General features: G+C 37.1%; 1 protein-coding gene across 2 annotated transcripts; it reads left to right on the top strand.

Annotated features, from left to right (window-relative positions):
- Positions 1-29125: 29125 nt before the first annotated feature.
- COL1A2 (collagen type I alpha 2 chain) lies at positions 29126-67950 on the top strand. 2 transcript variants are annotated; one of them, XM_007522499.2, is made up of 52 exons: positions 29126-29346; positions 31909-31919; positions 32525-32539; positions 33142-33177; positions 34268-34369; positions 35611-35664; positions 38958-39002; positions 39089-39142; positions 39234-39287; positions 39588-39641; positions 40282-40335; positions 40832-40885; positions 42470-42514; positions 42799-42852; positions 42971-43015; positions 43785-43838; positions 44362-44460; positions 44583-44627; positions 44741-44839; positions 45265-45318; positions 45444-45551; positions 45931-45984; positions 46083-46181; positions 47094-47147; positions 47730-47828; positions 48270-48323; positions 49136-49189; positions 49322-49375; positions 49648-49701; positions 50675-50719; positions 52176-52274; positions 53432-53539; positions 54191-54244; positions 55296-55349; positions 56053-56106; positions 56203-56256; positions 56353-56460; positions 56911-56964; positions 57815-57868; positions 58837-58998; positions 59881-59988; positions 60654-60761; positions 60843-60896; positions 60982-61089; positions 61235-61288; positions 61855-61962; positions 62460-62513; positions 62636-62743; positions 63039-63294; positions 63868-64052; positions 65766-66008; positions 66969-67950. In XM_007522499.2, the coding sequence occupies exons 1-52, from the start codon at positions 29277-29279 to the stop codon at positions 67113-67115; spliced, it is 4107 nt and encodes a 1368-aa protein (XP_007522561.1). In that variant the 5' UTR covers positions 29126-29276; the 3' UTR covers positions 67116-67950. The 2 variants fall into 2 exon arrangements, with proteins under 2 accessions (XP_007522561.1, XP_060052202.1); XM_060196219.1 differs by lacking the exons at positions 31909-31919; positions 32525-32539 and adding an exon at positions 29799-29813 and having other exon boundaries at positions 29126-29363.
- Positions 67951-72089: the final 4139 nt, after the last annotated feature.

Here is a 72089-nt window from a genome sequence, read left to right as displayed (position 1 = left end):
CTCTCATTTGGCAAAACAGCTCTGAGAAGTTAAGGACCTATGTGTTATGCAGAATTCAGTGCTCAAAAGCACATTTGACACCATTAGCAGGTTGTACTACCCATAGAAAGCACAAGGTCAGAGCTGGGTGGTAGTGCACCCAGTTGAGTGCAAGGGTTACAAGAATGCAAGAACCTAGGTGTGAGTCACTGCTTCCCACCTGCAGTGGGGGAGGAGGATTTCCCAGTGGTGAAACAAGTGTTTCACTTTCTTTCCTCCTCTCTACCTCTCTATCTCCCTTTCCCCTTTCAATTTCTCTCTGTCTTGTCAAAAATAAAAATAGAAAAAAATGGGGGAAATGGTTTTGGATTCATACTATCACCAAGTCCCAGCAATAATCCTGGTGGCAATTATTAAAAAAATAAAAATTTAAAAAAAGCAGAGTCATGGAAGGAGAACTGAATCTGATTGTACCAGAGTAGCTATAGCCTTGGGCCTGCTGCCTTATCTAGTGGAATACACTATATTCAAGATTATGGGAGCTGAAATCAAAAACCAGCCTGGTCTGATTTGTTACTATGGACAAAGAACTTTCTGAAGGATTTGTAAAAAAATAACAAAAAAACAAAAACAAATGATAAAGACAGAACAGATATTCTCTGAAAGAACCTCTAATGTTACCATTTTTTACATCCAGAAATAAAGGTAAATAGCAGAATTGTGTCCCAGATAATGAATTAAGTTATTGTTCTAAATGGTACCTATCCCACTCACTATTCCCCATCATTCTACTCCTTTTGCCACCATTGAACTGGAACATTCAAGAACAGAGGTTGACTTCTGTCTCCCCACACCAGCACTATATTTGTGTGTAGAGTTTTAATCCTCAGTACCTCAAAAGGTGGACTTAATTGAAAATAGGGTATTAAAAGAAATAGTAAAATTAAAATGAGGTTATAAGAATGAGCTATAGGGAAAACAAACAAACAAACAAAACCAACTAGAGAGGGCCGGTGTTTCCCTCTTCCTAGAATTAAAAGTAAAGTTACCACAATACATGAGAGGAAAACATAGAAACAGAACAGAAAGGACAAGAACAAGATGGTGTGACACAGAGTTTCTCCCAAGAAGAATAAAACATATATACATCAAAAAATAAACCTGAAAACAAATCTCAATCAGAAGGTATGTACAAGGATTAAACATAGTAACTCAGGTTCATGTCCTCATGGAGCTTTAAACATAATGAGAAGACAAATGAAATTAATGACACTATTGCAACAAAACAACAACTGAAAGACATGTAAATATCATATTAAGAACCTTCCCAACAATAAAAGTCCCTGTCAATGTGTGTTTGCAGTCCATTGTTACCGCTGGGAATATTCTAGGCTACATTCATTTCAGAACCAGTTTTCTCATGTGGCAGAGTAGGATGACCCAGGCTCCCTTCAGAGTGGGGTCGCCCCTACCATTGGCAGCTCATAGTGAGGATACAGTCCTATGGAATCCCACAGAAGGGCTTATGATGATGTTCCTAATGGAAGTGACCTGTGATGGTAGAGAGAGGGATCAATTAAAGGTCTAGGCCTGTATTATCTATGGAGGAATGTCCTAGGCAATGGAGTGGACTGGCAGTGACCAAGAAGGTCATCATTAAGTGAACCAGTCTCTTGCTCTTCTTTATCTGATAAGCTTAGGCTTTCTCCCAGTTGTTAAAATGTTAAGAGTCATTTTTTGTACCCAAACCAGTACTATGTTTACAGGGTCTGGCTTCAAGTTAGGGAGGAAATAGATCTAGGATTTTAGTGGGGTCTAAGATAACTGAGTTTTACTGCATTTACTTGTTTGGTGACTCTAATAAAGGTTTTCATAGAGATGATAATTGTCCATTAGTTGATAATTTTTTTTGCCAGTATAGCTCTTGGCCAACAGTATATAGTGTTTCTTCTAAAGATTATCAGGGGAGTAATAATAATACTGATGTTGTCAAAGGGATGGAGCGATAAATTTTATTTACTTTCTTTTGTGTAATTTGTAGAGTAGATAAAATAATTGAAGGAAGTGGAGGGTAGGAAAGGAGGGTATCTAGGCCTAAGTAACAAATATTTGATTAGATAATTTATTGTGCTTTCTTTAGGCCCTTCGACTAGATTGCTGGTCTAAATAGTTCTAAGTCTAATCACAGAGAACTACTAAGCAGTTTTATTTTGAAGTATATAGTTTTCCCTAACATGAATATCTATATATATTAACCTAGATCCTAGCCTATATCTAGCATCTGTAATTTTGCTAGATAAAGCACCATCTGAAGTAGAACTAGATAGGAGAGGTCTCACAGATTATTGAGACTGGAAGGTTGACATCTTCAGCTTGAGAGCCAAGGTGTATTTCCTTCATGGACACTCTGGTTAGCATGGCATCTCCTTCTCTTATATTTGGTACTCCCCAAAGTTGTCACAGAGATATTTAATTAGAATTAAATATGCTTCCTTGATGTGAAAATTTTGTCATCTAATTTGTTCAAGCTTTTCCACCATGTTTTTTTTTTAATCCCTCCTCAAATAATTTTATTTGTAAACCAATTGGTTGGACCTGATAGTGAGCACATCTTTCTAATATACACCTGTCTGGATAGGTAGTAATTTGCCACTGAGACACAAGGAATTATATGCTTAAATATTGCTTTAGGAATAGAGTGACTATGCAAAGGATTAAAAAGAAAATGAGGTGGAGGTTGAGATGTCAATTATTGTAATTGATCAAACAGGTGTTGTGACCAAGTAGTCAACAGATTAGACTCCATAAGCACTTTTCAACTGTGAGTACAATAGGAACATCTATAAGGCTTGTTTAAACATAATTCATCCCTAGAGATTGCTTCAGTACATCTAAAGGAGGCTAGATGATTCTGTTTCCCCAAGTGACACTAATTCAACCACTTTAGTGCTCACACTTTGGCTTGTCACTGGGCTGGATTATCATAGTTACAGTGCTCCAGAGAACTTAGAGACAAGTTCTACCTTTTAAGAATCTTCTTTTCCTCAAGGACATCTTTGATGAATCAAACCCAATTGAAAGGAAGACTAAAGCAGAAACAAACCAATGGGACTACATCAAATTGAAAAGATTCTGTACATCCAAAGAAACTATCACACAAACAAAGAGACCCCTCACAGAATGGGAGAAGATCTTCACATGCCATACATCAGACAAGAAACTAATCACAAAAACATATAAAGAGCTCAGCAAAATTAGCACCAAAAAAGCAAATGACCCCATCCAAAAATGGGCAGAGGATATGAACAAAACATTCACCTCAGAGGAGATCCAAAAGGCTAACAAACATATGAAAAACTGCTCTAGGTCACTGATTGTCAGAGAAATGCAAATTAAGACAACACTAAGATACCACCTCACTCCTGTAAGAATGGCATACATCAAAAAAGACAGCCACAACAAATGCTGGAGAGGTTGTGGGGACAGAGGAACCCTTTTACATTGCTGGTGAGAATGTAAATTGGTACAGCCTCTGTGGAGAGCAGTCTGGAAAACTCTCAGAAGGCTAGACATGGACCTTCCATATGATCCAGTAATTCCTCTCCTGGGGTTATACCCCAAGGACTCCATAACACCCAACCAAAAAGAGGTGTGTACTCCTATGTTCATAGCAGCACAATTCATAATAGCTAAAACCTGGAAGCAACCCAGGTGCCCAAAACCAGATGATTGGCTGAGAAAGCTGTGGTATATATACACAATGGAATACTATGCAGCTATCAAGAACAATGAACCCACCTTCTCTGACCCATCTTGGACAGAGCTAGAAGGAATTATGTTAAGTCAGAAAGATAAAGATGAGTATAGAATGATCCCACTTATCAACAGAAGTTGACTAAGAAGATCTGAAAGGGAAACTAAAAGCAGGACCTGACCAAATTGTAAGTAGGGCACCAAAGTTAAAACCCTGTGGTGAGGGGTAGACATGCAGCTTCCTGGGCCAGTGGGGGGTGGGAGTGGGTGGAGGGATGGGTCACAGTCTTTTGGTGGTGGGAATGGTGTTTATGTACACTCCTAGCAAAACGTACACATATAAATCACTAGTTAATTAATATGAGAGTGGGAAAATCAATTGTATGTCTCAAAGTTTTTCAAAACATAAACTGAATCTTTTTAATATATAGGCTGTGTATTTGATATGCAGACTCTCTCAAAAGCCTAGACCAAGTAGATAAGAAGCATCCAATAGCACAGCTATATACAAGATACTGGGTACTGTACAGTAAACCCTAACAAAAGGACTTTTCAAAGTTAACCCAATCACCAAATAATGTGATGATAAAAATATCTATCGATTGTCTTTTTGAACCCTAAGACAGCAGGAACCTCACATCTCCACTATAGAGCCTCTACTTCCCCCAGTCCTGGAACCCTTGGATAGGGCCCACTTTCCCGTATGCCTCTCCCTTCTTCTTCTAGCATTTGCTCTTCTTCCGTAGCCAGTCAACAGCATCAGGTTGAGCCTGATGTAAAGTTTCGAGACCTCCTTTGAATCTGGAGAGGTGGCAGTCGTTGACTATGTGGATCATAGTCTGTCTGGAGCCGCAGGGGCAGTTCGGGTCGTCTCTGGCTCCCCAGCGATGGAACATAGCGGCGCACCGGCCATGGCCTGTTCGATAGCGATTGAGGAGGGCCCAATCATAACGTGCTAGGTCAAAGCCGGGTTGACGCTTGCAGGGGTCTGTGATGAGGTGTTTGTTCTTTACCTCAGCTGACTGCCAACTCTGTTTCCAAGAGTCTGGAACAGAGAAGTTCAGTGTAGGCGTAGGAGACCAGATTTGATGATGAGATGTCAAGCGTTGGGCAGGGTGGGCAAAGATATCCTTGTATATTGGCAGGTCCGGTCGAGCGTAGACACGGGAAATGAACTTAGATGATACCGCATCCCGACGAATTTCTGGCGGGGTGATGTTGCTAAGGACTGGCAGCCATGGAACCGGGTGGAATGGATGGTTCCAGAAATTATCCTCATGGAGGAATATAATTTGGAATCGACCAAGTGGACATGGGGGTTACGGAACCATACTGGGGCACAGTATTCTGCAGTGGAATAGCATAATGCCAGAGATGATGATCATAGTGTGGAAGCGCTCGCGCCCCATGAGGAGCTGGCCAGTCTTGCAATGATGTTATTCCTCGCGCCCACCTTTGCTGCAGTTTTTATGAGATGTTTGTGAAATGACAGGGTGCGATTGAGAGTAACGCCAAGATAGACTGGCTGGGCTTCATGCCGGATTCTCATATCGTCAAGCTGCACATTAAGCTCACGCGAGGCCGAGGCATGGTGTAGATGGAAAACAGATGATACCGTTTTTGCAATGCTAGGGATTAGTAGCCATTTTTTACAGTAATCAGATATCAGAGACATGTCTTTCATGAGTGTTTCCTCGAGGATGTCAAACTTGGATGCCTGAGCTGCACAGCAGATGTCATCGGCGTAGATGAACTTCCTTGAAGAAGTTTCTGGAAGGTCTTTGATGTAAATATTAAATAGCGTAGGAGCCAGAACAGAGCCCTGGGGGAGGCCACTTGAGACAAGTCTCCATCTGCTAGACTTGTCACCCAGATGTACCTGGAATCTTCTGTTTTGGAGAAGAAACGTTATAGTGTTGGTCACCCATGGAGGCAGGCATCTTGAGATCTTGACTAGGAGACCATGGTGCCAGACTGTGTCATAGGCTGCTGTGAGATCAACAAAGACAGCACCCATCTTTAAATTCTTCTGGAATCCATTTTCAATGTAAGTTGAGAGGGCCAGGACTTGTTCGCAGGTAGATCTTCCCGGGCGGAAACCAGCTTGGGCAGGTGACAGGAATTTCTCTGTAAGAGGAGAAATTCATGACAGAAGCAGCCTCTCAAGGAGTTTGTAACACACGGAGAGGAGAGAAATTGGTCTATAGCTGGCTGCCAGTGTTGGGTCTTTCTTTGGTTTCAAAACTGCTATTATCTTTGCACGACACCAAATTTTGGGCATAGATTCAGATTCCAAGATGTGGGACAGGAATGAAGTGAGCCACTTTGCCGCAGGGCCCAAGTTAAGAATGAGTTCTGGGGTCATGTTATCATAGCCAGCAGCTGTTCCCGGTTTAACCCTCTTCAAAGCGTCTTGCAGTTCAGACAGTGTAAAGGGGAGAGATTTTTGGAGATGGACAAGATAAATGGAAGTGGGATGACCACTCATGGGAAATTTCTCTTTTCCAGACTGGATAGATCTTAGCACATCCAACTTGAGTTAGGTGACTGGCCACTGAGTTTGGAGATACGGGAGGATGGGAGACGGGAGAGGGTTGGCTACCCGCACCCAGACTATGAAGAAGCTTCCAGGCCTTCCTGCTTGAATGGGTGAAGTTCAGACTTTCCGTGAGTTGTTGCCAGTGGGCCTGGCGTGCTGCATCCAGGGAGGCAATGAGATGGTCGGCCACATCTGGGTCGCCCAACTCATCATACTGCTTTAGTAGTTGCTCGCATTCAGCATCAAGAAAAGGTGTATAGTTAGCACGTCTCCCACGAGGAATAGCTTGGAAAGCTGCTTTGAAGATGGCTTGGCGGAAGATGGCTTGCCTCTCCCAATCCATATTAAATAATATTGCGTCTGCCGATCACAACCTAACCAACGCAACGATTGCCACCTCAACACACTTCACTTCAGACTGTGTCCAGAGACTTCACATGTGGAATGACAACCCTTCAGCTTCATTACTCGGGTGAGACCTTTCCTTTCATAGTATACTCTAATTTCGTCTCAGGTGGTTCACTTTCTAACAAAGTCCCAAAAACTAGATATACACCAGTTTCTGTGAGAGAGAGCTTATGTTCACATGTATCTATAAACTACTGCAAAATATATACCTGAAAGCAGAAGTACACTACAGTTTGCAGTGAGTACCTCCCTAACACTTCCTCTCCACTATTCCAAGCTTTGGGTCCATGATTGCTCAACAATTTGTTTGGCTTCGTATGTTAACTCTCTTTTCAGTCACCAGGTTCCAGATGCCATCAGGATGCTGGCCAGGCTTCCCTGGATTGAAGACCCCACCAATGTGTCCTAGAGCTCCGCTTCCCCAGAGACCCACCCTACTAGGGAAAGAGAGAGGCAGACTGGGAGTATGAACCGACCAGTCAATGCCCATGTTCAGCGGGGAAGCAATTACAGAAGCCAGACCTTCTACCTTCTGTAACCCACAATGATCCTGGGTCCATGCTCACAGAGGGATGGAGAATGGGAAAGCTATCAGGGGAGGGGGTGGGATATGGAGATTGGGTGGTGGGAATTGTGTGGAGTTGTACCCCTACTTTCCTATGGTTTTGTTAATTAATCCTTTCTTAAATAAAAAAAAAGAATCTTCTTTTCTTTTAATTTGGCTTTTGCTAAAAGCTGAACTTTTATTTTATTTTGTCTTAGCCTGAACTATCCAAGCTGTTAGACATACAAAAATGCCAACTCAACATGGTTGATGATGAACACAACATAGCTGATGATGAACAATTCTGTTTTATTTGAGACCATGTTAACCAAGAATTAGAAGTGTCAGAACCTAAAACTTAGAGAAAAATCATTAATCTGAAAAATCTGAAAATAAAATTTTCTTGACACCAAGGTGATTATCATTCCTATTTCTTTAACATCCCTATACCCACTGAGAATCACTATTTACAAAGACTTGTCACTTGATTTTTCAGGGACCGATTAATTAAAAAGTGATGATTCTGATAATCATTCTATGTATGTAGACTGAGAAAATATTATCACCTATTTATAGATTTAAAAGAATAAAACTATGGATGACGGGATATCTCACTTGGATAGTGTTTTGCTTTGTCATGTGCCTGACCCAGGTTCAAACTCAGAAGTGAAAGAAGCTTCAGTGCTGTGCTATAATTTCCTTTTTCTCTTTGCCACTCTGTTTTGCCCTTTCTCTGAAAAAGTTGTCCCCTCCTTTTTTAAGGAGGAGGCATCTAAGATCTTATCTCTGCTCTGTCTCATTTATGTTCTTTCCAATAGTTCAATAATTTTCCCCAAAAGAATAGTGTTTCAGTTCCAGAACTTACCCTTAACATATATGATAGTAGTAACATTAGACTGATTATTAAATTTACACAATTAATTTAAAGAAAATCACCACAGAATAAAAGTCCATTGAGTCTCCCCAAAAGACTTCCCCCATATTAGTGAATTATGCATTCTGCTTGAATATTCACCCTGTGGATTGAGCAACTCTTTGTTTCCTTTCTCTGTATCCTAAGAAATATTTTTCTATAAAGTGATTTCAAGCTACAGATTCAGCAGAGCCCCTAGTTAAATGTGGAGGAAAAAAAAAGCTTCTGATTTCCTTCATGAAGAAAAAAGTACTGAGAGCTGTACTTTCTATTAAATCAAGAAGAGAGATGTGTAAGGTGGAAAGAATTTTGTTCCACAATAGCAGCAGTGCCACATAGCTGACCAGCTGGAGGCCAGCCCAGCTGTGGCCCCACAGCCCTCCCTTCCAGGGAAAAGCCAGAGTGGCTCAACAGAGACATCCTCACAGGACTGGTTTGCTTTCCACCTCCCTCTGAAGAACCAACAATCCCTTTCTGTAGCAGAATTGATACAATTATAAAAACTCCCATACTTTCTTTGTCTTCATTTGCCTTTTATTCCCCTTTTATTCTGTGCCTTTTTCCCCCCTCTCTTTTACTTTCAAACTCCTATCTTCTCTTTTTTTTTCCTTCTTTTTTTTGAACTCCTATCTTTAAAATCAGTATTTTGGCTTTCACTTGAGCCTCTCGGTGTACTAGGTCTACCCTGGTTATCCTCAGATTTAAATGAAAAATAAATTGCTTCTACTTCCATGGAGATTTAGTCTTATTCAAAAGATGAGGGCTACACAGTAGCACTTTATTATCTTCATACCAGAAAGAGATAGAGAGACAAAGAGACAGAGATAGTGACCATTCTGAGACCAATATTTTGACCTCTCCTTCCTGATTGCTATTTAAAGCACTTATTCTGACTGGGAAGAAATATAATATATAGTTCCTTAATGTGTTTAGCTAAGAGCCTCATGAATCATGTGGCTTTCTCCACAACCTAAGCGGTTATTACACTGACCCAAGGGTGTGCCATTTTGTGGACACTTCATCTTTGTGTCTCTGTTTATTTGTAGAGAGCAAGCTCAGTTCTGTAAGACACTGATTAGAGAGACAATGAGAGCCATTATCTGCTGTGAGTTGCATGCAGCAGGAACTGCCAAGCAGTGTTCACATAATTGCAGGTGTGGAGCTTTCCAACTTGATTGTGATTTTTGGTTTAGGGCTTCCAATTCTAGCTTAGGTTCTTAATAAAGTCAAGCCTACTTCTTACCCTGAATTATTCCTTTCAGAAACAACACTCTACCCATGAATGCTGGAGATTGCATACCATTTGTTGCATTTAAATCTCTTTTAAAACTACAAACAGTCTCATCCTTAGTTTTCCCAAAACTAATGAACCAAAGCTGTTCCTTTTGCCTGTCTCTGAATTTCAACTTTGCAAGAAATTTTATGAGGTGGGGAGAGGCAGGTGGGGGATGGTGGTAGGAGTGAGTTCTTCCTATAGCTCAGAACTGAATGTGAGGAAAATGCTGTTCTTTCTTACCAGCTGTTACATATCAGGAAAAGACAGATTCTGTAACTCTTTCCTAGCATGCTAATTCAAAACAAAAGTCAGACATTCAGTTTTGATAAAGATTATCCTGTGAAGACACACACAGCCCTAACACTATAAACCAATTCATTTCTAAATAAGATTAATAAAATGTGTCACTATGCCTCTGCTTTGGATTACCATCAGAAAAATGAGAAGCATTAAATAAACAGTGTTGGTACTTTTGACAACACTAAATGGCCCACTATTTGCTTCTTTCTAACAGAAAGCCGCTCATTTTTGTTGAGGTGTAAATAAAGAAAAGACCAGTCTGAAAAAACAAATAAAAAGGCTAATAGTGAACCTGCTCTGGGTCAAAAAAACACCAGCGAGCATTCAAATATGCTTCTTTTAAGAGTTAAGTACAGCTAAGTACAGGCACCTCCCAGGAAATGACAGACACAGCCAAAGTTTAGCTCACTACCCTGCCCCCAATAGCCAGACCTCCAGACTTCAAATAGTTAGAAAAAGTGTTTGGTTTGAAATAATTCCTGAGGTTTAGCTTGCCTCACAAAGTACATTCTTTTTGCCCTCCTCCCTCAGCTTAGTTAGAAAAAAAAAAATTTAAGTAGAGGAAAAGGAAAATGGCTTCAAGTTCTGATGACAGACTTTCATAAAACTGTCCACGTTGCTTTCTGAGGCAAAAAAATTAAATACCATCTATAAAAAGCATAGGACTTCTGTAGTTCAAGTGTTGGTCTACAATTAAAGATATTTCATTGTTTTCTATCTTTATTTCTTTACACCTAGACTTTTTATTGTAGTTTTCATTCTGCAATTTTCCATTTTAACAACTTAATTCCATTTTAGTCCTATCATACCCAAGATGAAATCAGTCCAAGGTCATTGGATACAACAAGATTCTTGAGTCAGTTTCCTTCTTCTCTCTCTCTCTCACACACACATTCTCCCTTTCTCTCTCTCTCTCTCTCTCTCTCTCTCTCTCTCTCTCTCCCCCTCCCTCTCTCTCTCTCTCTCACCATTTAATTTGCTAGGACAGAGAGAAATTGAGAGGGTAAGGGAGATAGAGAGGGAAAGAGAAACATCTGCACATCTGCTTTACCACTCATGAAGCATTTCCCCTGCAGGTGGGAAACAGGGGCTTGAATCCCTTTTTCTGTACAGGTCCTTGATCATAATACTATGTGTGCTTAACCCAGGGGCAGGGCGGGGGGGGGGGGGGGGATGTTCCAGAGCTCCTATGTCAGTTTCTATGAGCCATCTTTAACTTGTAGATGCCTAGAGTCCACTTAAATATACTAATTTAGAAAATCTAATTTGGGACTTTAGAAATACAGTTTTTTCAGGGCTGGAAAAACAAAACAATGATTATGCAAAAGACTTCATGTCTAGCACAAGGACCGGCATAAGGATCCCGGTTCGAACCCCGGCTCCCCACCTGCTGGGGAGTCGCTTCACAGGCTGTGAAGCAGGTCTGCAGGTGTCTATCTTTCTCTCCTCCTCTCTGTCTTCCCCTCCTCTCTCCATTTCTCTCTGTCCTATCCAACAACGACAACAACAATAACTACAACAATAAAACAATAAGGGCAACAAAAGGGAATAAATAAATAAAATAAATATTTTTTAAAAATATTGAAAAAAAAAGTTTAAAAAAAAGACTTCATGTCTAAGGTTCCTAGGTCTCAACACCACCTTTAAGTCAGAGTTTAACAGTGTTGTGTTCTTTCTATTTCTTTCTCTGAATCTCTCTTTCACTAAAGGAAAGGTCAAGAATATGATTGATATTTAAACAAGCTTGTGAATTTAGGGGAAATAATTATAAATATAGAACCTCTAAGGTTGGATCTCCAGTAGAATTTCTTGATTTGAGAAACTGCCGAACCACATTCTGGTTGTAAAAGTGTAACCGTAATAAACCATTCACATAAGAGCAGGTCATCTTCATAGCTCAAGAAAAAGAGAGAGAGAGAGAGAGACAGAGAGAGAGAGAATAACAATAATAAATAAATAGAAAGAAATACAATTGCTACTCTAATAATTTTAATGCAGATCTTACATTAGAAAATACCACCACAGGGTCCAGGTGGTGGCACAGTTGGTTAAGTCCACACATTACTTCCTCAGGTGGAGCATAGAGTAGGTTGTCCATCCTCCCTCCCTTTGGAGGATGGAACATTCTCTACTGTTGTTCATCCAAGTTGAGGGCAAGGTCCTATGGGGGCCGACAAGGGGGTCTATTGTGTTGTTCCTGATAGAGATGACTGGTGACATTGGGGAGAGGGATTTATTCGAGGTCTATCCTCTACCTGAGGAAGATGGGTCGATATTGGGGCAGCTTGGAACATTCCTACTCATGAACACAAAGTGTGAGCTCAGGTCTACAGGGATGCAGAGGTCACATAGGCTCCTAAACTGAATATGGGTCCCAGATCACATCAAATCGATGGGGTTTACAGTCAACAATATTTATATATCTTTCCCATATTTGGGAGCTACTCTCTTCCCTGACCCAGCTTTCTGGTCCTTTTTCCAGCCATGACATCATCTCCCCAGACAATAACTTGGATCCACCTGCATTTCAGGTTTCAGGCTCAGGGAAATAAAAAAAACAAAAACAAAACATGGGCCCTTAGGAATATAGCTAAATATAACTAAAATAGATCTACTAGCTATCTACAAAACAGAGACCACCCCCCCCCCCAACTCTTTGTCTGCACTATTCCAGCCTTTAGGTTCATGATTAGTCAACAATTTGTTTGGCTTTATATGTTAACTGTCTTTTCAGCCACCAGGTTCCAGATGCTAGCTAGCATGATGCCAACCAGACTTCCCTGGACAGACAACCCCACCAATGTGTCCTGGAGCCCCACTTCGCCAGACCCCCCTCCCACTAGGGAAAGAGAGAGACAGACTGGGAGTATGGATTGCCCACGTTCAGCAGGGAAGCAATTACAGAAGCTAGACCTTCTACCTTTTGCACCCCATAGTGACCATGAGTCCATACTCCCAGATGGATAAAGAATAGGAAATCTATCAGAGGAGGGGATGGGATACGGAGTTCTGGTGGTGGGAATTGTATGGAGTTATACCCCTCTTATCCTATGGTTTTGTCAATGTTTCCTTTTTATAAATAAATTTTTAAAAAGTACACACATTACAGACATTACAGTACTCAAGGACCTGGGTTCAAGCCACTAGTCCCCACTTATAGGGGGGGAAACTTCACAAGCAGTGAAGCAGAGCTCCAGGTGTCTCTCTGTCTCTCTCCCTTTCTATCACTCCCTTCTCTATTAATTTCTGCCTATCTCTAGCCAATAAACAAAGATAATTTTTTTAAAAAATTGAAAAAGAAGAAAAAGAAAAAAATTAAAAAAAGAAAATACCACTACACATTGTACAGACATACACATAAAAACACGTTATTCCCACTTAATGACTACCATCAAAGAACTGTTACCAAGGAGTTCTTTTTGAAATCATGTATGTCCTATTTTCCTTGATGTTAAACTTCCTGAAAAGTGGGCAATTTTCCGTCACTGCCCCTACCTGCCTACATTACTTCCCATTTACACTGGCTATAACCTAGTTTTCCTCCTAGTAATTTCATCTTCAGTGGTCAATGACCTGTGAATCATAAGGTTCAACAATCCTTAGACTCTTTAGTACCCTGCTTCTTCTTTTCTTTTCCTTAAAAAAAAAAACAGAACATTGTTCACTTGTGGTTTATGGTGCTACCAGGAATTGAAAGTTGGTGCTCAAAGCCTCAATCCTGAAAGTCATTTGCATAGCCATTATGTTACCTCCTCAGCCCTAGTCTTCTGCTTTTTTATCCCCTTTTGTTGCCCTTGTTGTTTTTTATTGTTATTGTTGATGTCGTTGTTGTTGTTGTTGGATAGTACAAAGAGAAATGGAGAAAGGAGGGGAAGACAGAGAGAGGGATAGAAAAACACCTGCAGACCTGCTTCACAGCCTGTGAAGCGACTCCCCTGCAGGTGGGGAGCCGGGAGCTCGAACCGGGATCCTTACGTTGGTCCTTGCGCTTCGCACCACTGCTTTTTTTTTTCCTTTATTGGATTAATGGAATACAGTTTAACAGTTGACACAAAGATACAATCCCTCATCTGCCTATCGTAGGTGTCTTCAGAGCACTCTCACTCCCAATTTAGATTTTTTTCCCACCATCATGCACCAGGACTACAAAACCCAGCCAGTGTCTTTTCTCCCTCTCTTTCCCCAAATTCTTTTGCCTTGGTGCATTACACCAAATCCAGTCACTTTTTGTTTTCCCTTTCTGTCCTTGTTTAAATTCCACCTATATGGTCATCTGGTATTTATCCTCATTTTGGCTTAACATGGTTTAACATGATTCCTTCAAGTTTCATCCAATATGAGGCAAAGGACATGATTTTATTTTTAGCAGCTGAGTTGTATTCAGAAATGAAATGCCCTGCTTCTTAAACACATTTGCAGCCTTAATTCTTACTATCATTCCTCCTTGAAGCTCATTCCCCCCTTACATTATGGAATCCTGCACTACCTTAAATATCTTCTCTTTTTCCCCCTAAATTCTCATATTACTTCTATTACAACACCCCTCCCCAATTTGTAACTGAATGTTTTATTTTCCATCTCCACAAATTCTCCTCTGGAAACTTGTTCCATTCTATAACTATAGTAATCACCCCTTCACCTGGAGAATCTCAAATTTATTGATATTTCCCTGGTCCTTATATTTCTTTTATTCTTCATTCCTTTTCCATTACCACCCAGAGGATTCCTTCTTTGAACTTTTTCATTGCTCCTCCAAACCAATATGTTCAAGAGGGAAATAAAACATTCCCTCAAATGCATCTGTTTGGGTTGTAAATGTGAATAGTAACTCAGTTCCCCCAGTTACCAAGACTTGAAGTAAGATACATCCAATAGATCCCTACCACTAATTTGCAACATTCAAATAGGCATCTATCTAGTGCTGTTGGTTCTTTTACCCAAATGTCTCCAAACTAGTCTCTTCCTTTCTTATTACTATAGCTAGAATACAAGACTATAAATGCTATTCCAGTATGCAGAACTTTTCTTGAGGATCAGAATATTTAAAAAAAAATTAAATGTTCAAGATCAAGGTTGAACATTCCCTTGAAAGAAAGGTAGGATTTTGGTAGGTCAAAAGAGAAGTGAGATGTATTTCTGAGTAAGATCAACATAGGCAAAAGACTAGAGGTAGAAATAATCATGATATGTACACCCACAGAGAGAATTTCTTTGATTAGTTAAGTTTATTACTCTCCAATGGTTACTCTGACAAACTATATTTTTAGGTAAGCAGCTTTATGCAGTTCTATTCTTTTGAATATTATTTGGCACTGAGGTCCTCTTTGTGATAATGGAAAGTAGTAGAAGTGTCACTGCATAACTTCCTTGGCTAAGACAGAAATCTAGCTGCTTCTTTTTTAATCCCTTAGAACACTCTGTGGGTGACAAATAAGAAATCTGATTGCTGTGCTAGAGATGCCACATGTAGGCATTTTTGTCAACAGCCCCAGCTGAGCCCAGCATTTTAGTCACCTCTGTGAAGGCAACAAATTCTGTATATTAAGAAATCCATTTTGGACTCCTTGAACCAACTGCCTGATGAACCTGGAGTGAATTCAATCAGCACAAAGTTAGGCAGACACATGAGTTGGTCTTACATGACTTTCTGATTCATTAATCAATAATTCGGTGTTTCAAGTCACTAAGTTTTGACCTAGTTTGTTATGTTGAAATAAAAAACCAAAGTGCAAAAACACATTTTGTTTCATGGTGAAAAGTAATATTAAATACATACAGTGGTTCTGATTTATGAAGTCTTAAAAATATAAGCCAGAAAGACACTTTCTGATACAGATAGTAGGTAGCTAATGAATATTTTGATCAGTACAATGATAATCATAGACTTGTAACAGATATGTTTTCAAAAAAACACACAGGCAGATGGCAAGAACGTTATGTGATATAGCATACAAGCTTGACTTTGCTACTTTTTAGAATGTCTTAAGGAGGTTGTTACCTCAAGGGATTGTTGTGATATCTAAGTGCTGCCTTACTTTTTTACCTGTTTCTGTTTATTTCCTGTGTTGCCAACCCCAAGAAACTCTACTCATCAAGACTCATCACTTCCTCATGGGGAATATACTTTAATATTCTCAGGCAAAGTTAGATATCTTATTTCTTGTTTTTCCCACAGAAAGATCTTTATCGCATTGCTATGTTTCTCTCACGCACTTCTCCACTAAATTATAAGCAAGTTAAAGGCAATTAAGCACCATAAGCATTCTTCTCCTCACTGCCTGTGATTCAATATATGTCTGCTAAATAAATGGATAAATGATTCATTCATTCAGGAAGAAGATGGGAGGGGGCAGGCAGTGGTGCACCTGGTTAAGTATACACATTACAATGTGCAAAGACCCGGTTCAAACCCCTGGTCCCCACCTGCAGGGGGAAAGCTTCATAAATGGTGAAGTTGAGCTGCAGGTGTATCTCTGTTTTTCTCCCTCCCTATCTCCTCTCTTCTCAATTTCTCTCTGTCTCTATCCAATAAAAACAAAACAAAAACAAAGAAATAACATGTCAAAAGGAAAAAGATAGGTAAAGTAACATTTCCTCCAGTACTGAGGATGGAGCTATACTAACTATTCAGTAACTCCACGTCTTCATTACCATTTTTTAAATATATTATATAAAATATAAGAAACAATATTCTATTTCCCAAACAGTTACAGAAAAAAAGGTGCAAATATAGTTATTTTATATTAGGGAAATGTCTTGTTAACTATTAGACTGTGCTCCCGTTCAGTATTTTATAACTGATTATTTGTTTTTCTAAAGCAACTTAATAATGAATATCTCTGTGTTTTGACAAAGTCCATCTAAATTTATTAGATGTCATATAATCTTCCTTGAATTTCCAGTTATTTCTTTTTTCTTTTTAGCTTTATTTATTGGATAGAGACAGCCAGAAGTCTAGAAGAAGGGGGAGACAGAGAGGGAAAGAGACAGAGAGACACTACGACTGCAGCACAACTTCACCACTTGCAAAGCTTTTCTCTTGTAGGTGAGGACCAGGGGCTTGAACCCAGGTCTTTGCGCACTGTAACATATGCTCAACCAGGTATGCCACCACCCAGCCCTCTCCACTGTTATTTCTTAAACAATTATTTTATCTTTGTAATTCTTTGAAATATCACTTCCTTCCATTCACTCACTTTACTTCCTACAAATATTTTGCAGATGAAGTCTGTAGAAGGAAAAGACAAAAGTTTTAAGGACTAGTGAGTTGTACTATTTTGACTTTTGCCATTTACTGGTCATAAGATTTTGATAGAACCACTTTGTGTTTCAGTAATAATTCCATTATGCCTCACCTGATGTATGGCAATCAAAACTATAAAAATAGAATAAATGGTCTCTTAAATCTCTTCCTTTTCTCTCCTTCTGCCACAGGCTTTCATAGCTACTGAGGCTTTATTCAGACAATTTCTTTAGCTTAAAGAACATTTTGTATTATTTAAGATAATTATTGATGACTCATGGATTCACTATATTTTTTACTTGCCTTTATTTCTCACAGGATTATGGGCTCCATTAAAACTATAACTGAGGCATAATTTACATAACAAATTAGTGGTTATCTTGTACATCTCAGATACTCTGCAACCATAACCACTACACAGTTCCAAAACATTTTCATCATTATCGAAGGATATTTCAGACTCAGTGAACAGACCTGTTCTGTTACCCCTCCCATCCCGTCCCTGGTTATCTTTTTTTTCTCCTTACATCAATGAATTTATCTTTTGTATATATTTCAGGCAAATTGAATCATACATTATGTGATCTTTTTGAGAGTAACTTTTTTTTATCATTTAGTACAATACTTTAGAGGTTTATCCATGTGTTGATGCAAGTATTCATATTACATTCCTTTCTATACCTCGTACCTTATCCCTTATCTTCTTTCATTGTTCACCCATTGATGTGCATTAGAGATGTTTCTTCCTTTTTACCATTGTAAATAGTGTTGCTATGAACATTTCAGCTTCTTTTATATGGCATTGTTTACCGTGCACACATGCGTACACACACACACACACACACACACACACACACTATACTTCTCATCCCAAATAATGATGCTATTTAGCTGGTAAAGGCTTAAACTTCTTTACTTTCCATTTTTTCACCAATTACCAAGTTTTATCAATTCCAAATGCTGTACATCTTTCAGATATGTTGTCTCCTCACCAGCTTCACTGCTTCACACTTAAAGTTATTGAGCTCTATAAACTGAAGCTATAAACTGCTTCAGGCTAGGCCTTCATCATCTCTGACCTACACTGCTGCAATATCTACCAAGTAACTGCCCAGTATATAAGTTCTTTCCAGTGTGGATTGGTTATCTTACTACAACATAAGTTAGACATAGTCATTTTCATGTTTCAAATCCTCTTTTTCTTACTAATGACCTTATTTCTCCACTGCCTTTTAATTATACCAACTTCTAACTCCAAATATGTAGTTCTCTTACCATAAACATTTTCTTCTATACTTTTTTGTCTCCATTCACTCAACAAATGTTAAATGAATATAACTCTTGCCTCAGATAATGATAAATGCTATTGATACAGTGATGAATAAGACAGGTTAGATGCAAGGTGACCTATCTTATAGGAAAATGGTAATATAGATATAAGTGGTGAGTCATCATGTGTTACAGAATCTGTCCTTTGTGTTCTAAGATGCTTGTCAGTATCCCTGTCCTCTATCCACTGAACACCAGTAGCACACCACACTCCCTGTAGTCAAAAGTATCAACAGATGTCCCCAAATATTTCCTGGGGATAAAGCTGCCTTGTATTATCATTATTAAATCAATAAAAAAATTACCATCTATTGAGAATCACTATTCTAGAGGAAGATTACTGTAACATTAACTTTTCAGTATAAGTCATGGTAAGCATCACTTGCCTCTACATATGCTACCCCATCTCCCTAGAATGGGATTTCCTCTCCTTTCACTTCGACTAATTCCTACAAGATTCAGTTCCAATGTTTCCCAAGAAGAATAACTTTCTTTTCACTCTTTGATCCACCTTATGAACTCACTGAGAACTTGTAAATACCATGTAAGTCCAAAATCACTTGAGTTAATGTAGCGTTTTTCTCAAGTTAGATAAAGCAATCTCTCCCTAGCAACAAATTATCCCTGCTACAAATTTTGTTAAACAAAAGCTTATTTAGTCTATGAGGGCTTTGTTTTATATATTTTTTCCTAGCCACAAGGAGTTTAGTTTCACTATATAAGAGTTATGAGTCACGCCTGTTAGGGATAATTGGGGGGAAAGGATTTGGTATTGGGAATAAAAAAGGTAAAGTACAGCAGATGGCATGGCACTAACCAGAGGTTTTTGCCTTAAGGCTTTAGGAAAGAAGGGAATCTGAGGAGACATAAACCAGGACCTGAAAATGGCATTCCTGCAGCTGCAAGATAGGAGGGAAGCAATATTTGTGTAAGAGGAACCTGATGGCATGTGCTTTAGGGAATTATCTCCGAAACTAAGGATGCAGGAGTCAACAATTCCAATTCAGAGAAGCATTGCACATTTGGTTAGAGACTCAGATATATGGGGGTGGGGAGGGCTCCTTTTCATATGCATATTATGTTCAGTAAAACCAAGCAAATTTATGGGCACTTCACTGAAAAAGCAAGGAAGAAAAACCTTGAGAAATGTTTATTAAGCAAGAATTGGTAAGTGGCAAACAATTGTATTGTAACCATTATTAGTAATTTAAGACATGAAAAATGTCACTAATTCTCTTTATTTACAGTTGTGTCTTCATGATGATACTTTACAGATGATGCAAAGTTGACAAAAGCTTGCCTTCAAATGCACAGCAACGTTATCATCTCTCCACCAAAAAATATTAAGTACTTCAAACTGAAATAGCTCCTTATCCTCACAATCGGGATTATCACCAGCATTCAAATTTCTGTGCTACTTCTCTGTCACCATATCTGCACCTGGAACATAGCTATAACTTCATCATTGTTTGCTAGTGTGCAATTCAAAACAAAATGTGGCTAGAGAAGTTGGAAAAGTACATTTTCTTCTCCCAGTATTTGGATTCTTAGAGAAAAGTGGAAATTGGGAGCAGGCACAGAAGAAATGGAGTGAGTTGCAAACAACTGCTGACAGAAATTGTAAATACATGGAGACAGCTAGTATATGCTGGGTCAAGCCAAGAATTCCAACAGTGAAGTCCTGAAAAGGGTATTACAACAAGGTCCAGCTTCCAACATTGTTCCTTATACAGTTAGTAGTTGATCTGTTGAATGAATGAATTAGTGAGTAAATAAAACTGATCACAGAAGAAACATAAACATTGTCAAAGATAAAGCTCAAGAAGATACAAAAAGATAAAACACAAGGTACAATATATCAATTAGCATAAATCTAGACTGGAGTTCAGATATGTGAAGCCCAGAGAAAAGAACAATGCTGCAGAGTCTAATACAGTGAATCAACATTTAGAAAATATTTGAATTTCTTAATAATCAACCTTTGTGAGCACAAGGCCTATTTCCCAAGTTCGTGTAGGACTGGATCTGCAGGCGTGAATATGTGGTCGTAGCTATAAAACATAGATCTTGCAGAGAAAAAAACAGCAGGGAATTATAAAGAAAAACAGTGACTTTTATAATTGTTTTAGTTCAGTATTTGGTGCACCCTGGAGCTCTGGAAAGAAGATCTATTATTTTTCATACTCTCCCTTGTGCTTCAGAAAGAAAGTCCCTTTTTTAAGGGCTCCGCTATGCCATTTTTTATTTAGGTATCAAAATATGACATGGGAACCACAGAGAATAGGAGCATATGTCTGTGATGCCAATATAGAAATAAATGTTTCAAAACTTCACCTGGGCCTTTGGGGCATTTTCTAGGATGAGTAATGGATTTTAAACAAAACATGAATCTTTCCTGCCTCACCTGAACTGTTTAATTACCCAGGGAATTACTGCCGAGTTCACAGGAGTAGTGAATTTCAAGGTACTGGTTACACAGGGAAGTTACTTGGTCCATAGAGAAAGTCAGGCTACAACCTAGACTTCATTAGCACCAAGTTCTAACCATTAGGCTGACCATGTTTACCTTCTTGAAGAGCTAATATACTTTGTCAAATTTGTTTTTACTGTAAATGTTGTTACCTAAATAACAGAATTAGAGTTTCAGATCAGCGGGGGGAAAAGATTTAAACTGGCCCCTTAATTTTGCAGATATTGAAATGAAAAACTAGACTTCAGAATGTCTACTGACCAGTACCCCCCACACATCCCAAACTGAATCAAGAAAAGTAGCAGTAAGTCAATAGATATATTAGAGAGAAAGAGAGCAAATATGCAACTGAAGCATGTGAAGAAAACCTTTTTTACAGTTAAGCTGAATACAGAAAAGGAGTTAACGTGTTCTTTACTGATGTCTGCCACTTAGGTGCCTTGGCATTCTCAAATCTACTCTCCATTTAGATGTTTCTAATTCAGGTACTTCTACAAGAATCACAGCTATTGATCTGAAGAAGAACTTTAGCATTGTTGAGCTTCAATCTTCTCCTCTAAGTAGTAATCTTTTGTTTCTGTAATAGTTAATATCGTAAAATATTCCACACAAATATTATGTGTTATTTTAATTTACAGGAAATAAGACATACTAGGAATTAGGAAACCTAACAGTTAAATGTCTTAAAAAAAAAAAAAAAACTAGCTCATCACGTATGTCTCTAGTGTGTATTTTCACACGTAAAATGTACTTATTCATACACTAAAACTTACTAACTATTGCTTGCTAGCCATTAGTAACATGGTAGAAATGCAAATCCTGATCTTATAGATCTGTGGATATGATTATGATTTTTGACAATACTTAGACAAATATTTCATGAGTTCATAAATAACAAAATTAGGCTTCTCTTATTTTTCAAACACGTTGTTATTAGTAAACTTGACCTAGAAAAATAAAATGTTTATGAGGTATAAAGCAATAATGGATGCTAACTGGGTAAGTTGGCTACAAAAAAAAAATCCATGAATTATTCAAAGAAATTTCATGTATTGTTACTCTTACCAATAAAAAAAATTAACACGTGAATTAAATGTTAAGCTGTCAATGAAGAGAATAATAAGTATTTTCATTTGAATTTTATATTTTCCAGTTATGACATGCTTAGTCTTTAACTTATTAAGTAAATATTTGATAAGCATCTATTATTTAGCAGACTCTATACTCTATCTTCCCCTTCCCTACTGATATCTCTCTACCTCTTTCAAGTAAATAAGTAAAATACATTAAAAAAAAATTTTTAAGTGTGTAACAGGGGCATAATCCCAGTCTTGCAAATCCAGGAAGGCTTAGACAAGTAAGTCACTTTACTTCTTTAAGTCAGTGTTTTTAATTGTAAAAGCAGAGAATAAAAATATATACCCAACCAGAATCTAGCTAATGACTATTAAATTATTTTTGAGAAATCTCATGTAAAATTCCCAGCACATGGTACTTAGTATTTAATATATGATGTAATAATTACTTATGTTGTCATACTGGCTGACTGGAAGATTATTCATACCTGTAGACAATTTCAGTGGTCAAAATAAATTTTTAATATTTTATCAGGAATATTACTAAATTATTATACTAGTTATTTTTAAATTATGAAATGTAAATTATTTAAATTATCAATAGTGTATTGTATATGATTAAGTTTTGTAATTATTTTTCTAGATATAAGAAACACAGAGAATATACCTTGATTTAGTTCAATGTGTAAATCAGTTAGTTACTAATACTCAGAATCTTTCCTGAAACTGAAGTAGAAGTCTCCTAATTTCTTCTATCAACTTGAAAAGAAATGAAAATTATGGCTTTGGAAACCAAGCCAACCAAAGTTTCAATAAGTTAGCGTAGACTTTTGGAATGTATCAGCATTCTGCTATTCTTCAATTTAAGGATGGATTTGGAAGTAGCAGAAATGTAATCAGCATTTTCTTAAAGAAAAAGGTGGACTTAATTGAAAGCTGAAATTTATGAGTCCTAATATGTCCCACTGAAGTATGGGGCTTGGATTAGTCGATAACAAGGCACCACAAAACAGTTCTAGCCATATAGTCTGTGCCCAGAAATATTCAGAGTCATGCCTAGTAAAGAAGTGGTTGTCTATTTTATATTTCTAAACTTGAAAAATGGAGCACTGAATGCTAAATTAATCCCTAAATTAAACCGGGACTCATAAACTATGAGATAAATTGACTCTGTCTACACATTTTAAAGTAAGTGTCTCCTGGAAAAAAAAAAAAGATTATTCACTACCACATTAAAGAAAAAACTGAAAGCACTAAAGAAATCCTTACAGCAATACTAAAAAGCAAATGAGAAGGGTATAATGTAGGAATGCTAAAGAAGAAAAGCATTTCACATGGAATACTTTAAAATAGGGTCTAGTGTCAAGATTAAAGTTCTGCTTCACATGTATTATACTAACATGCATAATTCTCTTTTGTATTAATACTAACACCACCCATAAACTATTTAGTATACATCCAGCTCCTCCTGTCATCCTTTTACTATAACAAAAACTCTGCACTAGATGTGTTTATTACATCATCTCCCACTGTCCCACTTTTAGTAGAATATATTGTACTCCAGTGAAGTCATCTTTACCAAGTTCACCAAGTAGCTAGTACATTTTTTAGTCGTTACTTGACCTCTTAGAAAAATATGTAACATCTATGCATCCAAAAGTTGACTCTCTCTTTCATACAGCCTGTTTTTTCCTTTTGTGATAGAGACACTATGGTTTTCCTCCAACCCTTGTAACTACTTCTTTTCAGACACTTTTAGGATTTTTCAAACCAGTGTTGGGATTTTTCTTCATCGTCTCTCCATTATTTACATGCTGAAGATTTTCAGGGTTTTGTAGCAGGCTTATTATCTATTTCCATAGAAAAAAAAAGCAAAGAAACTGAGGGATTTCATTATTATTATTATCTATTTCCATAGAAAAAAAGCAAAGAAATGAGGGATTTCATTCATTTTTATGACCTCAGTAATCAGATTTCCTTATCCATAAATCTAGACCATGGATCTCAAGCCTAAATGGTGTGTGTGTGTGTGTGTGTGTGTGTGTGTGTGTGTGTGTAGAGACAGAGAGAGAAAGAGAGAGACAGAGAGAGAGAGACAGGGCCTGAAAGATACAGAGAGAAGAGAACACCACAACATCATTCCACTGCTTAAGAAGTTTCCATGAATGGTGCTCTGGCAAGAATTCATACCCTGGTCCTCAAATATGGTAAAGTGGGTGCCAGGTAAGCTATTTCCCAGCCCCCTCCCCAAGTATCTGATTAGTTAGGAAAACTATCCACTTGGATAGTCCACAGTCCCTTTAGATAGAACATACCCAGATGTGATTTCTTCATACATCACTGTCCCATCTTACACTTCCCTCTCTTCAAAAGTTCCCCATCGTGAAGGATACTCCATATGGGAAATGCCAAAATTCCCTCCCCACAACCAAACATCAGCCTTTGTATTCAGCTTTTAAAATATTGCTCAGTACCATCAACCTGTCTCCAACTCCATCAGCAATACCTTAGTTCAAGTTACTGATATTTCCTTTCAAAATTACTACAGAAGTCTTAGGATTGATTTTCTGACTCCACTATTTTCCTCTTCTAATTATTTCTCTCTACTGCAGCAAAAAACATCTTTAAAAAATTTTCTTCTCTACTCTCAGAAGGCTAGAAATGGACCTACTCTATGATCCTGCAATTCCTCTCTTGGGGATATATCCTAAGGAACCCAACATATCCATCCAAAAAGATCTGTGTACACATAAGTTCTTAGCAGCACAATTTGTAATAGCCCAAACCTGGAAGCAACCCAGGTGTCCAACAACAGATGAGTGGCTGAGAAAGTTGTGGTATTATATACCACAACTTTATATACACAGTGGAATTATATACACAATGGAATAATACTCAGCTATAAAAAGTGGTGACTTCACTGTTTTCAGCCGATCTTGGATGGACCTTGAAAAATTCATGTGAAGTGAGATAAGTCAGAAACAGAAGGATGAATATGGGATGATCTCACTCATAGGCAGAAGTTGAAAAACAAGATCAGAAGAGAAAACACAAGTAGAACCTGAACTGGAATTGGCATGTTGCACCAAAGTAAAAGACTCTGGGGTGAGTGGGTGGGAGAATATAGGTCCAAAAAGGACGACAGAGGACCTAGTGGGGGTGTGTGTTCTTATATGGAAAACTGAGAAATGTTATGCATGTACAAACTATTGAGTTTACTGTTGAATGTAAAACATTAATTCCCCAATAAAGAAATTAAATTTTTTCTTCTCTTTAGTGATTTCTCTGCTTACACTTTCTCTGCTTAAACACCTCATAACATAATAGCATAATAGCACCATATGTTATACCTGCAAAAATACATCTTACAAGGGTCCTTTTTTATTTGGTTCCAACTAAATTCACACTTTTCTTCTTTGACTCCTTCCCCTAATCCTCTCCCTACCTTCCACAATGCTACAATGCTAAAATGTCTCTGTTCCTCAAAACTACCAAATTATTGAAATACCCTGTTTCTGAAATGCTCCCTCATCATTTTGAAATTATATTAATATTCATGACTTGAGTCTAAGGGCCTGGAGATAGCTATCCCCCCAAAAAAAAAAAATCATCATACCATACCTTAACCCTAGCACCACATGAGCACAACACTGTATCAAAGGAAGTTCCACAAGTGGTTAAAGCAGTGTTGTGGTGTCTCTCTTTCTCTTGCTCCCTCCCTCTGACTGAAATAAAAAGAATAACAACACATAAGTACCCAGCACTCTCCACACTCTTCTATAAGTCTCTTAAGTATAATAACCATGCCCTTTTGCCATAGATATAGACATAGACATAGATATATGACAGTAATATAACTAGTATAATGCCTGACACAACACTAAAAACTACTTAAATTTATAACTGATGGCTTTTGAATAATTAAGAGAATTGAATGATACAATTGACATGTAGAGAGGATCTCCAAGACTTTAAAAAATATATATCACAGAAAGAATTCAGTTCTCAAAATTTTCAGCAGCCTCCTTGATCACCAGCCAATATCTTCTTAGCAGTTGTTTGACTACTAACTCAGTTAGAGGTAGAACTAGAATGAGGTGGTGTAGCATTGGTGCTTTCACAAAGTAGATCTTCATTAAATATTTGAAAGGAGATGTCAGTCAGATACCTATTTTAGTCAATGAAAAGAAGGGATTGAAAGTACAAGATTAGATGGCATTATCAGGCTGTTACACATTCCTTTATCAATCAGGCTATCAACCATTCTCATGCTATGCCTTAAGGCTTACTACCCCGACTTGTAATGAATGGCTAGGCTTTCAAGAGCTAGAGAATCTTTTTTTTTTTAACAGAAAATAATTTAGGAATATGAACTCCAGTGTTAATACAAAAACAAACTGTAGAGGTTTTATTGTGGTTTTTTTTGTTTTGTTTTGTTTTGTTTTGTTTCTTATAGAGACTGAGAGAAATTCAGAGAGAAGGGTGAAATAGATACATGAGCAGTACTATTTCTCCTGCAGCTTCCTTCCTGCAGGTGAAGACCAGAGGTTGAACACAGGTTCTTCCATATGATAAAGTATGTTTGCAAAAAGATGTCCCACTGTTAGACCCTGTTTTTTGTTTGTTTCATTGTTTAAATTTCTGCTACTCTGACCCAGTTCCTCCATATTTCCAGTCTCAGTTTTCAACTTCTATACCACCTTATGTTCATACTCTTTTCTCCTCCTACTCAGTCTTTAATCAACAACCATCCCCCACCCCACACAGAAACACAACTGTCACAGCAAAGGTAGCTTTGGCTTCTGTTCAGCTCTCTTTCCAACAACAGCCCTATCCATACAGAAAGGTCCATGTGGACTAGAGGCACAAATTTAATAGACATCTAAATAAGGCATCAGTTAACTGCTCTTAAAATACAAATGCTGAATTAGCTTCCCCAGTGAATAATGAGTAAGAGAAAAAGAGGGTCAAAATGATGTAGAAAACTTCTGGAACTGGGATTTGCTCCTACTTAAAAGAAATAGAGCAAGAAAAGAGAGGAAAGAAGGAAGGAAGGGAGGGAGGGAGGAAGGGAGGGAGGAGAGAAGGAAGAAAGGGAAATGGACCTCTGGATTTGGCCCTCCCACCAAATGCTGATGACTGCCTGCTCCAAACCCTGCCACATCAGCAGGGAGGGAGCCTGAAAATATTTGCTATTTGCATCAGTTCCAAGGAATGCAAGTTATCAGTTCACTATGCAAAAATGTTATTCCTTTAAGTTCTTAAGTGTGTGCTTGAGCATACATTTCTTTCATTCTGAAAAAAAGGGAGAAAAAGAAAAACTAGCTGAGGAGAGTGTGTGTGTGTGTGTGTGTGTGTGTTTTAAATGGGTAGTCATAATCACATTTCAAGAAGATATGTAAAATTTAAATCAAAATTGACTGCAGAAAAAAAAAACTATAGAACTCCCTAAGATCATTTCAAATTCCTGCACTTTAAGTTAGTTCAAGACTTCCAAAGTTGCCTCTCAAGCCACTATATCTTCTGATTAAAATAAGAGTTTAATACACAGTTTTGCTTGTTCTGTGTTATACACATTAATATTTTTAATTGTCTGATTTTGAGTTTGAGAGTATTCAATCCTTTTGTTTTACAGCAGAAGCTGATGGGGTTAACTTGAGGAGAAATTCTTCCTGAAAGTCAGAGAAGAAAGAGAAGGAAAAGGAGGAGGAGGATCAGGAGGAGGAGGGGGAAGGGGAGAGGGAGGAGGAGGGGATAAAGGGAAGAGGAGGAGGAGGAATGGGAGAAGGAGGAGGAGAGGGAGAAAAAAACAGCAAAGCTTTAGGGAAAGGAAAATAAAAGATAAGCAGTGAGTTATTTCTCTCTGTTTCAAGGAGACTAAATCAACCTAAAGATGACCTTTTTGCCTTTATTACTGGGAGAGGATGGCTGACCAGCCCTGGTTACTTGTTGGGTGTGCTGGACAAGAAAAGGTATGGCCAGACTGAGTGCCTTTCCTCAGAACCTGGAATGGTACCTCAAGTGGATCACCCATTGAATCACCCATTGAATTTGACTTCATTCAGTGTTTCACAAATCTCAGATCTGTCTTCTCTATTTGAATATGTCAGGGTCAAGGTCCCAGTACCTCTTTTCTCCCCAGGAAGGCAAAGTAGGATAGGGCAGCCAGGGGAAAGAGGTTGGACACCAGAGAGTTAAGATCAAATTGGTGGGGGCGTTGCTTCAGCAATTAACAGGCGAAGAGATAAAATGAAGGCTAATGGTATACCTCTTGAACACCAAACCTTAGGTGTTTGACCTTAAGATGAAACTAAAAGTGAGCCACTTCTATGTGGTCTCTCCTTTCTGGGGTTGCAACAGAGAATCTCTCCCTTTGCTCTTCAGGGACCTCTTTGTAGACCAAGCTTTGGTTAAGAATCAATTACCACATAGAGAACATAAGAGGCCAAAGACTTTTCTGTGGCATAGTCTAGTCTGGCCTAAGAAAGCAGATTTTCCCTGGAGCTAAGTGTCAGGGCGTCCTCAGTTAGGGCTCACCCTATTCCACCCCCAACAGTAGCTGCCCTGGGACTCCAACCCAACCATCTAGAGGCAAAACTTGCCCCTCACCCCCTCAGGGAGCCAGGAAAGTGCGTTACTGCTGAAAAAGTGGACTCACACAGGCCCTAAAACTGAACAAAAGCTGGGCGGGGTGAAGGGGGACTGGAAGGGGGCCCTCAGGCTGTGCCACGCAGTCGGCTCTTCCATCCTTTCCCCCCTTCCCCCTCTACTCCCCCTGGCCCCTGCACTCCTTCCTGCCTCCTCCGCTCCCATTAGCCCCGTCCACCCTGCTGGTGGCCCGCAGGGCACCAGGTGAGACCACGCTGGACAGCTCCTTCTTTGAACTTTAGCCTGCGGTCCCCTCTGCTGCCACCCCATTGCCCCGAGATCTGTAAATTCAGACCACGTTGGTGTCTGCAGCACCAACGTGTCCAAAATTGTTTCCAAACTTGGAAAGGGCGGGGAAGAATGAGGGGGCTGGGGAGGGTGGAGGTATGCAGACAGCGAGTCAGAGTTTCCTCTCGAAAGCCTCAAAAGTGTCCACGTCCTCAAAAAGAATGGAATTAATTTAAGAAGCCAGCTCCGCAGCCACGTCCCTCCCCGCACCCTCCTCCCTGCACTCCCTCCTCTGCGCCCCCGCAGTCTCCTCCCTGTAGCTGCTTGGGCCCCCAGCCCCAGCCCTGCTATTGGTGGAGTGGCTTTTGGAAGCACCCTCAGGCCAGAGAAAGTTTGGCCATATAAATAGGGCAGATCCGGGCTTTATTATTTTAGCACCCAGGCGGCAGGAGGTTTCTGCAAAGTTGGAGGTACTGGCCTCGACTGCATGCCTGTGCTTACCAGGTGATACCTCCGCTGGTAACCCAGGGGTTCTGCGACACAAGGAGTCTGCATGTCTAAGTGGTAGACATGCTCAGCTTTGTGGATACGCGGACTTTGTTGCTGCTTGCAGTAACTTCGTGCCTAGCAACATGCCAATGTAAGTGCTTTCAGCTTGTTTGGGGCAGGCGGGGAGCGAAGTTAGGTGGGTGGGCGCCCTGGTCTGGAAAGGGAAAACCTAAAGGAAAATTCTAGCAACAACTTGGAGGGAAGACTCTCTGGCATGTGGAAATGAGATGCTGTTGATAAGAAATGTGGAAAGTACCTAGATGAAAGCATAAAAGTTTTCCCCAAAAGTTTCTTTTGACTCAGATCGAGGCTGTTAGCTTGACCTGGACGCTGGAGTTAGAGAAGCTTAAAGGAAGCTGAAAGGTCCTTCCTGATGGATAAGATTGTAACAACGGTGATGCAAGAAATCAAGACATCCACCTCCCACCCTCCACCCCCCACTTCCATCTACATTGATTCCAGTCGTAGAAAATTTGAGGCCTACTCTAGAAAGCCATTAAGTTATAATGCAGAATTCACCCCTCCAGGGCCTTTTCTCCTCAGGGCATTGTTAGGCTTGTTTGGTTGATGAGGAGCGACTATAAGGCGCCCTCTGGAGGGAGGGCTATGGAATTACAGAGGACCCGTCCAGGCTAATGGAACCCTCCTTGAACAGGGCAACAAGTTTGTACAAAAATACAATTTGCATTGCTGATCAAAGCAACTCCCAATGGTTACTCCTCGGAAGGAAAACTGATGTTCCTTGGAATGGAGACAATTTAAAAAGTAAAACTGGTTTCTAAGTCCATTATCCATTGGGAATAGTCACATTACTTAACTAAAAACTGAGCTCCCTTATGTTGAGCCAGGAAGTCCCTGCTGCATTTTTCCCAATGACAATTAGACATTCTGGACAAAGCAAGTTGAAAACCATCAACACAAATCTGAGACTCAAGAAACTGATTTTATTTTTGTTTGTATGACTTTCCATTCACTTGCCATGAAACCCTGGATAAATCAAACTGGGTCTTTTCTCACAGGTGTGATGGAGCTTGGATGGACTCTATGGTGGTCACCTCTCTATTTTTAGATGCTACTTCCATGCTAAGATAGAATGAAAAGATAAGACAGAAAATCAGGATTTTTTTTTTTTAATGAAAATGGCTGCCTGATTTCCAAAGATGCTGACTTGTTGAATTGTGAAGGGTTTTTGGCCACACCCAACACTCCAAAATGTTTGCTCCTCCCACCATTGCATCATTAATGAGCTTTTCCTGTTTTTATCCTGTTGACTACTTTTAGTATACACAGTGGATACTAAGGAATAATTACATTGAACAGATCCACATTGCCAAGTCTTTTTTGCTTGGTTTTGTTGTTGTTTTGTTTTGTTTTTAAGAAATCTCAGATGGAGGGAAAGATTTGACTTCTAGAGAAATCATGGAAATTAAGCTATCCCGAGATTTGTAAGAAGGGCAACTCACTGTCCACTGTCCAATTATCTGTCAACCGTAGTCTTAAGAATAAGTTACCTAATACACACTCTTTAAAATGGTTCAGACTGAGTAATAAAAAGGCAAATTTCCAATGTCTTAAGGATTTCTGTTAATCAAGTCCAGGCATAATTATTCTTCCTACTGATGGACACAATGAAGTAAACATATCATTTCCCCAATTTAAAAGTATTTCTCATAAATTGCTCTTAAATGTCAGTGCTGGATGTGGTCCACTTTCCTGAATTGTGACTCTTGCAACAGATGTTCTTACTCCAAATGACACACTTCTTGGTCATCTAATTAAAGCAATTTTTAGGGGTGATTCATTTTGTTGCCAGCTTGGCTATACTTATATGCTGTATTAACCTGTAATTTTTATACCATAGCGGAGGAATTAGGTCTTTAAGGACATATTGCAATTGTGGAAAAGGGAGAGAGATTATTTTAATGCACTTCCCCATTACTTTTCAAGATCTTTAATTCACCATTTTTCCATTTATGAAAAGCAGTTTCTTCTCAAGGACAAAGTACTACAAGCTGATAAAAAACAACCTTACTTAATTTAAGTAAACCAATTTAAAGCAAGATTTCAAGTATCCAAATAAATTCATTTCATGTTATTTTATAAATTGTGCTTTTTTGAAAGTGTGTCTTTTTGAAAATGGACATTCAGACTAATACAAACTATAATGTAACTAAGCTAAGAATTTGTTTAAAAAAAAAGAGAAAGTTCTATTTTGAATACCATACTTTCCTAGACTTTCCCTTTTTAAAATTTTTACATATAAAATTATCTAAATCATAAATTATTTCCTCATCAGCCTTCTGCTTTTGCTCACATGAGATTCACCTGTGCAATTTACCAGCCTAATTGCTAAACATTAGAAATAACCTTCAGACACATTAATATTTCACAACATTTATAAAATAGTGAATAATTAACAATTTAATTCAAAATATATTTGCATGTTAATAGTGCAGACAAATCATCCTGCTGATCCCTGCTATATTTCCAACCTGCAAATTTTCCAAGTCATTAGAATATTCTTAATAAAATTCTATTTGTTCTTTAACTAGATAAGACAACTTTACAAACAAATATGTCTCTGTTAACTATTGTTATTGATCAGTGGAATGATACTAAAACTTATTTCTTCTTTTCATTTTTTTCTCTACAGATTTACAAGAGGTGAGTAAAGTTATTTTTAAAATCTGTGAATATTTGGATTTCCTTGACAGTATTGTCAAGATGACAGTAATGTTGTCTCTGGGGAAGGAAGAAGAAGCTACCATGGTATTGGCCAACCTGAAGTTGTAAAAATAATAATAATAATAAATAAATAAGGTTATGGTCTTCAAAACCTTCCTGGCTTCCTGAGAAAGTTCCCACCCCAATTTCCAAAATGGGCGGTGCTACTGAGTAAAAGCCATCCTCATAAGGACACCCAAAAGAAGTAGAGTAAATAATTCAGTGGAACTTTGGGCTTTAGGATCAGCTACTATGCAACAAAATTAGCTTGCTAGAGAATCTTGTCTCTCTCTGGGAAATATTTGCACTATTTGGAACAAATTCATAGCTTGTGAAATGAATCCAAGGTATAGATACACAGATAAGTTTATGTTTTGATTTTGTACTTATTTGATTTTATTTATTGGTAAAATTCAAAATTGTACTTTGGAGTCCTAAGATACTAATAAGGCATAATATAATGTGCTGTCTGAGTATATCTGTATGATACTGAAAAATGTATTCATATATTTTTTTCTTATAACTATCTTATTATTTTTTTCTAGGCAACTGCAAGAAAGGTGAGAGTCCAGTACTCTATAAATATCTGAAATTATGAAAGATGATTTATACTATGACTGAATATATAGTAGACTAAGGAAGGAAATGATTTGTCAAGATTTTGTGTACATAACTCTGCATTGGTTTAACCATAAAATAACACAACTTTAATGGTTAATACAACAAGACTTCATTATCTTTCAGAAATATCTCTAATTACATTTATAATATTCAAATGGTGATTTCCACACCAAAGAAAAAGTATATGTTTATTCTAGAGTTGGAATGACTGTATTACTTATAGATAGTAAATGAATGTCTTTTAAATATGTTGTTGGGTATATACAAAATGAAGTTCTTTTCCTGCAGAAATCATATTACTGAAAAATAGTATTTGTAATACTGATTTAAAGATTGAGTATGTAGATTCCAATGAAAAAAATACATATATAATTATAATAAAACAGTATACACCTATCATACTGAATCGTTTTTATAACTACTATCTAATAACATTGTGGTTAAGTCAGTCTTAACAACTAATTATTATCAAGAATGTCTTGTTCATTCACTGGAGATTACTGAGACATTTATTATTGTGCCATTTGTATCTTCCTTGTAGGGCCCTACTGGAGATAGAGGACCACGTGGAGAAAGGGTGTGTAAATTTTGAACTATTAAAGGACTCTGGCCCATGTTTGAATAGCTACGTATTAGAAACTACAGGATATTGACAGTCCTTAAGAGTATTATGTATCCAGATAATTGCACCATCTTTTAAGCAGATAATGCCCTCCAGAAGAGGCGAATGAACATTATTATATATAATCAATATTCTTTTTAGGTCAGGATTATCCTTTTAAGAAAGCAAACTATTATAGACAGCCATATTCTTTTTATGGCCTATCTTTCTTTGTTTTCAGTTGACCTGCCCAACACATACATAATGGAACTGTATCTACCTAACAGCATAAAGTCCTTTTCTTTTTATCATGTTTTGTTTGCTTTTCAAGTAAGATCTCTTATGTATCCTAGGAATAATAGTGAAGAAGCGGACAACAGCATGTTTCTATCTAAAGTAATAAATGTGCAAATTAGGCTTTCATTTTATCCGTGGCATTCATAGTTCTCCGTGCTATTCTTATTTGGCATTTATAACTACCTGGTTTTGCATTATGTGAAATATAGAAATGAGCAATATAGTGTATCTATGAGTAGGTGTAGATTTCACTACAAGTCACTTAGTCTGTCCATTAGAAGTAGCACTATGGGAAAAAAATCATTTTAACAACATAAAGTTAGGAAATTAAACCTTGTGATTAAATGATTTTATTAATTACTATATCAATTAGTTTTTTTTCACATATAACATATCAAAACAACTGAACACACTCATCAGCAGAAACTGACAATCAACATGCATAGTACATCACTGTGCACAGCTAACCATATGAAGTTTACAGAATAAAAAAAAAAGAGCCATAATTCTGATACTCGAATTAATAATCAGTAATGGAGATCATCTTCTAACGAAAGCACCTTGGTCTATGTCTTCTTCATGTGCCATGCTTGACCTCCTTCTAAAATGTCATAAAATGTATTTCAATGAGGAATATTGCATATTGAATTTCCACACCACTTACATATCTGGAAGTCTGAACAACTAGTTGATCTTACTATGTGTCTTCCTATGTAAATTTTTCCATATGTAAGTTTTGCTAGCATCTAATTCATTTTTTTCATAACAGGGTCCACCAGGTCCACCAGGCAGAGATGGTGATGATGGTATCCCAGGCCCTGCTGGCCCTCCTGGTCCTCCTGGTCCTCCTGGCCCCCCTGGTCTCGGCGGGGTAAGGTGTCTTAAATATTGCAACATGTAGAAACTTTACTTTTGTACACCTCTGTTGGTAGATATTTTATTGTGGGATTCATTTTAAACAGCTAAGAGAGTTTACTATTTGGAAATTAGTATTTTTAATTAATTTCTTTACTTTTTTTTTCCATTAAAGATTCTGCTTTGCCTCTTTGTTTGCCAGATACTGGCCTTTGTGTTCAGTGAAGGTAGCAACAGCCCTCACCAATATTATTTAACTTGGGGATTTAATACCTTTTATCAGTGGGGCATAAATAAGAGGTGTTGCATTATTAAAGAGCTTGATTAGATTGAATGATAAGTGAAATCTCTGATCGTAAGTAACTTTGCAAACATACTCCTTTGATTCCTCTTGGCTTGATATCTGCTGAACCAACATACAAAGCTGTTTTAAGTTTAATTTGCTTCAAACTAATTTGAAAAAAGTACATTTCCCTTTTTCATTAATATCTTCTTTTAGCTTTATGTCTTTAACAATGGTGTGAGTGCCAAATGGCCTCACTGCAGGAAGGAAAACATACTTGCTTAACTGGCTAGCACTATGAATCAGAAGCCTGCTTCTAAAACCCACCTGTATGTCAGTAAAATAAGACCTTTCTCCCCAAAGATCTTATTATAATTGCTTATCTACTCAACACATTAAAAAGCACCTTTTTAATAAGTCTACCTCTATAAGAAAGAACTTCAACAGTAAAGTTAATACTGCGAACTATCTTTTTTAAGTTTAATCTTCCAAGGGGAATTTTTGTTCAGTTTTTCTCTTTATATTCTTCTTGAAGCTCCGCAAGAATACAGTCTCTTAGTCATTTTTGTATAGTTCCTCAGCAAAGAAGCAACAGGTGGTAGTGGAAAATTCTCCTCTTGAACTCTACTTAATTTATCAGGGGTCCTTAGTGACTAAAAACTTTCACACACTGCCTTCCTCAGTATAAAGGTAAGGCATGGGGAAATGCAGAGATTGTGTTAATGGTGCAGGAAAGAATTCAAAAATAAACTAAGAAAATTCCCCAACTTCAAAACAGGTGTGTTCTAGATTTTAAATTTGCATTTCTAACATTTTAAGAATTCAGTTCAACATAGATTTCTAAATAATAAGCATTAAAAACATTGTTCTCTTGTAAATAAAAACAAAATATTTACACATAAAATGAGAAAATTAATAAACTTCATGGCCAGTAATTATTATGCAATTACATAAAATATATATTTTCCCTCTAGAACTTTGCTGCTCAGTATGATGGAAAAGGAGTTGGACTTGGCCCTGGACCAATGGTATGTTTATCTCAATCAGAAATATGCTATTTAATAAAATTAAATAGAAAATCTCTTCAAATTTCACATCACAATTTATTTTACTACCTTGATTAACAGTGTCTATATCAGATAAAAGCAGCATCTCTTTATTAAAAATTGTTCAAAGCAATTTTATGATTAAAGGTTAAGTCTAATCAACCTTGGGATTAGATTCAAGGGATTTCATTTTCTGTAGAAATGTGCTTCCTCAAGACATATCAGAAATTTACATCCAAGAAATAATCTCTGGACACGTAACCATATGCAGAAAAATTAATGTTAAAATTTACCACTATTTTTGTTTGTAATATAATTTAAAATTAGTTAGAATGTTTAACATCTCTTAGAGACAATGAATTACTAACCCTGATGAACTTGTTGTTAAGAATCAACAAGCTTTAGTAAGTACAATCTATTCATTTCATAACTAAAGAGTTGAAGTTCTTTTGCAAAGCCAAGAGATGGTTAACAGAATTAGAACTAATCGCCAGGCAAAATGCCTGATATTTGGCATCATGGCTTATGCATCTAGTCCCTCAATAAAATATCAATTTATTCAACAAATATCTACTAGGCGGCGCCTTCAGTGAGTCCCGAACCATATTAAGCACTAGAAATACAGTAGTGAATATAACAGATACTAACCTCCCTCAAAGAGTTTATCAGTTTTGGAAATGTTTCTAGTTATGCATTTTAATGAAAATTCCTTTTCAAAGTCAATTAACTGTAAACCAATACAGAAGTACAATTTAGCATTAATAGTACTCAATCCAAATACTCAGCAGCAGCATAGTGCATCATTTGACTAATATTTAAGCAACCTCCGTGTATTAATAATGATGACAGCCTACTTTTAGTAAGTCAATCTTCGAACAAGCATTGGTGAGATGTGTTAGGAGAAAAATAATTCAATAAGAGTCTGAAAAATGTATACACGTATGTATGAAATCGAGGGGGAAAGTTTTGGAAATAAAAACACTTAGTTGGTTAATTTGTTTTATTTGTTCATAAGCAAAGGAATTTACCTGAAGTTAGCACCGTCTTTAAAATAGATAGTATACTTGGACAATGCACTTAGTGTCTTATCTTTAAAAAAAGATGTTCTGCTATAGCTAATGGACCATAATAAATTAGTACACTGTAAAAGTGAGATAATACTTTCTGTAAATTAAAAGTCTCACTTGAGAGTAATGTTTCTTTAATGAATGATTTCCAATTTCTTGTTTTTTTTCGGATAATTTAAAACATTCGTGTGCAAAGTAAAGAAGTGAATATTTCTTTTGACTTTGTTTATATTGATATTTGAAATTAGATGGTTTTGTTAATGATAGAATTAGTTTTAAAACAGTGTCTCTCTAAAAAAGAAACTCAGGAAAAACAGTGAAATATAAAACATAAATAAATAAAAATCTTACCTAATCCTAGGAAATTGATTTCAGATTTCCCCAACAATGGAACATTTCTCAAGGGGAGCAGGGGGCAGGAAGAATGTTTTACTTTTAAATATTAGTGAAATATAATTTAAGCTTCCATATCCACAGACCTTCATCAGACATATGTAATCAACAGATATGTATTTCACAAATAGGAAAGATGGGCACTAATGAAGTATTAGATTTTTCATGTTTGAAAATCAATAACTATAAAACCCCATAGGGTTTTTCTTTGAATTAATGAGTAGTCATCAGCAGTTTCCCAGTCTCCACAAAATAAACTACCCCTTATGTAAATGAAACTGCTGCAACTGCATGGAAAATGAATAAATGTAATTAAGAATCCATGGTGTCAGAGAAATTTATTTTAATGTGTACCTAAAAAATTATTTTGACAGAAAGATGATCTTTTTTTTTCATATTGAAGTAATTTCCAAAATGAAAGAAATAATTCTTATAATTAAGATGATATGCCTTTTAATAAAATCCCTATTATTTCACTCTAGGCATTAATATACTGATACAGACCTAACTGCAGAGATAATGTAGTTGATGTGCAATGAAGATATTAGCCAAAATTTGTCTATGCAATGTTCGCACAAGGAAGCCTAACAGAAAAGTTTCCATAAGCATTGATTACTGTTAAGAATTGTCAACAATCATATGTATCTCACAAACGCAATACTTTGCTGTACTTACATACTACAAAGTGAAGAACAATGGGAGAACAACTTTCTGTCATTTTGGCCACATTTTCAATAATAATATGTGTTAAGGGACTCTTCCAGCAAGCAGGCTGTTTCAGTAATTGATTATTTTCTTTCACCCCTTATTACAGTCACCTTTTGTTAATTAATTGATTTATTATTGGGTAGAGACGGAGATAAATTTATAAGGGAGAGGGAGGTAAAGAGAGAAAGAAACAGAGAGACATCTTCAGTCCTACTTCACCACTTATGAAGCTTTCCCTATGTAGGTGGGGACCAGGGGCTTGAACCTGGGTCCTTGCACACTGTAATGTATCCGCTTAACTAGGTGCACTACTGCCTGGCCCTACATTCACTCGTTTGATATTTTCATCAGTCACCAACAGACTTTAAAGGAAATAAAAAATTATGACAAACTTCTCCCCAGTCATTAAAAAAGAGTTTTTATTCTTTCAATTTATGCCTCGTAAGCAATCAAAATACCGATTTTTAAGCTGTTTAACATAGGAGGTTGACATATGGCCGAGGAAATCCAGATGGGAATGCTTCTTCAGCTGCATGGAATACAGTTATAAATTCTGTATGGTGTACAGACTGATTCACTGCATTTCATCAAGAAAGCAACCTCAATATGTATAACTGTGGACAACTTTAAGGAAACTATGACCATTCTATTTATTTCTCATTTGATTTCTGTTGATTTGGGTTAGGAGTAATGGTGAGAGACAGAGAAATAGTATGAAAAGCTTGAATCTTTAAATGCTTCCTTGGAAGGCTGGGCTGAGGCACCCCTGGTTAAGTGCACATCTTACCATGCACAAGAACCTGGGTTTAAGCCTCCAGTTCTCACCCTCATTGGGAAAAGTTCATAAGCTTTGAAGCAGTGCTTCAGGTGTCTCTCCTTTTTCTTCCTTTCTATCTCCTGTCCTCCTTAGTTTCTCTCAGTTCTATCAAATAAAATAGTTTTTAAAAAATAAATGCTTCCTTGGTAGGACCATGAACTATGAAATAAAATCAAGCCAGTTCTCTTAGTCTTTCAAAAAATATCTATAGCACTCTCATGTTATCCTATCTAACATAAAGCAATGTCAGGACAATTTATCAGTCCTAACTACACCTGTCTTCTTTACAGGGTTTGATGGGACCCAGAGGTCCTCCTGGTGCATCTGGAGCCCCTGTAAGTACTGAAAGTTTGTTTTCTCCCATATGTAAAAAGACAGAATTAAATAAAGGCTTGAAGTATGATATATTGTTTTTTCTCAGGGTCCTCCAGGTTTCCAAGGACCTGCTGGTGAGCCTGGCGAACCTGGCCAAACTGTGAGTATATTTTTCACCTTTGTACATACATTTTTCCCAAGACATTTATAAGTACAGTCTTACCGAAATGATGGGTATTCCATTTTCTTAGGGTCCTGCTGGTGCTCGTGGTCCAACTGGCCCTCCTGGCAAGGCTGGTGAAGATGTAAGTATTTACCCTTAATTATTTTCCAATGTCCCTTAAGTGTTACTGTGACATCCAGGATTTCTAGATTTACATTAAATATTTTGCCAAGAACTGGATATGCCTACCATAAATCATCTAATCTGGAACATAATATTTTAATGAAATACTAACAACTTATTATACTTTAAGAAGTACATTTGTTAGTTAGATATATACTTGGATACTTTCTTCCTGTTGCAAAAAACAAGATGTCCCACTATCACATGAAAGTTTATTAAGAAGGAGTTACCTTTCTTTTTCTATTCTTTCATGTTTTAGGGTCACCCTGGAAAACCTGGCCGACCTGGTGAGAGAGGAGTTGTTGGACCACAGGTGAGACATTTTTTATAGTAGTACATGGTTCAAATGTCAGAGATCTTCCATATATAATATAGTTGCTAAAATGAGAATCGATCTAAATGACAAATGGATATCTTCATTTTTTAGCATGAACTGATAAGTACAGATGCCCAATTAGAATGTAGAATGTATAGTTTTTATAAATGTGAATAATGTAGTATTAATGGTCACAAGCACACTATAAACAGCTAACAGTAGATCTTATTTCTACCAACACCACTACATTTTTACTTAAATTAAAGCAAGTTACACTGATGATATGTGTTTAAAAATATCCTAGTTGGGCCAATAAGTTAGTTCATTTAGGAAAGCATATAGTTTACCCAGGTTCAAGCTCCACCCCATCTCACTGAGAGAAGCCTCGGTGCTATGGTGTTTTTCCTTTTCTCCCTCTGTGTCTCTGTTGGTCTCTTTTTAACTGAAAAGGTCCAAGGTGGTGAAGTCCCAGTGATAACTAAAATAAATAAGGAAGGAAATAACAGAATAAAATATATTAGTCTTTAAATCTAAGCCTGAACTTTGATGAGAAGAAATATATTGATGGAAAGAAATCTTTGTCCCCCCTTTTTTTAGAGTAAAACTATAATTTACCCTTTTCAATATTTCTTTTAAGGGTGCTCGTGGTTTCCCTGGAACTCCTGGACTTCCTGGCTTCAAGGGCATCAGGGTAAGCACATTGTTTATCCAGATAAGAGAAAATATTGATCATCTTCTACAAAATACCTCAGCTATATTTATATTTCTGGGTGTACACACTTGCTTCCAAACTCCTGAAGTTAGCTGGAGTAGAGAGTAAAAGAATAAGTAAAGCTTGAAGTAATATTTTTTTTCCTGCCCATAACTTCCAAGAAACAAGGGAAAAATCTATAGTGAAAACCATATAAAATACATAGGACCTAACAGGTATCTGCAATCATCTAGAATTTATAAAATTATTAAAGACAGTAAGGAGGTGAGAATTGAGTCCTGTATTCTTTCTCAAGTGCAGGAAGCTTTGATGACTCACCTAAAGTGATGAGGTTAATTTGCCTGGAACAAGTGCATTAAAACTCCAGAAGTAGACAAAGAATCATTGAGAGATATTAGCTCCAAAGATATAAGAAACATTTGACCAAGCATTACAACAGTACAAAATTTTGATCTAATAAGAATTTGCCTTTCAGGGACACAATGGTCTGGATGGATTAAAGGGACAGCCTGGTGCTCCAGGTGTGAAGGTAAATACCAATTCAGAATTATTATTTTAAAAAATATAAACACAAGTCCCCATCACTATTAAAATGTATATTTTATTGATAAGTACCAACATTATAAAAAATATTTTTCTCTACTTTTCAATAGTGAAGGCTCTGTAAAGAAAGGCCAGTTATAAAGTGCTGACCTAGTGTCGTGACTCTGCACACTGGCGTTCAAGCCTGAGGCAGCTGAGCTTCAGACTCAATCCCCAGTCTCACCAAAAACCAGAGAGGTTTACCCCAATTACTAATATATTTATTTAATTAAATATTTTTAAACAAGAGAAAACACAGTGTTAATATTTAGCATATCTTTTCCTTCTATAATTTGCTTAATTTCTGCAGCCAAAATAAACATAAACCAATAATCAGATATTAGAACACTATATGTTATTTTAAACTGTAAATTCTCCCTTGCCATGCACTAATTAGATAGGTATATTCATGTCACAATACACTTTTCCACCTCTTTCCTGTGATTTATCTGTGCACACTCAAAAAAATTTTAATTAGGTAATTAAAGTCTCAGAAGTGTGTTATCTCTTGGCTGGGCTCTTCTCTGACAGTGTTTTCAACTATAAAATGTTCTCTCTCCTATTAAGGAGATAATGTGATATTAAAGTGAATACCAATGTAATTACAAATTAATGAGTATTGAATACTAGCGGGACCAGAAATGAACATGAATATGGAGAGACTGTTCTAACTTTCCAGCTGCCACACAAATGGATAAGGTCAAACTCATTCTCCCAAGAGTCTAATATAATAACTGAGACTACTGATCACAGCATCATAAAATGTAAATGCTTGCAGGGAATTTCAGTGATGTCCTCATTTTGCAGAGTAGGGTAACTGAGCCTTAAAAAAATACTAGTGACTTGCCCAAAGTCACACATCTGAGTTCCAACTTCTGTGCTTATCCACATGTACCTCAAGAAGGAATACACTTCACATGAAACCCTAGAAATGACAAATCCTTAAATAGGCTCTCAGACCTTGCTTCTTTTACATCTGCATTAGATTATCTGAGAGGAATGTTCTTTTTCACATTTGCCACTGTTTTAAATTATATAGCCATGGATTCTAGTAGGCAAGGATATAGATTTTAAATAAATAAAACAACTCTCTAAAATACTATGAATCTTCATATTTTCATGGTTTTTTCTTTACTAGGCAGAAATATGAAGTCTTCAAAATTACTTAGAAGTGGGTAACTGTGGCAATATTGAATGCAAATGTACCCTCTGTAATCTCTTTTCATGTTCTTTCTAATATATAAGCCTAGTCTAAATGATATACAAAATCAAAGGGGAAGTTGGTAAAGGGTAAATAATATTTGAGTAGCTATAGCTCCAACATACTGTGATAAATTTGTATCGCCCAAGAAAAATCTGTACATTAGAAATTACTTAAATGTAATGTTTGACATACTTGAAAACTTCTCTGCATGTGTCTTGTATGTAACAAAATATATAAGTGATTAACTTGGAAATAGAATAAAAATTACCCAACCAGAAAATAAAAATGTATGTAATGAAAAAAAAATTTGCTCTTTTTTCTGTGTAGGGTGAACCTGGTGCCCCTGGTGAAAATGGAACTCCAGGTCAAACAGTAAGTATTTACTACTCTGTTGTAAATCTAAATATGTGCATTCTCTGTAAGCTGAAGCCTCTTTCTTTTTGCTAATTACCATTTCCTGTGGCATTGTATCATTTGATATTTTTCTGATAGCCTTCTATGTACCTAATTAAAATCCATTTACCTTTTAGTTGAAATTTGACCAAGATTTATTTCTAGAGAATTCTTGCACATATTGGAAATTGAACCAAACAAATTAAACTTGTAACTTTTTAAACTAGCACTCTGGGTTTCACTGAAAATATTTCTGCTTCTAGGGAGCACGTGGACTTCCTGGTGAGAGAGGACGTGTTGGTGCCCCTGGCCCAGCTGTGAGTGTTTCCATTTTTGTTCATTTTCAGCATGCTTAAAAGTTTTACATTAACTTTTAACTTTCACTCGACTCATTTAACTTCCTAACTTGACTTTTTCTCTTTATTTTCTTTATAGGGTGCCCGTGGAAGTGATGGCAGCGTGGGTCCCGTGGGTCCTGCTGTAAGTTTAACACTGAAAAAATTGGAAATGGTTTATAGTGTAGGATAAGAGTTATCTTCTGGGCTGAGGAGACAGTTTAATAATTATACAAAAGACATTCATGCCTGAGGCTCTGAGGTTTTAGGTTCAATCCCCAGCATCACTGTAAACTAGAGTTGAGTGAGTAGGCATTGGCCTCAATCTTTTTCTCTCCCTCTCCCTTTCCTGTATTTCATAAATAAATAAATAAATAAACAAACCATGCAGGTATCATAGGTCACCCATTAAAAAAATATCTTTGGGAGTCGGGCGGTGGCGTAAGGGTCCTGGTTTAAGTGCCCAGCTCCCCACCTACAGGGGAATTACTTCACAGATGGTGAAGCAGGTCTGTAGGTGTCTATCTTTCTCCCTCTCTGTCTTCCCCTCCTCTCTCCATTTCTCTCTGTCCTATCCAAAAACAATGATAACAACAACAGCAGTAATAACTGCAACAGTAAAAAACAACAAGGGCAACAAAAGGGAAAATAAATACAAAAAAAATATCAACAAAATGACACCATTTTAGGAACCTTCCAAATATTCACTGAGGTTTTTAAAGATTCCATTTATAAGTACCACTTTCCGGGCAGTAGGGTGTGTAATCCCACCTTGGATAACTTGAATGTCTTTCCTTTCTTAAGATACTAATTAAATAAGATCAAGCTATGCTAAGTCACTTTAGTTTTCTGTCCTTAGTATGTTCTTCATTTCCTGAGATAAAATTGCTTACTACCTTCTGCTTTGATTTCAGGGTCCCATTGGGTCTGCAGGCCCTCCGGGTTTCCCAGGTGCTCCTGGCCCCAAGGTAAAAATAAATTATATATATTATCATTAGACATTTGTGTTGTGGTGTTAAAGGGTATATAATTTCAGATAGAGAGACAATAAAGGAGATAACTTCATTAGTCCCACCCTCAAAATAAATATGAAATGCCCAATTTTTGCACTTCAGGTTTGAAATAGAACATCTCTCCACACTTGAGCATGCTATGCTGAATGATAAGATAGAATTTTAGATCAGAATGATAAGATGGAAATTTATTCTTCGAGGTCACTCTGGACTACCCTTCCAAATTAGTCCAGACTGACTAGCAAATAAAAATATTCAATATACTAGAGTTAGAAGTAGGACAAGGTAGCACTGGCAGCCAAGATAGAAAAAACAATCCAGGAAAATAGGAAGTCAAATTCAAAACATGTGCTTCCAAAGGAGGTAAGAGAACTTACTGCAGTTCCGAAATAATTTCATAAAACTTGGTGTTCTAAAAACAGAGATAAACTGTTTCATTATTGTCTGGCTAATACCTGGGTGTCATTCCTTCTTTTAGGGTGAACTTGGACCTGTTGGTAACCCTGGTCCTTCTGGTCCCGCTGGTGCTCGTGGTGAAGTGGGTCTTCCAGGTGTTTCTGGCCCTGTTGGACCACCCGTAAGTAACTTCTACCATGCCTCGAAGACAAGAAGGAAAGGGAAAAAAGTGTTCATTGGGGTCAGAGAAGAACAGAAATATTCTTTGTTATTGACATCTTTGTCCTTTCTCTTTCTTCACAGGGTAATCCTGGAGCTAATGGTCTCACTGGTGCTAAGGGTGCTGCTGTGAGTATATAAGGGTGACTAAAATGTGCTGCTGCAGTTCTAAAAGCACTTTAATGTGTACTCTTTTTCTTACCAATCATCACAAGATAGACCATAATCTTTGTTTTTCACAGGGTTTGCCTGGTGTTGCTGGGGCTCCTGGTCTCCCTGGACCTCGTGGTATTCCTGGTCCTGTTGGTGCTGCTGGTGCTAGTGGAGCCAGAGGACTTGTTGTAAGTATTCATGGCTGTGAATTTCATCATCCACAAATACCAACTCTGCTATCATTTAACCATCATCCAGATTTTCTGTAGCTTAATCATTCTTATTATTTCCTTCCATGGTAATTTTACTTCACATTTATTTCATAAATATTAATTAAATCTATTCATTCCCTCCATTTGTCACATAAACAGGAAACATTCCTCCTGCTATCCCAGAACATTACACAAAAGTTATCATAGCTCTGATATGTGTAGAATATCAGTCTTAGCCTTCAATCAAGAACAATCCTTTGTAAACCAATGAAAATTTCAGCACTTCTCAGGCCATTTTAATTTATCTTTACCTTGATCCACCAATAATTCTAAAATGTTCATCTGTGAAAGAGTTGTGATAAATGATTGCTGTTTGATTACTGTTTTGTTTGGGACCCTAGGGTGAGCCTGGTCCAGCTGGCTCCAAAGGAGAGACTGGCAACAAGGGTGAACCTGTAAGTAGTGTTATAATCACATTCATAGAGTTATCATTTTTCCAATCCAGTTTCTCTAGCAGGATATGATATGAAAAAATCATTTTACATATCCTCCTTTCTTGTTTCTTGTTTTCATTAAACAGGGCTCTGCTGGAGCCCAAGGTCTCCCTGGTCCCAGTGGTGAAGAAGGAAAGAGAGGACAAAATGGTGAAGCTGGATCTGCTGGCCCTGCAGGACCTCCGGGGCTGAGAGTAGGTTCCAAATGTTCCTGACACCCAGAAACACAAGTGGCAAATGATGACACCCCCTTCACTGGGAATTGGTTAGAATGACTGAATGCATTTTCTAGATGAAGGAAGCATCTGCTTTCCATCTGCTTTATTAAGTCAGTTACTCGTAATTTGGTATGTTATAAAATTGGTCTGGAAACAATGTTGACCTACTTTGCAAAGTGCCTCCTTCACACATTCCTTTGGGGGTTGGGTGAAGTTTTTTGACTTGCTTTATATTTGTGCTTCCCCTTAAGGGATGTTAAAATATATTGCATGCTTGCTGTGTTTCAGTAAACTCTGCTTTATCTAATTCAAACATTTTCTCCAACATTATTCTATGTAACCTGCTCTCTTTCAGGGAAGTCCTGGTTCTCGTGGTCTTCCTGGAGCTGATGGCAGACCTGGTGTCATGGTAAGTTGTTCATTACTCATTTTCTGTGTAGATGTTTGTTTCTAATGGTGAGTGTGTCTTTAACTCTAGCATGCCACCCCCCCCCTTCTTTTTAATAGGGTCCTCCTGGTAGTCGTGGTGCAAGTGGCCCTGCTGGTGTCCGAGGTCCCAGTGGAGATTCTGGTCGCCCTGGAGAGCCTGGTCTCATGGGACCCCGAGTAAGCTTATGAGTAATTCTGAGCAAGTCACACTAGGCACAATTTCCTTGTTTAAGAAACTGACTGATATTTGAAGACAATAATAAAAAAAAAAAAATCAAGTGAAAATTTGTTAGTAGGTTTGCTGGTGGTTGCCTTTTTGATTTAATTTTATCAAAGCTGACTAGATATATTTATAAATTTGGCTAGTTCATGAAATTCCTATTTATTACTTGATACAATGGCTATGAGCCTTTTGAAAGAATAGATTTATTTTAATGTATCCAAATTAGATTGATTCTCCTCTTGGCATGAATCTTTTATCTTAATTTGTGAGTTTTATATAAGGTGTTCATGAAACATATTAGGACTATACATTATCATTTTATTAGATTCATAAGTGAAATCACTTTCTGGCGATAACAAAGTGATATAATGTATTCATCATCACACTAGCTATGGAGAAATGACCTTTAGATTCATAGGCACTCTAATCCATAGCAATAGAATGATTTTTTGTCTTCATTATCTCTAATGGATGAGTATCAACTCTAATTGTACCACAACAAATAATAGAAACACCGAATATGGAATTATAAAAATCCATTTTGAAAACAGTTAACTATATTTGTTTTTCTATTCTAAAGTAACAAGATACATTTGTCCATACAGTATATTGCTAACAGCTTCTTGATATATCTTTAAATGGGACTGTTGCACTAAAAATCAGTAATAAGAAAGACACAGGAAAAAAAGAAACATAGAAGTAAGATTTCAAAGATCTTTCACATCTCCCAACTAATGGCTAATACCCCTGATGATTTGTCTGAACCAACAAAGAGTGAGAGGAAAATGTTTTGTGAGATTTCAATCAATTGAAGTCTCAAATATGTGTATTAAAGTGCTAATATTAAAGCACCATTTGTTTTATAGGGTTTTCCTGGTTCCCCTGGAAATGTTGGCCCAGCTGGCAAAGAAGGCCCCTCAGTATGTATTTCTGGATTCTCTATTAATTTTTTAAGGACTCTTATTTCACCCTTATCAAGTCTTTTCTGAGGCTTATTTATACATGAATACATTGAAAATAAATATCAGTCGCATACATCACCTGGGAACGCAAAGTAATTGTAATTACAGAGTTGAAATGAATAGAGGCCTGAAAAGGGGGGAAATAGAAAAATAAGGCAAGGGAAATTGAAGAGGATGACAGGATATGGGAAGAAGAAAATTGTATACATGAGAGACAGATTTGACTATTTGTGTCCCACCATTCTATTTAGAAAAAGAAAAATGAGGTCATATTTTTGACACATCGCCCAGGAACCTCTGTGTTTCCAGTCTCATCCCATAGCGAGAGCACAGGTTTGAGGTCTTGAGACCTTGTTGACACATAAACTTCATTATTTTTGTATAGAAAATGTCAAAGATTACTTATTTATTAGTGATTTAAATATGGTTTCCAAGAGTATAAGATTACAGGGTTATTGCTTCACACCACACTCACCATCAAAGTTCTGCACACCCTCCCCTCAAATGATGCAGAAGCTTAAAAATAAACTCTGATTTCAGGGCCTCCCTGGTATAGACGGCAGGCCTGGACCAATTGGCCCAGCTGGAGCAAGAGGAGAGCCTGGTAACATTGGATTCCCTGGACCTAAAGGCCCCAGTGTAAGAAATTACCACAATCTACTCTCCCTTAGCAGTTTTTTGTTTGTTTGTTTGTTTTATTTTGTTTTGGGGTGTTTTTAATTTTTTTTTGGCTACATTTTACTAAAACTCTAGTATTGCTATCTTAGACTGCTCTATCTCAAGGGAGTTCCTCTACAACATAAGAAAACTGGAAGTCACTGTCCACATAAAAGATGATCCGTAGTGTATCATTATGCACCAAATTCAGACATACATCTTCAGAATCATTTACTTCTGTGGACACAGGCATACTTTGTTATATGTGAAGTTATATTATGACAATCATGCCTTCAGTAACAGAATTTAGGGACCATCAGCCTTTCCTGCCTCCCTCTCAAGAAAGCCAAGAAAGAAGTTAACCCTTCAAAATTATTGTAATTTGTTTTACATTACATGCTTTTTTAAAAAAATCTGTTATAGGGTGATCCTGGTAAAAGTGGTGATAAAGGTCATGCTGGTCTTGCTGGTGCTCGGGTAAGTGTTAATACTATTAAATCCAAGTACTCTTCATATAGGGAACACACATCTTTTGAAGCCACATTATATAATTCTATCAATTTTTAAAATGGTTTCTCAAAGCACCCTTATATCACCACAAAACATTTTTTTAAATTTTTTTTTATTTAAGAAAGGATTAATTAACAAAACCATAGGGTAGGAGGGGTACAACTCCACACAATTCCCACCACCCAATCTCCATATCCCACCCCCTCCCCTGATAGCTTTCCCATTCTCTATCCCTCTGGGAGCATGGACCCAGGGTCATTGTGGGTTGCAGAAGGTAGAAGGTAGAAGGTCTGGCTTCTGTAATTGCTTCCCCGCTGAACATGGGCGTTGACTGGTCGGTCCATACTTCCAGTCTGCCTCTCTCTTTCCCTAGTAGGGTGTGTTTCTGGGGAAGCTGAGCTCCAGGACACATTGACCACAAAACATTTTTAACCATACTTATATGACCATAAGCTAGCTATAACAATTCAAAATATTTATGGGCACAATCTGTTTTTATTTATTAATTCTGTGATTTTTAAAAAAAAAACATTCTAGTAAATATGCTAGTAGCACTTCCTGGATTTCATAATAGGACTGCCATCTATGGACCTCCTATGAGTCATATCAAAAGTTTGTAGCAATATTTGGGCTTTAACAGAGAACTGAAAATAAGTTTAATTTATGTTAAATGGCAGGTTTTTTTGTTTGGTTTTTGAGGAGGGAATGAATAAAGCTTTGAAGCATCTTCTACTCCCTAATTCCTGGGTAACTCTGAAGCTTTTTGTTAAATGTTTTAGGGTGCTCCTGGTCCTGATGGAAATAATGGTGCTCAGGGACCTCCTGGAGCACAAGTGAGTATTTTTCCCATTCTTGTTCTTTTCTCCTCTAAAATGAATCTACTTATAAAAACAGCAATTGGAATTTCCTAGTATGAAATGAGGCAGCTAGGCAATGACTGCTGTGCTTTTTCTTATCCCTTTTAGGGTGTCCAAGGTGGAAAAGGTGAACAGGGTCCTGCTGGTCCTCCAGGCTTCCAGGTAAGACAGAGAAAACATATATATATTAATAAAGGCCTTTTGTCAGACCACCAAACTGTAAGTCACCCTACTACTCCAACCTCACCTCACAGAACATGATTTCAGAACTGAAGCAAAGGTATATTTTTTCAAGGCAAACTTTCATAAATGTTGTAATAACATCAATTGCTAGTGATAGTATAGATATTAGGTGCCCCCCACCCATAGACTAATTACTAGCATATCCCCTGAACGATATCCAGAAGTTTGAGGTTTTTACTTCTTTCATTTAGGGTCTGCCTGGTCCTGCAGGCACAACTGGAGAAGTTGGCAAACCAGGAGAAAGGGTGAGTAAACAATGGGAAATTCACTTGGACTTCTCCCTTCCTCATTTAATGCTTCACTGCTGTGCAATTTTAATATGCAAAAAAATGTTAATGATAGCATTCTGCGTATAATAGTAGCAATGGAGAAAAAAAAGTTTTTCATTCCTGTTCAAATTACTTTAAGTATTAGATGGAAAGTGACATTATGGAAGTACAATGTATTGGTGAACTTTCCCTTTAATAGCCTTACTTTTTGGAATTATTTGGGTAATGTTATAATACAAATCATTTCCTTCTCCATAGTGAAAAGGTAAATGCACTGATTTTTCCATCAAACTAGACCCTGAAAAATTGCTTTTAATGTTTTTCTTGGCATTCAGACATGACACTGCTATCCACAATCAGTGCATGGGTTCTGAGTCATTTTCTTTGTAATTGTGATGAATGTGCTTCAATTCAGTTACATTCTGTGGTGTGGTCTCCTTTGTCAACAGTGGGTCACATTAAGGAGGCAGCTGGTCAGTAATAACGGAGATACACTTGGGTATACAATTAGTTAGGTAATGTGCAGAATATGATCATTTCTATTAAGAAAGCAGTCTGCTTTATTGTTAAAACAGGTAATGTCTGATGTTGTTCACTATTATTTATCACATTATTAAAGCAGAGAATCTGTCACTTTTCTAAATGTGAAAAACAAAAGAATGAAAAGAGAAAAAGAAAAAATTGACTAAATAATGGGAAGCTTACATTTTCTGATACCAGTTTCTGGGATAGTTTTATCTTTGATATTAGTGTAATTCTTGCTTTTTTGTATTATTCTATTCATAGCTGTTCATTCCCTGGTTCCTAATAACCTATTCCCATATTTACTTATGTAGGTATAGCCTACCCTGCTTTATTTCACTCTTTCAACTTTTATAGATCTCAGAGACATAAGCAGATTTATCTATATGTAAATTTCATACCTTGCTTATTCTCATATTCTACCTAGGGTCTTCCTGGTGAATTTGGTCTCCCTGGCCCAGCTGGTCCAAGAGTAAGTGTTACTTAATTTCCATGAACTTTTAATCATGTGTTTTCAAAACCTTGATGACCTTGCAACAAGTTTCTGACATTTTTTTAGTTATCAAACATAATCTGTAAATAACATTATATTTCTAATATGGTAATAGATATTTGTACATAATTTTTTATATTTCCTATTAAAAATCACACAGTTACAAGAAGTATAGATGAACTAATGTGTTTTGAATCCAGCGATTCGTAGAGACAGGTACAACGTATTTGTGACAGTGGTTTGGCCTGAGCCAAAGAAAAGCAGTATCTTTTATTTAATATTTATTTATTTATTTATTCCCTTTTGTTGCCCTTGTTGTTTTATTGTTGTAGTTATTATTGTTGTTGTTATTGATGTCGTCACTGTTAGGACAGAGAGAAATGGAGAGAGAGGGGAAGACAAGAGAGGGGTAGAGAAAGATAGACACCTGCAGACTTGCTTCACCGCCTGTGAAGCGACTCTCCTGCAAGTGGGGAGCCAGGGATTAGAATCAGGGTCCTTACGCCGATCCTTGCACTTTGCTCCACCAGCACTTAAACAGCTGCGCTACCGCCCGACTCCCAAAAAAGCAGTATCTTACTTGGGGATTTTAGTTGATTTTTTGCAAGGTGTATTGATATTCAAAGTCTAAAGCTAAAATCACTAAAATATAGAAATACACAGTTTCTACATACCACATAGAACTTTAAATAAAAATAAGATTAATAAACATGAAATATAGTCTGTGGTTATTAGAATAACTTAGTTTACCCCTGAAATATCCTATATGGATCATATACCATATGTATAGCATGTTCAAATAAATTTAGTATCACAGAACTATAGTACCATAAAACCAAATTATAGCTGGGGCCTTTGAAGCAATTACTTAATGTGTCTATGGCCATGCCACCCTGAATAAGACTGATCTCATCTGAAACAATTACCTAATACTATATTCTGCATAACAGAATGCTGTGTATTTATTATATTTACATGCAAGTTTATACATATGAAATAAAAATAATAATTATACACTTACATACAATATACAGACATGTATGTCAGGCTGTAAAAAATAAAAGAATATAGGTATAAGAATATTTAAACTTCTGGCACTGATATTTACTTAAAATGACAATCTTTTGCCTTGAATACTGTGCATAACTGGCACCTGTTTCACCTACAGACACATCGCAAAGAAAAATGGATTTCAAAAGTTGACTGATATAATGTAGAAACAACAAATGTTAAAGAGTTGTAGCAGAACATTAATGCTCTGTGAGATTTCAGAGGTTATCTTATCCTACCCTTTCATTTTATTAATAGAAAAGTTGAGAGGAAAATTATAATTTAGCAAGGCCCATACTCAAATAGCTGTGAGCTCTGATGTATAAAATGGTATCTCTGAATATGAGGAATAGTGCGACAGTTCTAATTCCTTGTATCTTTTCAGGGGGAACGTGGTCCTCCAGGTCAAAGTGGTGCTGCTGGCCCTTCTGGTCCTATTGGAAGCCGAGGTCCTTCTGGCTCCCCAGGACCTGATGGAAACAAGGTAATGTTTTAAGTTATATAGTGTTTGCTTGTCTCAGTATACTTTAAAATAAGTAAGTAGTGTAAGATAATAAGATTAGAGTTTTTCAGGGTTTTTTTTTTTTAGAATTCTTGTTTTTTTTATTTACTTCCACTTCTATGGTGATTTCCATCTCAGTAAATAAAATATTATTCCAAAGAGCATTAATTAAAATATATATAATATAATGTAATTAATTAATAAGTGAGAAAAAGAGGTAAGAGATTCCATTGTTCTGTACATGGAAGCATCATATATTTTTGGATGCTTCTTCTAGAGAACAAACTATTATCTTCTCAACATCCTACTTTATAAAGTAGATTTTCAAAAGGCAGCCTAAATTTTAATACCAAGAGAATTCATGATGATAAAATTTAACAAAACAGTACATTTACCCCATATATACCTGGAAACTTGACTTAAAAATAGAATGTCATTAATTTAAAGTGTACGGAATTATATGTTTCTTTAAAAAGTAAATAACTCCAATATGACAGATAATATTAACTCAGTGAACTTTGAACCTTTAAAGAAAAAAGTGAAGATTAGCTGCAGAAATCTATTGTTGATATGTGAAAAGCATAGTGGGAAAAAACGAAAGTCATGCCACAAGGAGAGGGTAAATAAAGGAAACAAGGCTTTTGAGATATTACTTTTCAAAAGGTTGTATTAAAGAAGCTAACCAGCAGCTTTTAAGTATGTAGAACTGCAGGGTTTTATATAAAAATGGAACCTATAGTCTCCACACTTCAGAAGATGAAATGAAAACATCTCTCCAACTGATGAGGTCTTTTCCATATTTCCTGTCTGGTCTAAGAGACTTATACTTAAAAAATGCTTGTGGACAAATATTTACACTCTCTCTACTTCCCATTGTCCTATCTTCTTTTTCATGTTTGTCGTAAGAGGATGGGAAGCAGGTTATCGAATAATCACAGCCACCCACTTCCCCTGTCTCTTTAGTCACCCTGGCATTAATTGCATCTTCCTCTGTTACATTCTTCCTCTTTCCAGTAGCCTTCCTTTGTATCTCTAAGTAGGCAAGAATGCTTATCTATTAAATGACTAAATTGGAATCCTTCAAGAGTTTTTCTTCTTTTGCCACTGAAATAATTGATTTCACATGTGTTTGATTCAAGGGTGAACCTGGCGTGCTTGGTGCTCCAGGCACTGCTGGTCCATCTGGCCCTGGTGGACTCCCAGGAGAGAGGGGTGCTGCTGGTGTACCTGGAGGCAAGGGAGAAAAGGTATCTTCTCCATATTGGACCTTAATGTATATTGTTGATGAATTCTAGCTAAGAAGGCTGCACAAGGACACTCAAGTTTTCACAGTTCTTGGCAGGGTGTCTGGTAACATTTTGATATCTGTATTCATTTCTCCCCCTGCAGCTTAGCACCTACGCATTTCTAAACTCACTAATCTGGCAAAATTCCTTGCTACCATGGAATTTCATGCAAACAGATGGTGTTGAGTAATACATGAGGCTCATTTTAATGCCACTAACAATAATGCCTCATCCTGCCCTAATTAATGGGAAGAAACTATATTGAACAGCTGTCAACCGTGCTGCTGCATTAGTTATGCCATGAGAGTGATCAGGCACTGAAGCCCATTGTGATGTTGCCTTATAATTCTGTCCACATGAATTTGTACCTTGCTTGATTATGCTTCAGGAGGGTGTATGGAAATTAGAAAAGAAAACAAATAATCTGGAAAGGGTTTTGAATTATTTTGTCCTTACTCATCCAGTACCCTACAGAATGGTACAGGAATAAAGACATTACTAAAGATCTTAAATGATGGAAAGATTTAAATGTCTCTGTCAAGACATTTCCAATTAATTTCTATTTAAAAATTTGGTTAGGAAACATAAAGTTGTTCTTGCTTTACACTTCAGGGTGAAACTGGCCTCAGAGGTGAAATTGGCAATCCAGGCAGAGATGGTGCTCGAGTGAGTAGAACTTCTTGCTTGTTTATTGGTAATGAGAGTAGGTGTTTGGTTGGTTGGTTGGTTGGTTGGTTGGTTGGTTGGTTGGTTGGTTGGTTTTTTGTTTTTGTTTTTATACTTCACTCAATTTGAGTTGAAGCTATTCAAAACAGCTGACAAAAGTGGAATTTTATTAAAAGTATATTCCATTATTTCTTGGACCCATGACTAGAATCATGCTACATTTTCTAAAGGAAAAATACAACATTTATTTATTTTAAAATCATAGTCGCTAGTGTTGATTATATCAAATACATACTATCAACTGAAAACCCTGGGTTCAACAGAACTTAATTTTTTTTCTGTTTTTTAATTAGTGATTTAATGATGGTTTAAAAGATAGTAAGATTACAGGGATAGGGTCCCACATCACACAGAACTTAATTTTTAAATGATTGTTTATTACTGTAGGACTGTAGAAAAATAATTAAGTAATCCTCTTGTATTTTAAGAAGTCAAAGCTTATAGTAAAGTCCTACTTGAGTACAAGTCCTAAGAATTTACCACTCAAAGAGGAGCCCCAAGGATTTGTTGTTAATACTACAGAGTTGCCTAATTTAAACCCATAAAGGTATAACCGCAAGGTATACACTTAAGTATTGGCATCATGATTCTTCTGTGCCATAAACTACCTTTTCATCCCCCCACCTCTCCCTCAAAACTGATAATTCATTCTGGTTATCATAATGGCCTTTCTTCTGAATCCTACAGTTATAACAGCACTCAATAAAACTATGTGCTTGGTGTTCTCAAGGGCATTGTACAAAAGTAAAAAACTCAAACCTCCTCAAATCTTAACCTACCCTTGACTTATACATGTTCATAGCCTTGATCACTGAGATATTTTCTTACTGAATAACAGTCCTGATAATTAGTACTAAAATTCAGCAGAGACTTTTTCGATGTCCATCCAGAGTGTGCAGCAAAAGTATTCAGTAAAGGGGAACAGCAAAGTTTGCTTTTGATAGTATGGGGATTCGATTATTTAGTAAGACTTCTTTCTTTTTGATACTAGGGTGCTCCTGGTGCCATAGGTGCCCCAGGGCCTTCTGGAGCCACTGGTGATCGGGTAAGGAAACATTTTTCACTTGAGTCGCAATCCTCTGAGTCCATATCAGTATCTAAACTTTCCCACCTGTCTTAACCCCAAATAGTCCCTGCAGTTCATTTTTATGGCTTAGTATAAAGTCAACTTAGTTTAAAAATCTATCCTTTGTGTCAAGCAGCAGGAAATAAGTGTTATATGTTTAAGGTTCTGTTTCCCTTCTATGACTGTGTCAATTATCTGATCTATACTTTAATCCCTATCATTTGTTTTAAAGTCTTTCCTTCTTTCCTATTAACAATATCCTAATGCACTGAGCCTTTTCTAAGCCTTCAATTGTTAAAAGAAAAAATCAATAAAATACATAGCATGCCTATTTCACATTGAACATTTCATTTAAAATAGACCTTATTTATTGCATCATACAGATTGCAGCAAATCAACCCTATGTCCATCTGAAAATTAAAATGCCTTCCTCTTGGTGTTGTAGGTACTGATTTATAGTGTTTTACTACTGTATCACCTATATGACTTCAGCCCCCAAACAGAGTAGAACATTAAACAGAATCAGAGTACATTATTTTACTGTGCGAGAGGTACTTGAGTTATCTCTTCTGATGCAACTGCAAACTATAAAACCCACTCTCTACTACTCTCCCTCCCTGCTCCTATCTATTTGAGCATTTATGTGGGGAACATTAACAAAATCATCTTTGTCCGGTTATAGGGTGAAGCTGGTCCTGCTGGTCCCGCTGGTCCTGCTGGTCCTCGTGGTAGCCCTGTAAGTAGAAACTTGGGTCATTTGGACACTCACAACTTTTAGTCAGTGATGAAACAAAGATCACTAAGACATTTTTAAATCCCTTCCTCCTCTTAGGGTGAACGTGGTGAAGTTGGTCCTGCTGGGCCCAATGGATTTGCTGGTCCTGCTGTGAGTACTGTAAAATGAATATTTATCTGTAAACATCACAAATTAACAAGAAGAGTGAATTGGAATACCTGAAATATAACTGTTCTTTCACAACAGGGTGCTGCTGGTCAACCTGGTGCTAAAGGAGAGAGAGGAACTAAAGGACCCAAGGGTGAAAATGGTATTGTTGGTCCCACAGGACCTGTTGGAGCTGCCGGTCCATCTGTAAGTTGAATTTACTGATGGTCAGTAGTCTAACTGTCCATGAAATTTTATATTTGAGCTTTAGTTGATATAATGCATCAATAAACTGTTGGCTATACACAGAAAATGCATCAAATAGAATGTAACTTTAAAGTAGTCATTAACATTTATGTACTACTGTACAGTTTAGCAAAGTTTTATAAAACTGTTTCATATTACTCATTCAATAACCCCATAAGTGTGGTATTATTAAAGTAAGGACATTTATTTGATATGATAGCAATAATTTTTTTTTTTTACCTCTGGGTTTCCTCCTAATAGGGAAATTATCTTTCTGAGAGAAAAGGAAGGAAGGAAGGAAGGGAGGGAGGGAGGGAGGGAGGGAGGGAGGAAGGAAGGGAGAAAGACTAACATTTGTAAGAACTGCTTGTGACTTGACCTCACTCTTTTGGTTTATATGTTCCCATTTAGGGTCCAAATGGTCCTCCTGGTCCTGCTGGAGGTCGTGGAGATGGCGGCCCCCCTGTGAGTATTTACAATGCACTCTGATCTTTTAGGGACAACATGAAAGTTTGGAAATTTGGACTATAATGTAAAATTCTTGACATTCAGGCTAACCGATTCAGAAAAACTATGATCTTAATGTTAGGGTCAGGTTCATGGGATACTAGTTTAATAACATTCATAGGATGATTATTAACATAATTTTTACCTGGAGCTCAATGAAATTTATATTGTTGCTGCCTTATTTGAAGTAATAACCAAGGAAGGCCACAGGTAATTTAATTATGAAATAAGTAAAGCATTTCTGCAGTATTTTTTGTTATTTTGCTGATGTGCCATTTTTCTGTCTAACCAAGTCCTTCCCCATGGTGCCCAGTGCTGTCACATGTAGTCCCTAGAGACTCAGGGCTCTCTAGGAATGAGCTAGCTCCACTGACTCCTTCTTTTTTTCTCAGCAGTTAATGATGTAGTTCTTTTGTTGTTCCTTCCCCTGTAAAGAAATTACTTAAGGTCATTCCCTTAGTACCCAGAAAAGTAGATAAGTAACTATTACAAATCAGTGTGTAATACTAGCATAGTATTTTATCTTCTTGCTTTTTACATTAGATAATGTGCTAGCATTTCAGAATTACCATCAAAGCCTTATTGCAAAAGATAGGCATTGCAATTAAAAGCAGACTGATCAGAAAGAAGTGTAGAACAGCAGAGTCTTAAGGGTCTTACATAAACAATGTCCTAGTGAGACTACTTACTTACTTCTTGATTCATTCTTAGTCAGATGTATTGGGGATTTTCTAAAAGAGAGACTTTTGACTTACTCAAATCCCAGAGTTGATGCTGACAATGGAACGTCAATGTGTTTTGTTCTTAGGGTGCTACTGGTTTCCCTGGTGCTGCTGGGCGGACTGGTCCACCTGGACCCTCTGTAAGTAAATCACGTCAAAGATATGTCTTTAAATCTGTTAACCAGAAGGTTTGGCCTCTAGTGGGAAAATCGTATGAAATTTTTCTGCAGAACTTACTGACAATATTTTGCTATTATGTTCCTGGTCTCAAGTTAGTTTTGCTAACCTGTTAGTGCAAAACCAGCACAAATTATATTTAATATTATCAGCTTAAGATATTTTTATTCTTGTAAACACAAGTCCCCTTTTAGGGGCACAGTCTCTGTTATAAAATAAAAGGATGAGATTTTTAGTCACATATCAGATATTTCTATATCTAATTACACTTTACAGCCAGCATCCTGCCTTGGTTGTTAAGGTATGATTGCTCCTGAATTTAAAGGTGGTTTTGGCCTCTAATTTAATTCTGATTCAGACTCTTCTGTCAGGACTCAGGAGAATTTAATTAATTACCAAGGATTAAGTCTTCTGGTTAAGGTTTCAGTGAAAAAAAAATAGCAAAGATGTTGATTTCTTAGAACCCTTTTACACATTTGTAACAGAAAAATCTTCTTTCCCTGTAGGCATTTAATTAAACCTAGTTGAGAATATACGTGATTCCTCAATTATGAACAAAATGCTGGTGTTGATTTTCTTAAAATGGAAGTAATAACAGTCCTCCAAACCCAAAGTCCTACTCATTTACAATTAACTCTTATAATTCTCCAGTTCCAGTTCCAATATATCAGGTTTTGGGTGGCAAGCATTGCTTTTATTCAGTAGGTATTTGCCAATGTCATTGTCTCAGCAGTTCACTTTGTTATAGCCTTGGGAGAAAGAAGATGTGATTTGCATCTTTCTTCAGGAAAGAAAGTTCACAAAAATAAACTTTTTAACAAGATATTATTTTTCTGCTTCTCTATTTGCTCCTTAAAATACAGAGCCTCTCCTCTCTTCCAAGTTCATAATGACCAGTTGAACGTAAACCATCTTGCACTTTTGCTCACAGGGTATCACTGGTCCTCCTGGTCCCCCTGGTGCTGCTGGTAAAGAAGGTCTTCGTGGTCCCCGTGGTGACCAAGGCCCTGTTGGCCGAACTGGAGAAACTGGTGGTTCTGGCCCCCCAGGTTTTACTGGTGAAAAGGGTCCCGCTGGTGAACCTGGTACTGCTGTAAGTGATTTCCAATTCTTCTTTCTTAGTACCTTTTGTTATATTAAAATAAAACCTTTACATGTATCTTTTAGTGCAAGATATATGCATATAGTGCATGTTCTCAAGTGAACTCAACTGAACCAGGAAATCTTTTTTCTGCCAGATAGTTCTGGCTACTAAGTGGGGATGGCTCTAAATGGAAGAACTGCACTATTTTTATCAAACAGCTCCTTTTTACTTACTTATTTTAGTGAGAGAAATACAAACATAAAAGAGAGAAAAAGAGAGATCAGAATACTGCTTATTTCTGGTTTATGGTGGTATTGAGTGTTGAATCTGAAACTTCAGAGCCTCAGGCATGAAGGTCTTTTGCATAATCATTATGATATCTCCACCTCCCCCCCCACCCCTTCCCTCTCCACACCAGCCAACTCTTCAAACTATTGAGGAGCCAATATGAAGCTATTGAGGAGACCTTACTGGGTCGAAAACAGAACCCAGTGTTATTGTCAGCCTAGTATAAATTAATCAATATTAGTAAGCTACCAGTTTCTTAACTACCAATTTCCAGTATTATTGCTACTCTGAAATGTGCCTTTACTAGACATGATCCAATTAGAGACCAAGGTCAAAATTTTATTGCCTGAATAAATTCTATTCTAATGCCCCAGCTGGTTTAGTTAATTTCAGCCGCATGTTTTTTAATGGTTGTGTCACTGGTCTCACAACCAGCAATAAATACACATGTAAACGTAAGGTCATAACCAGAGAAAAGATAAAGGCTATGTCCTATTAACATGAGTTCACTGCCCTCACTAAATTATAGATAGCTCATTCTCACAATCCTCTAGCCAACCTGTGTTATCACCATTAATACTCAGTATTTTTCTTCATGCTCAGGGACCCCCTGGCACCGCAGGTCCTCAAGGTCTTCTTGGTGCTCCTGGTATCCTGGGTCTCCCAGGCTCCAGAGGTGAACGTGGTCTTCCAGGTGTTTTTGGCTCTGTGGTGAGTGTCTGACACCATTCTGATTCTCATTAACACAATAAAAGATTTTAAAAGCTGCCATTTCAGATGTGACAGATTGATTACTGAATAACTCTACTTAAGAATTTTTTTTATTCATGGCATTTTCTTTATACAGATCACATGTCACTTATCTAAGAAGCTTTAATACCACCTTACTTAGACACATGCTGTAAAGACACAGCTTAACATTATGCAGAATAATTTTTGTTCTTTTTACATGCTTAAGAATGATATAAGCACTAATTGCATTTACTCCTCTGCATTGTGAAATGCCGGCATCATTTATCTTGTAGGAAGAATAAAACTCTTTAAGTTCTGAATCATTCTATTATTCTTATATGTGACAGCAACTCAAAACCATCTCCATAAACTTTCTCAACTTTATGAATTCTTTTCATGTGGGGTAACAGATTAAACTAGGTTGACCTTGTACAGAGCAACATTTCAAACTTACATAAAGCTGACCAGCTACATGAGTAAGAGGAGAACAGGAGGATGACACATATGACCACTTTGGGGCTCATTCACTTTCAATTTATCTTCTTTCTTCAAACTAGAATCTCCTGACAAAGGCTGCTTTTGTGGAATGTGATTGGAACTCTATGTTCTGAGAGAATGCTAACGTGCTTTCTCTTCCTTTATAGGGAGAACCTGGTCCCCTTGGAATTGCTGGTCCCCCTGGAGCTCGTGGTCCCCCTGGTGCTGTGGGTAATCCTGGTGTCAATGGTGCTCCTGGTGAAGCTGGCCGAGATGTAAGTCCAACAGTTAGTCTGTAGAACAAAATTGAAGAATATTTACATGTGTCTTAATTGATAATGAGTCTTCCTGCACAGGGCAACCCTGGGAGTGATGGTCCTCCAGGCCGTGATGGTCAACCTGGACACAAGGTCAGATACCTTTTCAAATGTCTCTAGTTTAAAAAAGACTAAAGTATAGGACAGAGTGATACTCAGTTTTTTTTTTCTATGGTAGGGTGAGCGTGGTTACCCTGGAAATGCTGGTTCTGTTGGTGCTGCAGGTGCACCTGGTCCTCATGGCTCTGTGGGTCCTGCTGGCAAACATGGAAATCGTGGTGAACCTGTAAGTTTCTGAATACAAGTCCCTCAAAGTTATAACCTACATTTACATAACTTCTGATGTTTCCCCCAAACTTGAGAACTGTGGGATCATCAGGAGGAGAATGTGACATGGAAGTGAGCTGTATTTTTCTTTTTCCAATTTACAGGGTCCTGCTGGTGCTGTTGGTCCTGTTGGTGCCTTTGGTCCAAGAGGTCCTAGTGTATGTACTTGGTGAAAACTTCTTTACAAATTAATACTTTGGGAATATCAGTCCAAACTATCTATGAAGAAAATAATGAGCAAGCAAAACAGCTTACCTGGATAGTGTGTGCTTTGTCAAACATGCCAGGGCTTGAGCTTAGCCCTTGCCATACTGAAAGTAGCTTCTGTTCTGTGGTACCTTTTCCTCTCTATCAGAAAAGGACAGTTCAGTACAATGAAGCCCCAGTGATGATGAAATTAGAAAGTAGAAACAATATGTAGATCATACTTTCTTAAGGCTTTTATTTAAGTCTTTAAGAAGAAAACTTCCTTATTCTTTTATTTTAGGGCATGAATTGATAAAAATAATTTGTCATCTGCTAGTTTATATTAAATAACACAGATCTGGTAACTTTACCAACATGACAACTAAAAGGATGTAGAAGTTTGAGAAGCACACACATGACTTTTAGACCTTTGCATGTCTTATCAATGTAAAAATATTAAACAGTGTTTGCGGAAAATTAAATGCCATTTATTTTTCAAGAAGGTAAATGACCCATTTGTTATTCTCTGTCACTATAGGGACCACAAGGTATTCGAGGTGATAAGGGAGAGCCTGGTGATAAAGGGCCCAGAGGTCTTCCTGGCTTAAAGGGACACAATGGATTACAGGGTCTTCCTGGTCTTGCTGTAAGTAAACTGTGCACATTTAGCATGTGTCTAGCTCAAGAGATCTTCAGCTTAGAATGATCTTTCTCAGATTTCACTAATATTCTAAAACATCCTATATCATATCCAGTGTCCATTACTTGTTCTCTGGCTAACTCCATCTCCCAAGAAATAGTACTATTTCATCCCAACTCAAAAATGTAAGGATAAAGAGAAGTAGATGTGTGTGTGTGTGTGGGGGGGGGGTGTCTATCTCCCGGTAATAATGTGCTTCAGTCTCACTTAAAATAAATATAAGTATACAAATGACTAATATTGCACTATTGAAATAGCTTGTAGGGAAAAAAAAAAAAGCTAATTGAATATAATAGGCATAATGGGACTATTGAGTTCCATTTCACATTTTCAGTTTTCTCCCTCTAGAGTCCATCAAAACTAAAGTCTTTCATTAAATTAAAATGCATCTATTTATTGACACGTGTTCTGAAACTGTGATTTTCACCCTGCTCTCTCTGAAGGGTCAACATGGTGATCAAGGTGCTCCTGGATCCGTGGGTCCAGCTGGTCCTAGGGTAAGTCAATCTAAAAGATATTTATCTCTGAAATAGAGCCTAATACACACAGTGAGCTCTGGGTCTCTGCTCCCTTGCAAGATTTTTGTTGTCTTGCTAAGCTTGATGTTCTTCTTCCTTAGGGCCCTGCTGGTCCTTCTGGCCCAGCTGGAAAAGATGGTCACAATGGACAACCCGGTACAGTTGGCCCTGCTGGCATTCGTGGCTCTCAGGGTAACCAAGGTCCTGCTGTAAGTATCACTTGAAGAAATAATAAAATACATCACCAATCTAAGGAATGAACCAAAATAGTTAAAGGAACACCTTAAATTAGTTTCTCTCTTCCACCTGTTTCCTGAGATATTTAGAACTTAGAATGAATCAAACATACTCCTACAAGTATGCCTGGAAGCAAGTTATTTATTTATATGAACTTGCTTTTTTTATTACTTAGAAGAGCATGTGCATAATGTTTGTGAGGTATTCAAATGTTGTCTCTGTATAACCAAATGCAAACCCTTCTCTTTCTCACTTTTATTTTTGTAGGGTCCTGCTGGCCCTCCTGGTCCTCCTGGTCCTCCTGGCCCAAGTGGTGGGGGTTACGACTTTGGTTACGAAGGTGACTTCTATAGGGCTGACCAGCCTCGACCAACCTCTCTCAGACCCAAGGACTATGAAGTTGATGCTACTCTGAAATCCTTGAACAATCAAATTGAGACCCTTCTTACGCCTGAAGGCTCTAAGAAGAATCCAGCTCGCACATGCCGTGATTTGAGACTTAGCCACCCAGAGTGGAGCAGTGGTAAGTCAAGATGCCCAAACCAAACTGACCTTTCTCAGAAACTGGGCTTTTCAAAATAAGTTCCCACTGTATTCAGAATGAAAAGGCATTTGGGTAAAAATTGTGAAATCACAGCTAATTAAGGAAGCATCGTTCTTTTCTCCCAAATAATATTCATTCTCAGACTTTTTAATATGTATCTTTATCATTTTCATAGTAATATGTATTTGATTTTACATGGAAGACAGGAAAAGAGGAACTATTCTGTTGATGATAATAGCTACCCTCTTCCTGTTAAATGTAGCACAGACAATAATAGTCAATCAAAAATGTTATTTTCAGGAAGTAAATCTTTGACTAGTGATTATTAAAACCTATGCATAGTCAGAAGAGAGTTTCTTAAATTTTTAAGTGTTATTTGTTTATGGAGAGTAGGGACTAGAGTACCACTCCACAGAGGCATTATGTGGTGCTGAGAATTGAACCTGTAGCTTCTGTGATCACCAGCACGCAAATTGGTATTCTAAAAAGATGAACTATCTCTCCAACCTATTAACAAGATGTTTTATGGTCTGGGTCTTATTTTCTTGAAAGGTTACTACTGGATTGATCCTAACCAAGGATGCACTATGGATGCCATCAAAGTTTACTGTGATTTCTCTACTGGTGAAACTTGCATTGAGGCACAACCTAAAATCGTCTTACCCAAGAGTGGCTACAGTAGCCCCAAAGCCAAGAAACATACCTGGGTTGGAGAAACTATCAATGGTGGTACCCAGGTGAGGTATTTCAAAACATTCCTTCTACCCATCTAATGCTCCTTTTCTTAATTCAATTGCATTTACAACACAGTAGAACATTGATTCAGTATTGCTTTTGTTACAGAAACTTTTGATAAATGGCATGTATTTTTCTTTAAATAGTTAAAATATTTAATGATTCTGATAGTAATCAATTAAAATGAGATTTTTTAAAATGGAATGCTTAGTGTAATTTCACGTTTTCATGATTATTCAAAGTCATCATGATAAACATGTCAATTGTACCATACAATTACTTTCCATATTTTTCTCTACACAAAAACATGAAAAAGAAATGAGCTTATTTCTACTCTTTCTTAAAAAAAAAAAATTCTTTCTCCCATACATTATTTTGTTAGGTTTTCTGTCTTTCTAATTATCTGCAATTTAATTTCTTATCAAAATGCACTTATTTTAAAAAGAGCCTGCTCTCAAGGCTGGGTATTAGCACACATGATAAAGCACACATATTACCATGTGCACAGACCCAGGTTAGATCCACTGATCCCCATTTGTAGGGTAGAAGTTACATGAGTGGTAAAGCAGTACTGCAGGTGTCTCTGTTTCTCTTCCTATCTATCTCTACCCTCCCTCTCAATTTCTCTCTGTATCAAAAAAAACTATATATATATATATATATATATATATATATATATATATATATATACATATATACATACATACATATATATGGGCCTTTTTTCTCGCATAGTACTTTGGATTGTACGTTAAAAATAAATTTATTTGGGGGGCTGAAGATCTAGTGCTCTGTGACGGGGGATGAATATTTAGTAGTGGGTGAGGTGTACTGATACCTATCTCAGGGAAATGTAGAACTATACTGTTATGACAAAAATCCTGTGAATTCACATTTCCTCAATAAGGTGATATTGAAGTTGAAAGCATAATTGACTTTATCTGCACAATTGAAGGTAAAGTTCTTATTCAAATTTCACATAACTGATAATCACTTGAAAGAGAAACTAATGTCATTTAGTATGGAGGAATACTAGCAAGCACAGTACCTTCTCCCTATGCTTTATTCCCATGTGTTATGAGAACATAAGCTTTTCTGAATTTTTAATTTATTGAGTGCCTACTTGTGGGAATTACAAAACAAATAAATAAGTGTAGAGGTCCAAATCTCTTTCCTACTGCTTTCTAACTCTAGACAAGAAGTGATACATACAGGCTTATGTGAAGCAGGTACATTTTGAGATGATCTTGCCTCAATCTGGTAGTTTTTAATATCCCTTGTAGGTAATTAATGCTTCAAAGACAAGTAAAATTATTTATTAGAAGTACCTTTTTCATGGTCAGCTCAGTAGGTAGACTCATGGGATTTATATGAGCTAATCCCTAGATTCATTCCCCAGGACTACATATGCCAGAGAGATGCTCTGGTATTTCTTTCTCCCTCTCATAAAACAAACAAGTCATTTTAGAAATAGAAATTATTATTCATTCAAAACTCAAGTCTGAATTTATTATTTCTCCCTTTATCCAGTTACTTTTTGTTAAAGAAATGGTGTCTTATAATACTGTTGTTGTTACAGGGTACAGTTTCACATCTACCTAAAAAAGGGATAAACACACCTCAACACACCATATTGCCAATCAGATTTTTTTTAATGTGACTGTTGATATGTGAGTTCTCCTCTTAACTGAAATATCCCATCTTATTCTCTGTAGTTTGAATATAATACTGAAGGCGTCACCACCAAAGAAATGGCTACACAACTTGCCTTCATGCGCTTGCTGGCCAACCGTGCCTCTCAGAACATCACTTACCACTGCAAGAACAGCATTGCATACATGGATAAGGAGACTGGTAGCCTGAAAAAAGCTGTCATTCTGCAAGGTTCCAATGATGTTGAACTTGTTGCTGAGGGCAACAGCAGGTTCACTTACAATGTGCTTGTGGATGGCTGCTCTGTAAGTAATCATGAAATATGGCAATAATATTTGTATAGAAGTGAGGGATGGAGCAACTTCTAGCTTAGACTGTGAAATCAGCAAATGAATGAATGACCTAACATTCACTTTTTTCATAAATGTATTTATTTAAGTTCAGATGGTAAATCCACAGCACTTTTATCAAATCTTGCCTCCTAAAATTCCCTGATGTATGTACCATATATATCTATATAGTAACATAAATTTCTTAAATAATAGCATATGTCACTCACTTAAAGTTACTTTGGGTTCAGAGGACCTAAAATAGAATTCATAGTTAAATTTTGTTTTGCTAACTAGTATGGACTATATTTTTCTTTATGTTTCTCTATAGTATATTACATGTGGCAAAGTTCACAAATATGAATATCCATCTAACTCCCCAACACACAGAGAAATAATGAAAATTAAGTTACTCATAAAGTTTATATTGCGCTTATAGAAAACCTTTCCCTATAAGTGGGAGAGATAACATAATGGTTATGCAAATAAACTCTAATGCCTGACGCTCCCAGGTCCCAGGTTCAATCCTCTTGTACCACCATAAACCAGAGGTGAAAAATGAAAATTTAGGAGTGGTTGAGCACACATATTACAAAGTGGAAGGACCTGGGTTCAAGTCCGAGACCCCACCTGCTTCACTAGTGGTGAAGCAGTACCTAGGTGTCTCTCTGTCTCTCCCCCCGTCTATCAATTCCCTTCCTTTGCATTTCTTGTTGTCTCTAGCCAGTAAATAAACAGATTTTTAAAAAGAAGAAAAAATAACCTTTACCCCTAAAAATAATCCCAATGTCACTTCAAAAATGAGCATGTTGATCTGAAAGTCTTTACAATGACAAGCCAAAACTTTCTTGTTGTGTGTAAGGTTTAGATAGTATTAGATTCAGAAGTGGTGTTGATTTATTTTTCTTCTTTTTTTTTTTTTGTTTGTGTTAACAGAAAAAGAACAATGAATGGAGTAAGACAATCATTGAATACAAAACAAATAAGCCATCTCGTCTACCTATTCTTGATATTGCACCTTTGGACATCGGTAGTGCTGACCAAGAATTCCGTGTGGAAGTTGGCCCAGTGTGTTACAAATAAATGAACTCACCCTAAATTAAAAAAAAAAAGAAAGAAATCTGAAAAAACTTTCTCTCCTTACCATTTCTTTTCTTCTTTCTTAACCAAGAGCTGGATCCTTCCATTCCTTCTGCATATCTACTTACTTAAATTGTGGGCAAAAGAGAAGAAGGACTGATCAGAGCATTGTGCAATACAATTTAATTAATTCCCTTTCCCTCCCCCCACCCCACCCGGCCAAAAAAAAGATTTGGATTTTTCAACCTGTTGTGAAAAATGTCGTCCTTTGTAAGAAAATAAAAATAAAAATTAAAAAATAAAACTGAGAACATTTGCACCACTTGTGGCTTTTGAATATCTTACACAGAGGGAAGTTTAAAAACCAAACTTCCAAAGGTTTGAACTACCTCAAAACACTTTCCTGTGAGTGTAATCCATACCGTTAGGTACTGACCAGATAAAGATGAGCTGAGGTACTTGTTTTTTACAAAATACAAAGGTGCTAATTATTAATATTTCAGATACTTGAACAATTTGATGGTGCTAGAAGAAGTTGAGAAGAAATACTCCTCTGTACTGAGTTGTATTGTGTATTTTCATTTGATTGAGCATCAAATATTTTACATCTTATCCCCAATTTAAAGTATGCAGATCATCATTTGCCCAACATTGTCTTCTTCTTTAAACTCAGCATTTGTTCTTTGCCAGTTTCATTTTCATCTTCTCCCATTGCTTCAGAGAAGTCTTGTTTCACAAACAAGCAGAAAAATTAAATTGTACCTATTTTGTATATGTGAGATGTTTAAATAAATTGTGAAAAAAATTAAATAAAGCATGTTTGGTTTTCCAAAAGAAACACTGAGTAGAATTCCTTGCTTCACTGCTCTTTACAATATAAATATGAATTATAACATCTCTACCAGCCATTAGGCTTAGCGTTTCTCAATAGATAGTAATTTTGCACAAAGGACAGTTTGGTATGGTAGAAAGAGCAGAGAACAAGGACCCCATAGAAGTGAGTTATAATTTTGACTTCCCTCCTCACAACTAAATAACTTTTAACACTTCACCTTTCTGAGTTTCTATTTCCATCTCTCTCATATGGGGATGATTTTCTTCTCTACTGTTAAACATTTCCCCTACTCTAATGTATAACAACTAAGCAACACGGCATTGATGGCCCAAGTTTACTCTAGGCAGAAGAGCTTTTACTTTATTATCTATTAAGGACTTTGAAACAGTGGCTGAAAGTTGGTCTATGCACAATTAATACCATTAACTTAAACAGTTTCAAATATTCCTTTAAAATGTCACACACTTAAATCTGATTCAACCGAGTACAATGCTTGTTAAGAGGTAATAGGTGTGCTGTCAATCAGCATAGACAGTTGTGGATAATAGTACCATGAACACCTACATGACAAATCAAGTTCATTTTCCTCCCCTGCACCTTTCAGTGACATCTTTAATACACTTAAACATAGTAATGTGTCAAGAGAAATGTTAATATTCATTTAGAGCTTATTTCCTGTTACAGAACATAATTGTGATTGCAATATTTGTCTCCTGTTATAAGTCATCTCAAGATTCAATTAGTTTTAAAAGAAAAAGACTGAACATGATGAAAATCTAACTTTAAATAAAGTTGGTAAAGTGTACTAGGCAACAAGTAACTTTAAATTATGGTCCCACACTACCTGAATCAAGATACTGAGAGACTTCTCAAAATTCAGATACCTTGTCCTTACTTGCCAATTTAAGACAGTTAAGGAATTGGCACTTTTGAGCACCCAGCTAAATTCTGTGATGTGCACTAAGTGGGAAGCTAGGTAATGGGATTTCTACATTCCTTTATAGCACTCATGTTCAGTATCTGGGGGGGAGATGAATCATTGTACCTGATCAATTGATATAAAGAAAATTAAATCCCTGTGATTGTAATACAAGTGTTTTATACAAGTTTGTAAATGGAAGGACTCGTGCAAACTTTCGTGATGATAAGCTAGGAAGTTCTGGATTAAATGCATGCAGTTTTCTCAAGCTTGTAATAAAATAAGCAACCATAAGTTTTGTAAAAAGGAGGGAGATAGACCTAAACAAGGAATAAAACTAATATTTATTGAGTATCAACTATGAGCCAAAAACTAAATTAAAATGGGCTTTTTGTCAAACTGAATTCAGGTTGGCAGATTTCCTAAGCCAGTCAACCCTTAACAATCATTTAATCATCAGTGTTAATCTTCAGGAATAGAGTTCAATTAACATGACATTCTGATCAATAACAATGAGTAAATAAATTATAATATAGCCAATAAATAACAATTAGAAGAGTATAGTGATGTATCTAGCAACAATAATATAATTGTATCATAAATTTTGGTATCTCAATAAAATTTGTGAGGATCATTAAATAAAGTATACTTAGAATGGACTATTACAGTCTTTAAAATATAATGCTCAAATGCACTGTCCTTAGAAATTAATCATGCATATAAAATGCCTATAGTAGCTGCATTCATATAATAACAATAGGGACAACTTTTTGTGTCCATTTACCCTTTTTTATTAGTGATTTAATATTGGTTTACAAAATTATAAGATAACAGAGGTACAATTCCACACATTCTCACCATCAGAGTTGTGTCTCTATTCCCTTCACTGGAAACTACAGTGGTTCTCCCATGGTCACAGATATGGGTCATCTATCTATCTATCTATCTATCTTTCTATCTATATCATATCTATATATTTTTCCTCCTGCCTACTTAACTACCTACCTATATTTTTGCCCATTTTTTCCTGTGGTCCTACCTTCCCTTCTAAGTCACACCTAGTCCCCCCCTTTCCTTATCTTCTTTTTCTTTTTCCTTTTTTTATTTCTATAAAAAGCTTTATTGTTTCTACTTGATCCAAGGCATGGAAAGAGGCCACGTATTTCCTAAAATAAAGGGAAAAAAATCTTTACTGAAGTCATTATTCACCATGCCCCAGCTACTCCACATACTGGGGAGGCATATCTAGAACAGTACCACATATCAGCATCCTCAGTGATCTTGCAGTTCAGTTGTAGAAAAGAATTTTAAAAAATGTGTAATGTGTGAACACAGTTTTAAACAAATTGTCCTCTGAGTATAAATGAGGACACTACTGATTAATGAGAGGAAGTCACAGGAGATTAGCTTTATCCTCATACAGTAACAGAGATGTTTGGATTTAGCCGGCTAAAGATCACATTTTACCTTTAATCTGTCTGACTGAAGATTGCTCTGAAAGTCATGTATTAGGACAATATGGTACATCCAAAGGCAGGAAGTACACTGAGTATTCCCAGTCCCTGGGCATAGTACTAAAGACTTGATCCCTGCTCTGCAGGTTCTTCTTTCATTAAAGGATAATCACCCAACCTAAGGAACTGATTCCTATTTCACTTAATATCACTGAAAAGGAATTTCAGAAACTGGAATATATATATATATATATATGAAATGTCAGTTTGGGTCAGAACAACAATCCATCTATCAATAGATGAGTACTTTGCTTTTGACTGTGACACCAGGGGAAGTTTGGGAGAGTGATTGGTACTTCTCATGAAACCAGCCTCAAAACTCCCACTTAATAACTCATTGTAAACCCCCCCTTTTTTTTTTTTAACTCAGATGTATTAAAGCCTTCCAGAGTCCTTTGTCTGTTTTGAAATACGTTGGTATTGTGATACCTACTAGAGAGAACTAATACTGAATTGTTAGCTCAGCTTCTTAACCCTCTAATCAAGTAGTTAAAATACATTTTCTGTCCCTGTGCCTGGATTATCCAGGGAATCAACAACTCAGTGTCTTTAGGAAGCCCCAGTAACTGCAGCAGCAGGGTCATAGCCAACCCATAATGATTGACCTATCGTTGTACTTTGATGAAGCAAGCAAATAATTTGTGGCCTACATGAAAGGTTGTGAATATCATTTCCACTAATGATTAGCCATGGACCCTTGGGAAAAGTCTCTTACATGGTCTGAAAAATTGTTTGACATACCTGCCAGAAGAACTTTCTACTAGAATACCTATCCATCCCACCTCCTGTAACCAGAATCTCTGGGAGGACCACACAGGGGTATGAAAAGTACTGAGTAGGAGGCCAGGTGGTGGTGCACCTGGTTAAGAACACACATTACAGTGAGCAAAGACCCAGGTTCATAGTCCCTGTGAGGGTGGGGGGCTTCACGAGTGGTGAAGCAGGGCTGCATGTGTCTCTCTGTCTCTCTCCCTCTCTACTTTCCCCTCTCAATTTCTCTCTGTTTCTATGCAATAACAAATAAAATAATTTTTTAAGTACTGAGTAAATGGTGGGCAAGTACTACATATCATTATGTTCAAAACTTCCAACTACTGGTAGTCACCTCTTGATTTAATCTCTTAGAAGAGTCTAGAATTTAAATTTAACTGGCATCAGTCTGTAAATTAGTAATATATCAGTTTTGAGTCATGCTTCTCTAGCAGTAAAAATATGAGTTTCTTTAGCTGGGGCCCTATTTGGAGAGTTCTGATATTCCCAAGCAGACATGATGGGCCTAGACTTGAAATAAATCCCTCTCTCCATAGTTACAGGTCATCTCTATCAGGAACAACAAAATAGACCCCATAGGACATTGCCTTCAACTTGGATCAATAACAGTAGAGAATGTTCAATCCTCTGAAGGGAGGATGGACAACATAACTCTATGCTACAACTGAGGAAGATGGGTCCTGATATTGGAATGTTCCTACTCATGACCACAGAATGTGAGCACAGAAAGGGATGCAAAGGTCACATAGACTTCTGAGCTGAATATGGGCCCCAGATCAAATCAAATCAACAGGTTTCACAGTCAACAATATTTATACCGCTTTCCCATATTTGGGAGCTACTCTCTTCTTGATCCAGCTTTCTGGTCCTTTTCCCAGCCATGACATCATCTCCACAGACAATAACTTGGATCCACCTGCACATCAGATGTCAGGTTC

The sequence above is a fragment of the Erinaceus europaeus genome, chromosome 8 (assembly GCF_950295315.1).
Source record: "Erinaceus europaeus chromosome 8, mEriEur2.1, whole genome shotgun sequence".
Lineage (NCBI taxonomy): Eukaryota > Metazoa > Chordata > Mammalia > Eulipotyphla > Erinaceidae > Erinaceus > Erinaceus europaeus.
This window is presented reverse-complemented; position numbering and strand designations above follow the sequence as displayed.

Bases quoted from the DNA above. Each gene is read 5' to 3' on its own strand.
- COL1A2 (XM_060196219.1), top strand. From the start codon at position 29,277: ATGCTCAGCTTTGTGGATACGCGGACTTTGTTGCTGCTTGCAGTAACT. The intron at 49,190-49,321 runs GTGAGTATTTTT...TATCCCTTTTAG, and splicing joins AGGGACCTCCTGGAGCACAA to GGTGTCCAAGGTGGAAAAGG. The intron at 54,245-55,295 runs GTGAGTAGAACT...TTTTGATACTAG, and splicing joins CAGGCAGAGATGGTGCTCGA to GGTGCTCCTGGTGCCATAGG.